The 72,089-nt window shown below is 37.2% G+C and overlaps 5 protein-coding genes and 1 pseudogene across 6 annotated transcripts in view; 1 reads left to right on the forward strand and 5 right to left on the reverse strand.

Moving 5' to 3' along the window:
- Window positions 1-6,337: 6,337 nt before the first annotated feature.
- On the reverse strand, window positions 6,338-11,096 carry LOC143563419 (uncharacterized). Its single transcript, XM_077050958.1, has 3 exons — window positions 10,656-11,096; window positions 9,476-9,713; window positions 6,338-6,834 (listed from the first exon to the last, which is right to left on the reverse strand). The coding sequence occupies exons 1-3, from the start codon at window positions 10,965-10,967 to the stop codon at window positions 6,719-6,721; spliced, it is 666 nt and encodes a 221-aa protein (XP_076907073.1). The 5' UTR covers window positions 10,968-11,096; the 3' UTR covers window positions 6,338-6,718.
- A 4,469-nt stretch (window positions 11,097-15,565) lies between these two features.
- On the reverse strand, window positions 15,566-16,042 carry LOC143563423 (secreted RxLR effector protein 161 pseudogene; annotated as a pseudogene).
- Window positions 16,043-17,833: 1,791 nt separating this feature from the next.
- On the reverse strand, window positions 17,834-18,370 carry LOC143563425 (uncharacterized). Its single transcript, XM_077050963.1, has one exon. It carries the CDS (start codon window positions 18,368-18,370, stop codon window positions 17,834-17,836), a length of 537 nt encoding a protein of 178 aa, XP_076907078.1.
- Window positions 18,371-18,906: 536 nt separating this feature from the next.
- Window positions 18,907-19,353, reverse strand: LOC143563426 (uncharacterized). The gene has a single exon (XM_077050964.1). It carries the CDS (start codon window positions 19,351-19,353, stop codon window positions 18,907-18,909), a length of 447 nt encoding a protein of 148 aa, XP_076907079.1.
- Window positions 19,354-63,035: 43,682 nt separating this feature from the next.
- LOC143563420 (putative serine/threonine-protein kinase At1g54610) lies at window positions 63,036-66,482 on the reverse strand. 2 transcript variants are annotated; one of them, XM_077050960.1, is made up of 7 exons: window positions 65,932-66,482; window positions 65,307-65,591; window positions 64,525-64,842; window positions 64,248-64,469; window positions 64,074-64,168; window positions 63,857-63,959; window positions 63,036-63,770 (listed from the first exon to the last, which is right to left on the reverse strand). In XM_077050960.1, the coding sequence occupies exons 1-7, from the start codon at window positions 66,307-66,309 to the stop codon at window positions 63,459-63,461; spliced, it is 1,713 nt and encodes a 570-aa protein (XP_076907075.1). In that variant the 5' UTR covers window positions 66,310-66,482; the 3' UTR covers window positions 63,036-63,458. The 2 variants fall into 2 exon arrangements, with proteins under 2 accessions (XP_076907075.1, XP_076907074.1); XM_077050959.1 differs by having other exon boundaries at window positions 63,857-63,965.
- A 4,133-nt stretch (window positions 66,483-70,615) lies between these two features.
- The window catches only part of LOC143563422 (putative protein phosphatase 2C 47), a 2,855-nt gene continuing 1,381 nt past the window's right edge, over window positions 70,616-72,089 (forward strand). Inside the window, exons 1-2 of the mRNA XM_077050962.1 lie at window positions 70,616-71,265; window positions 71,936-72,089. The exon at window positions 71,936-72,089 is cut by the window's right edge and continues 41 nt beyond it. Of these exons, the coding sequence (XP_076907077.1) occupies window positions 71,032-71,265; window positions 71,936-72,089 (388 nt within the window). The 5' untranslated portion in view covers window positions 70,616-71,031. The remainder of the gene's footprint in view (window positions 71,266-71,935) is intronic.

The following is a 72,089-nucleotide window of genomic DNA, read 5'->3' on the forward strand; positions in this document are numbered from 1 at the left end:
GGGACCTCTTAGAGGCCATCTTACACCATCATAACACATCTTAATCACACCATTGATCTATGAACACCTACTTCCACATCATAATCAAGAGCATGAAGATCAAGATGCAAGGTTAAAGACTTCATAACCATCTCCGGGTGTAAGGTTGAGTTGCATGTTAGGTTTTGTTATTCTATACTTTAACTTTGGATTTGTAATTGATTAAGCATTCGGTTAATCAGTTCTTTGTGTTTGCTTGTGTGCTTAAACGGTTTTTATTAACTGATTACTTAATCTTTTGTCAGTTAATTGATTTGTGGTCATCAACAATTAGGATTAAGTTCTTTCGTCATTGACCCGTCTATCATTAACCATATTATTGATTTTGTGTGTCAACAAGTAAAACCAATTATCAAATTGATTTTCATTTAGCCGTGTCAATCAGTTCTGACGATCAACACAGTCAATCATTAAGTCTTTTGATTACATATATTACAAGAAACCATCCAAAGAAGTTTGTCAATTCCTTAACTTGTTGTAAAACCCGAACCCAGGAGTTTGGTTATTTTCACATAATTGTTTACAAACTCCTCTTTTAAACTGCTTGACATCGTTTGTCCACTTTTAAGTATTTTTATAATAGAAATTGATTTCCACTTGCACTTTCCACTGATTCCCAGTGGATTCGACACTTTACTTGCCCTAGCTAGTAAAGGTATTTTATAAGTATTTTTGATTGACCTTTCGAAATCTATCAATATCTATTCTTCACCATAATCGTGTTCTACTCGCGATAATGTATACACATTCTCATACTTCCGTCTTTTTCCTTCACAATCACCACTGGTACACCCCGCAGGGAAACACTCGGCATTAAAACACCTTTGTCGAGGTGTTCTTGCATTTGGGACATTAACTCTTTCATCTTGGATGACGCAGACGGTAATGTGCTTTCGCGACAGGTTGTGCTCCTGGTATAACTTCCATCTAGAATTCTACCCCTCGTTCCTGTGGTAACCCTGGAAGGTCCTCTAGGAACACTTCTGGATGGTTACACACTCTAGGAACATCTTTCACTTCTTTCGTCTCGGTCGTAGCTTTGACAACATACGCCAGGTAGGCACTACACCCTCGTCTTAATAAACCTTCAGTTTTTATCATCGAAATGACGTTAAGCCCTGAACTTTCCTTAATACCATAAACCGTCATTGTACCGCCATCCAAAGACTTCAACCTTGTAAACTTACTCTTACATGCTATATGAGCCTCAACTCAAACAGCAAATCTATTCCCAAACGACATCGAACTCTCTTAAGGTCAAAAAATAAGAGTACAAAGGCACTCACGTTCCTTTAGTTCTACCTTACAATTCTTAATCATTCTCATACTTTAACGAAACTATCGCAAGTGGTTGCTTCCCTAAAGTCTTAGCTACACAACTACATTCTTCTTAGCGTATTCCTTTTATATTCATTAATTACACCATGTAGCCTCATCCTTTCATACCTTTTCAATTAGGATACCTTGACAATCACCCGTACTTCTTGATCATCTCTACCTTCTCAACATTCGCTTCGTCTCTCACATCTTCTTTCTTTTCTTCATTAAGTCTCATTCTCTGTTCGAGTATAAGTATGTAGGATACTTAATTCTCTCGAACTAATGCTCTGATACCAACTTGTAAGGCCTCAGTCCCGGTGCCCTACTTTGGTGTTGGATTTACTCATAAACACAGTTCAAAATATCAGAGTTAATTAAAACTTTTCACGAAATATAAAAACATTAAACATTCATTATAAAATATTAAAATCTTGTCTTTAAACTTTCCAATTATCTAAACATAAAACATCATAACTTTTCTTCACTAGATGTCAGTCAGCTCAGTCCATGCCATGTGTCCCCTCAAGCCAGCTCCTTCATCCTATTTGCCTGCGTGCATACTAAAAGTTAGCTACGCTGAGTGAGTTCTAGTTAATCAGGCAACATACAATACGTTCATATATTACATACTTAACCTACTTTACTTTCTTTCGTACATACGTAAGTATAGACCTTTATATACGTAAGTATAAACCTTCATTCTTACTTTAATACTTTTATACTTTCATTCTTTCATACTTTCTTTCTTTCATACATGCATACTTCTCATACTTTCATATTATATCTTACTTTACATACATACTTGTACGTTTTAAAGAGCATTACGCCCTTCTTCCTCGAGTATTATTAGGGCTTGGCCCCCTTTCTTCCTCGGATATTATTAGGGTCTGATCCCTTCTTCCTCGAGTATTATTAGGGCTCGGTCCCTTTCTACCTCGGATATTACTAGGGTCCGGTCCCTTCTTCCTCGAGTATTATTTGGGCTCGGTCCCTTTCTACCTTGAATATTATTAGGGTCCGGTCCCTTCTTCCTCGAGTATTATTAGGGTTCGGTCCCCTTCTTTCCATACAACCATACCATACCATACCTTTCTTTATATATAGATTTTTATACACTTTCATACATACCCTTAATCATTCATATAACATACATATATCATTCATGCATCATATATAAAACTCACTTTTCATGGCGATACGTGCAATATCCGAAGATCATTCATGTACCGACAAGCATTCATTCATAACCTCAATCACTATCACATAAATCATATAAGGCATACACTTACCACTTAAGGTAAGCGTATTAACTAATCACATCAAGTATGCACACAGCCCCGAAAACATAACAAGGAAAGGGGCTAGAAACTCACATGTAAGCGATTCCTATATGAATTTACAGTTATGCCCTTCTTGAGCTGTGCACGGCTAACTGTGTATCAATTAACAAGTATCACTTAGCTAATCCTAATTATATTATACTTCTAAGTCATTTCCTGTTTTAATCGTTACATTTACTTATTAATTAATTATTTATCTTCATATATCATATAAGTCCATATATATCGTTTACGTACGTATACGTTGTTTATCTTTCGTTTATTTGGAAAATCATTTTAACGTGTAAGTCCTTATTGGCGTGTAAGTCATCCAGCGTATAAGTCGTCTAGCGCGTAAGTCTTACATATACGTTTTATATATACATATACGGGCATACATACATATACACCCACATACGTATACGTCCATACATACATATACGTTTATATATATATATATATATATATATATATATATACACGGTACATGCACACGTATAAGTTCATATACATACATGCTACATATATACATATACGTTTATATACATACACGGTGCATGCATACATATACGCTACATATATACATTTATGTTTATATACATACACGGTGCATGCATACATATACGTTTATATACATCCATGCTACATACATACACGTTACACACATATACGTGGTATATACATACATATACGGTGTTACCATACATGTACGCTGCATATATACACGTTACATACATATATGTTGTACACATATTCATACGGTCTCTTCTACTTATGCGCTGCTTAGACTTATACGGCATATATATTTATACGCATACATACTTATACGGATACACACACTTATATTATACGCTAACATCATATGTGTCCAAACATATGCGCCCGTATTACCCGTTTCGTTCCAAACAACTTGTTTATGATCAAGTTTACATTTTTCTCACATAATAAGGTCCTATTTACTATCCCACCAAGTTTCATGTAAAACCGACTTCGTTTACCCGTCCTTTCCACAAACCGAACACTACTCGTTTTACCCGAAACAAACCAACTAACCCGTTTACTCGCAAGTTCATTACTTTATCAATAATCGTGGCCCGTTCTATCATCCTACCAATTTTCATGCCAATCCGTACATGAAAAGTAAACCTTTTTAATGAAAACGTACATTTGAGGTTTATGTTTGACATCACTCGAATAGACCAAAACCATATCAAACGAACTCGGAATTGAGTGATTCAAGAGGTCACAGAACCATTTCTCCCCGATATACAAACCCATCAGCTCTCATTCACCGGAAAACGCGACTACAATCGCTGGAAAAGCTAAAGAGTGGCCGGAATATTCCATTTTTTAGCTTTTACGATTTTGCTGATAAAAACTGGACTCCCCAACCTCTGATCAAATATCTGATCGGTGAAAATCTTCATTTTTATGGCATGAACCCTTAGATAAAATTTGAGACCGATCCGACGGTTAGATCACCGGGAATCGTCGTGTCTTTGTGGGTTATTTTCTCAAAAACGGGAATTGAAGAAGTGTGTGTTTTCTTGAGGTGTGGAGGCAAGGATAGTTATGAATGAGATAGTGGCTATATTTATACGTGTTTAACTTTTCATCTAATGACACGTATTCTCCTCCTACTTTAGATAATTACATTTATCTTCTATAATTTAATTAAACCAAATTCCTTTAAAATATTAAACGAAATTTGGGATGTTGCGCGTAGACCGAGTTAAACGTACAACTGCTATTCGTCAACTTGCGTATGGAATTTCGTCAGACAAAATGGATGAATACCTAGAAATATCTGAAAAAGTTTTGCGAGACTCACTTCATATATTTTGTCGAGGGGTGTGTGTGTGTGTGTATTGTTTAATTATATTTTATATTGTCCGAGGGTTTGCTTGAAAATGTTTATACATAGGGAGCATATCGATTTACACTGACAGATATATTTGTGCAAACCAACTTTGTATGATAACCAATGTATATACGAGGTGCACTGTGAAAGACATTGTTTCGCCAGAATACTCAGTATCGACAGTACGCATGTTAGATGGGACATGTATCCTACGGCATGGCGAGGTCAGTTCCACTTGGGTAATCACCCCGGCCCAAGTATTATACTTGAGGAAGCTGCCTCCCATGATCCTTGGTTCTTGCATGCATTTTTTGGTGTTGCCGGGTCAAATAACGACGTAAATTTTATCGAATATTCACCGATATTCGACGGCAACATTGACGGGGTTGAGCCAACTAGATCGTTTTATGTGAACGAGGTTCAATTCAAGCATGGCTACTACATGGTAGATGAGATTTACAACGAATGGTCGACGCTTGTTCAAGCTTATGCATCTCCAATTAAAGACAAACGTATGTACTTTAAGAAAAAGCAAGAATCGGCACATAAAGATATTGAAAGGGCGTTTGGAGTTTCTAAAGAAAAAAAATTCATTTGATTTCGAGGCCATTACGGTTTTGGTCAAAGGAGAAAATAATGAACGTCGTCTACACTTGTATAATTGTACATAACATGGTTTTTGAGGATTAAGGTATGGCTATTTTCTCAAAACTACCAAGGTGACGTCTCACGACCCGAATCAACAATCACCGATGATGAAAAACTCAAAAACATCTTATATCTCAAGAATCTTGAGGTTCAGGGAAACCTTCGTCGTGAGTTAGTCGAGCATTTGTAGGTTAGACGTCCCGATGATCGTGTACTAGACTAGTATTATTATTTCTTAATATTTTTATTTTAATGTAATATTAGTTATTAGTTTCCAAATTTAGAAGAAAAGTTAAAACAAATAAATAAATCAGATACGTCGCTAAAGTCACCGCTCGCCAGGATCACAACAGGCTCAGGCGGCTTCAGCAGTGGCTTCAGCGAGTATTCAGTCAGCATTGCATAACACAAAATTATTAGATGAATTCGAAGCTCAACTTCAATGACAACACACACTCTTATAGAAACCAGAATTGATAGTCGTTTTCATGTTTATTGATATTTTTTAAACAGACCTTTTTTTTTAAATGTGAAGTCTTTTCACCTTTTACAAAGTCCATTTGATTGATCAACAAAAAGTCAACAATGATAACAAAAGTATCTTAGTTGTCTTACTGTCTGTTTAACGTTTAACGTGTTGTAGATGCCACCGGTAAAGGGAGCCGATATTTTTTTTGGTTTGGTTGGTGGAACACAGTTTTATAACTATTTTTATATGGTAGTTGCTTAGTGCATATAATTCATTCCATGTTAAAAATTTTTGAAGTAACGTGTCAATACCGAATTTTAAGAAAAGTAGATACCGAATACCACACCGAATCTATCGGTATAATACCGCTATGATACCTGTACTCGTTACAAAATGTTCATATATGTATCTATATGATATGTACGATATCAAATTTCAAGAAAAGTGAGTACTTAATCCAATACCATATCATACCATACCATATGTACATATCAATCATGATACCGGCACTCATTATCTACTCACTCTCTCATATAAACAAAGAAAACACATTTATATATTTAAAAGGAAACCATATATTTTTCTTCATGAAAAGTTTGAATGACTATAATATTCGAGATAGCAATTCTTCAATGCTGGAACTCTTTAATAATTTTCTAGCATTAACATGTATAGAGGGACATTACGTGTTTCTTATTAATCCCATGCTTCAAAATTCAAATAATATTGTTTCCTAAAACCCACCACAAACTTTTTTAGTACAGTAAATCTCAACATTTTTTAAACTAAGTGAGAAACTTTTGTTAAACTTATGCTGCCGAAATTGTTTTAGTTTCTTATCATTGCAAGATGAGTACATTTTTGTCGCAAACACGCACACAAACGTGATTTTTATAAAGTCATATATGTTAAAACCATATAAGTTTAGAACGTGTGTGCATGTGTTGAAGATGAAACTACATCAAAACCAGTATCATATACAGAAAAAAGCTATAGATAAATGGAATCTGCGTCTGTTTATTCAACTCCCATAAAAATAACTAGTGCGTATTAAAAAAATATTTATAGGTTCTGTGCGTTTAGCTGACCAGAAGCATTAGCTGCATCCGTTATGCACTTCACATATTTGGCACTTTTCGTTGCTCCCAACCAAGCCATCCAGATGAATCCAATCCATCCTGATCCAAAAATATAACTTCAGCACAAAACATCATATTGTTATAAGTAGGTTAAAGGTTCAAACTATTTAATCTAACAACATAGTATCTGTTAATCCAACTCTAATTGCAAGCGGCCAGACAGTTAAAATTACAAAAACAAAATAAATATATATTATAACAAAAACGGAACAAGTTGAATGTTTCAAAATGAATTTATATACTTACAGCTTCCAAATTATTTCATTGAAAAACAGACAAATATCTCAATAATATAGTTTTTGTAAGGGTAACCAAGTTTCCTAACCGTACCACTAAAGTCAAAAACACAGTTTTTTTTGTCCCTCTAAAGCACTACTTTCGTTAGGTATTACAATCCTAGTTTCAAGATCAAATACAAATCATTCTTAATATGAAAACAGTAAGAACTAATATGCAATTAACTTGAAATAAACATTGAACAAAAAATTGCTAAATAATAACCAAGTTTCATAATCGTAAAATTTAAGTCACACTGGAAAAGAAAAGTTATCACTAAATAGTGACCACCATTCATATATGTTTCATTTGCCTCACTTAATTTAAACGTTTATAAAAATCTTATATAGGACTAAAACACTTATGGAAGTTGTGACTTTAGAGAGTAAAAAAAATTCTGTGACTTTAGTGGAACACTTGAAAACTTGGTTACTATTGTATAAAGTGACCCCCCTTTTGTAATAATCTACCTATTCTAATAAAGTTATAATTAGTTTGTGGTTAATCCTCACATTTTTTTCCCTCCAAAACTAATATATGTAATAGATTAATAATTATTCACTTTCCTTTTACACTTCATTTGTATTATATCTATAACATGATTAAATTATTCATTTTTCTTTAAACTCTATTTATATTATATCTATACACTTTTACAAAAATAAATATTTACATATTATACTAATATACATTGTTAGAATATATTTCACAACATGCTTTGTAAAATCCAAAATCAACAACAAAACGTGTTTGTTAAATATTGAAAAGAATATAAATTTAAATGTTATTATTAATATATTATATTATGTATATTGTTGAACATTGTAAATAAAAAAACTCTAATATGCTTTCAATTTATGATGTAATTTTTTTTAATCACTAAATTATAAATATATGTATAAAAGTTGATCCATTTTTTAAAAATAAATCCATTTATCAATTGGTTTTTTTTGTACATTGTCATATAAATTTATAAATTATAAATATTTTATTTAAATCTATCTATTTATATTTTCAATTAATTTAGTAAACCATACATATATGTGTTAAATTGTAAGGATAGTATATATCAATCACTTTATATATAATAAAGTTTATCATATTTAGTTTCTTGGGTTTTTTTTATTGCTTCGGGTTTACAGGTTAAAAGTTAGTAAATAGATCATTTGGTAGAAATTAACTACATTTGGCTCAAATTTATTACGGGTAAAAATAGGGTAATCTGAATATTTTTAAAATTTTGAGAATGCAATTATATTTATCGTCAAACTTGTTACGGGTTCAAAGCTTTGACTTGAAAATGTAAAACAAATGAAAGTTAGAATTTCAAATATGATTGGGTTTCGAATTATATTAATGACATTTTTGAAAATAGTAAAAAAATTCAAGATTTACACATTGAGTACATTTCCCATTACTATTAAAATCTAAGAAAAAATGGCACACACTTCCAACATACCACCTCCAGGCCTATCAATACTTTTAACTTTTATCAAATTAAAAACATTTGCGTTAGCATTGATTTTTCCCCGAATAGTGATCAAAATGTTGTATGTGAAGCATGTCATACAAAATTATGCGCAAGTAAAGCAAAACATACACAAAACTGAACGGGTAACCTGTTATTATTATTATTATTTTTTGTCAATTAGCAAGTCGAGAAGCCCTTCAAACTTATCAAAATCTTTTTCATGGTGTAGCTCAAAACTATTATTATATGAGAAGTATTCTCCGAAATTGGTTCATAACCAAATTTCTTTCAATTATACATATCTGATACTGATAATAAATTTTTAATAGATGAGTGTTATTTGGTATATTTTTGAACGTGCATTATTTTTTTTTATTTAGTCCCTTTTTTTTAGAAAAAATCATTTTGTGATATTAAATAAAATCAATTTATGTATAATGATACAAACATAGATGTAATACATTTTTATATATACATTATGTATTGTTTTATTTGTGCTTTATTATTTAGATCATCTCGTGTGTTACACGGGCTCTAAAACTAGTATTTAATATTTAGTGACAAAAAGTTAGTAGCTTATAAGTTATAAAGTCCATAACATTTTTTCGTTTATTCAAGCTTAACTTATAAAACTGAACTTTTGTAATACATAAAACACATTTTAATCAAATTTTAATAAGTTTCCTTTTTAATATCCTTATAGGGGTGCGCTCAATACAAAACTAATTTAAGTAGAAAACTGCATAAACACTTGTACATGGTGCTAACATAATATAGTGTGAGGGAAAGCGTGTCCGTTATGCAGTTATACAACCGTATTATGTATCTCACAACTAAAGCAATATATATAGTTAGTTATGCGGTCCTCGCAGTGTGCAGCCTAAAATTGGTTGTGTAGAATAATGGAAACAGAAGTAAAATGATTATATATACCTGCAGCGATTAAAGCCGCGATGATCGATGAGACAGTTACTATGAACGTAACAAATGCAGTGACGAACAGCACGCCAAGGTACATTGCTGTCATACAAGCGAAGAAAATAGCCACGAAGCCACCAACTGCTGCCAAAGAGATGAGAAGAGAGATCACAATTGCATTCACAGTTGCTGCAACAAACACCGCTGTAAACACCAACATTCCTGTTAGAGCTAATAGAGTCACTATTCCTGCCTGCACAAGTTTTCATCAAGAAGTAATCATAAATTAGATAAATTTCATAAACATTCAACACCTATGAATAACTAATGCTATCTGATCAATTATCAGAGCATTACTGCATTTTATATCTATACATAGGGCTTAATATGTCACGTAGCTACTGCATCCGTTTACTTAATCATCAATCGAATAGTTTTAACGTTGTTTCTTCTTTGGTTCACTTCCAATATCAATCCAATCCTCAACTCTAACCATCTATGATATCTTTCCAATGAATGTACTACTAGATACATGAAAGACATTAGGCCTATAAACGAACCGCATGTTTGTGTTTGTTCATTTAACTTTAAACGAACACGAACACTTAATCAGACAAAAGCGTGTGTTCATGTTCGTTCATTTAAAAAATGATCATGTTCGTTCGTTTATAATTTAATCGAACAGTTCATGGACATAAATGAACAAAGATAAACGAACATAAATGACACTTAAATGAACACAAACGAACAAGCATAAAACCATTAACTGGGTGACTCATCCAGATAATAGTTAATTATTTTCTATTAATATGTAAACGAACATAAATAAACGAACAAAACATGTGTTCATGTTCGTTTGTTTAATTAAATAAACGAACTTCCTGTCAAACAGCTCACGAAACATTCGGTTACTTTACAGGCCTAATAGACATCAAAGAGACCACTCATCAAGAGTTAAACTGAACTCTGAATTGTGAACTATTAAATTCTGTATGAATCAGTGAATTCAAAAATTAAATTCAACAGAAATTAAAACGTCATATACGTTTCAAAATCTATCTAATAACTTCATCATTAATGAATCCAGATACTAATTCCAACCGTACGAACAGATAAGGAAACAACAAAAACACAAATCAATACTTATTATTATTTTTATGAACTCGTATTCAATCCAAATCAAACAAACACTCACAGAAACAACCAGTAAACCGCGAACAGGACTACCACTACTCCACTCAATAACATCACGCCGCGTGTTCACAGCAGCCTTACGAAACATCGGAACCGCCTCAACAACCGATTTCCGGATCCGAGAAGCCACCGGATCACTTGAATTCTGATCCAAAACCGAATCGATCAGGTGTACGGACGCGCTGTACAGTGTTACATCTTCTTCTACTGATTCAGTCGTCACTTTGGATCTAGGGCTTGAGGTTTGTTCGTTTTCGTCAGGTAATATTACGCCGCCGTGTGGTTTGTCCGCACCGCCGTTCATGACCGCCATTTTGATTGGCCGGAATGTTGCGTGAAGGTGATTTAAATTAGGCGAGGGTGTTTGGACCGTTGGATTTGGAGAGTGTGTTGGATGTTAGTTGATCTGACGGTTTAAGGATGTTGAGATCCATGAAAACAGTTGCGGAGTAATCGGGTGTGCTAATTAAAAAGACAAATATTTATTTTTAGTTTGGTATTTTCTTTTTAACTGTAATAAACGAAAAAATAATAATCACTAATAATTTAATATAGCTTTTATCTTTTTAATAAAAAATTATTTTAACCATTTAATATGAATTTAACATTGTAAACTTGTTCACTTTATTAATTTTTTTGTTACGATACAGAATAAGATACTATACACTAAATTATAAATAGATAATTTAATTTTGTCTTTATTTTAGGAAGAAAAAACTACTAATTTATCCCTTTACTCAGTTAGTTTAATTAGTTTATTACAGTTTAGATTTTAGAATAAGAAATTTTATACCAAACTAGTAGAAATTTTATACAGTCGTTAAGATTTACCTTGTGATATATACTAATATACATAAAATCACATTAAAAATGAAAATAAAACCTAACAGATGACTTATTAATAATAATTTGTAATTTGTAAATACATATAATAGTAATAATAATAAATAAATAAAACCTAAGAAATAACTAATAGAGATAATAATAATATAATTCTCGAGTTTATATATATAAAACATCACACCAAAAGGTTTTTGAACAAAATAAAAAAAATTACAGTGTTAGATTTACATTTTAGAGAATTAATAATGAGAATTAAGTTTATCTAATTAATATTGGAGAGAGACAAGTAAATTTCAAGAAAACACCCACTTTAGTAAATACTTTTCAAACTACACTACATTGGTAAATATTTTTTCCAACTACACTAGTTTAGTAAAAAACTCTTTATCAGGAGCTTCATGTAATGATTTTGATACTTAAATATTTACTTATTATTTATGGAAATTTGAATTTTAATAATTCATTACTAATAACCCCTATTTTAATACCGGAAAATTCACTAAATGACCCATATAAAAAAATTTAAGAAAATTATAAAACCAAAAAGAAATTAAAAATATATATATATTTATCTGACATCTCTCGTTTGAAAAAAATATATTGGTTTTACCTTCAGGTTTATTTTAATTTTTAGGATCAGGTTTTGTGAGGTTAGGTTATTTTTTTTTTTGTCATATGATGAATTGTTTTAATGAAATATATTAATTAGGGACATATATGATATGTTAACTATTATAGAATGATATATTTGATATTTCACTTTTAGAGAGGGGCATGTATGATATTTAAAATTTATATGGATATATATATATATATATGATATTTCTTAATTTGCAGGGATATATATATATATATATATATATGAAATTCCCCTAATCTAATAATCTTAACTAATAATCTAACTGACAGCAAATGAAACTTTCAATTTAGTTACTAACAGCAATCTCAATCTAACAGATTGTTAACTCTTTTAATTTTTGTTTATTTAGGCCGTATGAAATGAAAACAATTGATAAGAAATCAACTTACTAAAATACCCTTTATAATTAAAAAACAAATTGATAAAAAAAAAGACATGCCTTAGTTTATAATCCTATATAGCTACACTTTCTTTTAATAAACCAAAATCTTCCTTCCTCATAACACACAATCACTCACAATCCCTACCACATTCTCTGGCAAACGTTGAATTCATCATCTCCGCCCACCGTCAGCTATCGTGTCCATCGTCATCATAATCACTACCATCTTCTTTGGCTTACACACTTTTGATTTCTTCAACACGTAACAATTTGTCAACCTCCATCTTCGGCCAACCACTATCATCTTTGCGTATCAGCACCATCATGCTTTTGGCGTTTTGAATCCGCTCGATTAACCTCTCATACCTATGTTTACATACCTCATAATACAATCCTACATAGCCACACTTTCTTTAATTAAACTAAATATTCCTTCCTCATAACACACAATCACTCACCATTCCTACCACCATCTCTAGCCATCGTCGAATTCACCATCTCCCACCACCACCGGCCATCATCATCAGCACCACCATATACAACTACTACCACCTTTTCAGGCTTACACACTTTTGATTTTTTCAGCAACACGCAACAATTTTCCAGCCTCCATCTTCGACCAACCACTATTATCTTTGTGTATCAGCACCGTCATGCTTGTGGCGTTTTGAATATGCTCAATTAACCTCTCCTATCTCTATTAATCATGTCAGTTCAAATGTACTTGTTTCACCATTTGTCTCCTCTCCACTTTTCCATGATCCACCGCAACTTGATTCAAATCTGCTAGGTTGAGGGTTTGACAAGTTGGTAGTGACGATTCCAGATATTGTAGGGTGGCCGATGACTTTTTCCCCTGGTTGCCAAAAAAGAACTGTCACAAGAGATGGTGACCGTATGTATGCATGAGATGATTTATTCTTTTAGTTTAGTTTTTGGACGAGAAGTGGGCTGATGACTTTATTTTTTTAAGTTAAGTGTACTATTATCATTCCACACGAATTAAAGAGAATAAAAATGACAGAGTTAACAACCTCTCAGACTGATATTGTTATTAGTAACTAAACTAAAAATTGAATTTTTACCGGTCAGATTATTAGAGATTATTAGTTGCCAATGATTATTATTTATTAGTTTTGTAATTTCAAAAGTTAAAATTACTACAGCTAAATTAAAACACATAGAAACACCTCTACTGCTCTACATCTCTATCCCCAATCATGATTCGTTCCCTCGAATTTTGATAAAGAAAACAAACAACTCCTTCATATTTGTTTATTACTATTCATTTCACATGTCTATTCTTTATATTTTTAATGATACATGTGAGTGTAAGAAAAAAAAAATAAAAAAAAACAAAAGGAGAGATAAGTGATAATTTATTGAATGAACATAAATACGAAGAATGTGATGTAGACATTTTTTAAAAGCTGAAAATAAATTTAAAATGTGATTTGTAATTAAATTAATGTTGGATGGGACGTGAACTACGCCCTCATTTTTTTCCAAAATAAAAGAATTCAAAAACTCTTTTATAACATAAAATCGCACTCATGTATTAAAAAACTAGTTTTTATTCCCCGTCTTACGAGATTGTTTTATATTGTTTGTTTTAATATTTATTTATTTATTTATTTATATTTTTTATTGTATGAAAGTTAATAATATACTTATGGTTTAATGATAAATTGTTTCATAAATAAATGATATGTTATAACCCGGTTTAAAAGCTATATGGTTTTGATAAGCCCCAAGACTCGTTTATTTATTTTACTTTGAAATTGGTTTTTTAATTATAAATTATATTTATGAAAGTTAATAATATACTTATGTTTTGATTAGACCCAAGACCCGTTTATTTTTTACTATCAAATTGGTTTTTTATTTTAAATAATATATATATCTTTTTTTAAAATAAATAAGATATTATTTTTTATTATATCTTATTTTATAGGATTTTAACATAAATAATTTGGTGAGAATAATTTTTAATTTAATGAGATTTTATAACTCGTTTAAGGAATATCTGGTTTTGGTAAGACCCATACCCATGAATTCGGGTAAAATGCATGAGAAACCTTCATTTAAAAATTAAGCAAATCTGGTGACTCCAAAAAAGGAGAAGCGACCATATCGCAACACGTAGAATTTTTATGTCTTCGTTTATATATATTATAGATAATAAAACTATTTAAATAATTACGAAAATTTGGGTGTTACTCGTCGTTCATTGCAACATAATTGTAATTAACTAATACTATCACACGCGTATTTCCGAAATCAAGTCATAACATATTGCAAAATGACACACTCATGCATAAATCAAGTCAAGAGTCCATAAATAGCCACATACAAAACCAATGTAAACATGTAATCTCAAACATCCATGCATTAAATAAGTCTAAACAAACAAACGACTAAGTCTCAAGGTAGAAAGTAACATGAACAAGGCTAAGTGAAACGAGTAATAAAAATAAAATCTTCATTGGTAGTCCGAACTCGTGCCGTCTCACACAGGGAGCAGGTGATGTTGGTATTTCAGGACTATTGCAACACACGAATTGAAATGAAGCAAAAAACTTTGTTCTTAATTAATAATCAGAAAAGTGAATACAACTTGAGAACCCTAAGGCCTCCTTAAATACTGAAATAAAACAACGTTTCTACTTAAGGAATAGGTAAACCCTAAAGACTAGGCCACAAACAGCTCTTATTAAAAACTTAAATAATGATAAGCAAATAAATAGGAATAAACACACGTGCATATAATGAGTCTTGAATTAACTTTTAACACCCTCCCTTGATTCAAACTCCATTACACCAAGTAGCTCCAGAAGTAGACAAATTTTTCGCGGGATAAAGCCTTCGTCATCACATCTGCAATCTGCTCATGAGTACTGCAATATCCCAAACTGATTTCCTCTTGGCAAACCATTTCTCTAACAAAGTGATACCTTAGTTCAATGTGTTTAGTTCTCCCATGCATCACTGGATTCTTACTTAAGTTGATACTTGACTTGTTATCACAATACATAGTAGTAGCCTCCTATTGAGGAAATCCAAGATCATTTAATATTCTGCGCAACCAAACAGCTTGACATGTAGCAGCAGTGGACGCAATATATTCAGCCTCGGCGCTTGACAAGGCAACTGTAGGTTGTTTCTTCGAGGTCCAAGTGACAGCATCACTGCCAAGACTAAACACATGACCTGAAACACTCTTTCTATCATCCAAACCGCTTGCCCAATCACTATCTGTGAACCCAATCAGATTGACAGCATCACCCCTATCATACCAAATGCCAAAATCAACTGTACCAGCAACATAGCGTAATATTCTTCTAGCAGCACCAAAGTGAATCTTGGAGGGAGCTTGCATGAACCTGGACACCAAACTGACTGAGAAGGCTAAGTCAGGTCTGGTGTGAGTTAGATAGATGAGTCCTCCTACCAGACTTCTAAACAAGAATTTGTCTGATTTGTTTGCTTGATCATCCAGGAGCAATTTTTCATAGGCATTCATTGGAGTGTCTTCTGCGTTGCTATCCTTTATCCCAAATTTGCTTAACAGATTCTTTGCATACTTCTCTTGGAGATGAATATGACATGAAATGTTTGCTTCACTTCAAGGCCTAAAAAATACTTTAACATGCCCATATCAGTCATGTCAAATACATGCTTTATCCCTCCCTTGAATTCTACAATAAGATCAGTGGATGGACTGACATATAATATCATCCACGTATAGACATACATACATCATTTCATTGTTTCTACCCTTATTTACATAGAGTGTAGGTTCGTTATTGCTTCTTTGGTATCCATGACTGATAAAGTAATTATCAATCTTAGAATTCCAGGCCCTTGGGGCCTGTTTTGACCCATATATTGCCTTTTTTTAACCGGTACACTTTATCTTCACTACCTTCAATCACAAACACCTCTGGCTGCTCAACATAAATCTCTTCAATTAAGTCACCATTGATATCCAACTGATGTATAGCCCAAGCAAGATGAGCAGCCACACTTATCACCACCCTTATAGTTTCAAACCTTGCAACATGTGCAAAGGTTTCTAGATAATCGACCCCATGTTGTTGAGAATACCCTTTAGCCACTAGTCTAGCTTTGTACTTTAAGATTTTTCCATCTGACCTGATCTTGGTCTTGTACAACCATTTTAACCCAACCAAGTTCTTCCCACTTGGGAGCACAACAAGTTCCCAAGTGTTTTTCTTCTCTATTGCACTTAGTTCTCCATGCATAGCCAACTTCCATTCTTCTTTGGTTACAGCTTCAGTGTAAGTGGTTGGATCAGTAATGTTAAGAGAAAATTGACAAGTGGTAACATCAATTTCTTCATAATTGGCATATACATCAGCCAATCCTCTTACTCTTGGTGGTCTATCAACTGTTGAATCGAAGGCAACATTAGTTATAATGGTAGAGTCAAAAGGTAAAGGAGTTGGTTGTTAGGAGATTGAGACGGTGATGGGCTAGGGCTGTTGTGACTAGTTGAGGGTGAGGAACATGAGCTGTTTTGGGTAGTGTTTGGAATATTGTCAAAGGGAGCCAAAGGAAAAGGATCAGTATAGAGATGTTCACAAATTGCTGAATTGTTACTTTTCAAATTCCATTTTTCATTTTCAAGAAAGACAACATCCCTTCTCGTTAAGAACTTCTTAGTGGTTGGATTATAAAGTCTGTAACCTTTGCTTTATATGGAGTACCCAATGAAGATACACCTTTCAGGATTGATCATCAAGTTTCCTTCTTTTCTGAGCGGGTACCAGACCATGAACCACACTACCAAATACCTTTAAGTGGCTAACAGTTGGTTTTCTGTTAGACCAGACATGAATAGGTGTTTGATCTTGTATAATCTTGGTAGGTGCCATGTTGATAAGGTAAACTGATGTTGCAACTGCTTCAGCCCAAAAATAATTAAGCATTGACTTGTGCTTTATCATACTTATAGTCATTCCCATGATTGTACGATTCTTTCTCTGCACTACACCATTGTGTTGAGGAGTGTAGGGAGGAGTGAGTTGTCTTTTAATGCCATATAGGTCAGAATAGTTGTTGAATTCAATGGAAATAAATTCTCCCCCTCGGTCAGATCTTAACACTTTAATCGAGAAATCACTCTCATTTTCCACCATGGCTTTGAAAAGTTTGAACTTAACAAAGGCATCAGATCTGTTAGCTATAAAATAAACCCAGCACATGAGGGTATAATCATCAATAAACAAAAGATAATACTTACTTCCCCCCAAACTGGAAGCTTGCATTGGACCACATACATGAGTGTGGATCAACTCAAGTTTCTTAGAGGCTCTCCAAGACTTTGAAGGAAAAGAGTCTCGGCTTTGTTACCCATAACACAACCTTCACATGAGTCTATGGGTTTGATATTAGGTAACCCATGCACCATTGATTTATCATGAAGAAGTTTAAGACCATGACAATGGTAGTGCCCATATCTCAAATGCCATATTCTGGTTGTTTCATCTATTTTATTGTTAGACTGATTCCCATAAACTGCCTTGGAAGCATCTAACAAAAACATGTTGTTAGGTGCAACTAGGATAGTTATTAGGATGGCATTTGTTGTTTTTGCTCTAATCACACATTTCCCATCATAAAACAATAATGAATACCCCTTTTTCATCAATTGACCCACACTTAAAAGGTTGTATTCCAGCTTTGGTGCAAAATACACATCATCTAGCAAACGGAATGTATTATTACTGGTGTTAATTTTAACCGTACCTTTCCCTTCAATGGACAGCTCTTTCTTATCACCTAAACGAACATATAGCTTGAATGACTCATCAAGTTGAGTGAACATCCCTCTTGCTCATGTCATATGATTGGAACACCCAGAATATAATAACCAAAGGGCATTAGAGTTACCACTGGATTGATCCTTTGTCATTAATAGGTACTGATCTCTAGCATGATCAGTCATAGCCACGAATAGCCTTTGTTAATCATGACCTTCTTCTTGTGCTTCGTTTTCAGCAGCCACATTTGCTTGAGGTTCTTCAAGGTACCAGCAATCTTTCTTCAAGTGGCCAATCCGATTGCAATGAAAACATTGAGGGGCTCGATTTCTTTCCATTATTCTCCCTCTTCCACGACCTCTAGTCATACCTCGACCTCTTCCTTTGGTCCCACCAGAGTTGTTATATGGCTGAACAACTTGAAGAGCTTGTTCTTCACTCTTCTCCACCTTTTCAGGAGTTCGGCTATTAATCCTCTCTTCTTGGGACTGTAAAGATCCCATGATTTTCACAGGGGTAAGTTTAGATAGGTCATAGGATACTTCAATGGAAGGTACCACATAGTCGAACTTAGGAGTAAGATCGCGTAGTATCTTCTCAACTATGGATTAGTCGACAATGACTTCACCATAAGATCTCTTTTGCTGACTATGTCCATGACCCTTCCAAAATATTCACCAATCAATTCACCCTCTTTCATAGCAAGATTCTCAAAGTCTCGTCTCAAACCCTGGAGTTTTACAAACTTAACCTGAGAATCTCCCTCAAACTCCATCTTCAAGATTTCCCATGTCTCCTTGGCTATAGATGGAGTAGCCACACGGGAAAACAATTGATCATGAACGGCTTGCTGAATGAGTGCCATGGCATAAGCATCGCGTTTCTGGGCAGCCTTCAATTTGTTCGAGTCTGCTTCAGTTTCATTAATCCCAGTTACCACCAGGTCCCAAAGATCACGTGATCTTAGGATGGTCTTCATTCGAATGCTCCAGAACGCATACCCATCACCCTTAAAGACATGGATCGGGGTAGGGGCACTAGGCAGCATGCTGGTATATTCAGCCACTGAGAACTTGATCGATGATATTCTTCACACTCTTCTGATAGGGAGCACCGCCTGTGCTCTGATTCCAAATTTGTTGGTATTTCAGGACTGTTGCAACACACGTAGAATTGAAAGGAAGAAAAAAAGCTTTGTTCTTAATAAATAATCAGAAAAGTGAATACAACTTGAGAACCATAAGCCTCCTTATATACTGAAATAAAACAACGGTTCTACCTAAGGAATATGTAAATCCTAAAGATCAGGCAACAAATGGCTCTTATTCAAAACTTAGATAATGATAAGAAAATAAATAGGAGTAAACACACGTGCATATAATGAGTCTTGAATTAACTTTTAACAGGTGCAATAGCTGGAATTCCCATCATTTTGGATTGTCCTTTCTATTACCCTACTGCAGAGCTCCCTAGCTGGTAGCAGTCATGCATCAGCTATTGATCTCGTAGTGGGAGCTACTGATGTTGTGGTTCATGTGATAAGACTTTTCAGAGTAACCTATAAGGGTAATCCCGTAAATTTCCAAGTCATGGTCTGGAAAGTGCTCTTTTCATTATGAGTGGCCGTTGTGAGATAGTTAGGCTGAGGGGTGTGGGGGGCTCTAACGGGGGCGCGAGTGGGGGCTCCAGCCAATAATATTGTGACGTGTGGCAGAGAGAGAAACTGGATACGGTGGGTGTTGGAGCCCCCACTGGAGCCCCTGGCCCTGGTGTGGAGGGGCTCCAGCAGGGGCTCCAGCGGATTTTTTTTTTTATTTTTTTATAAATATATTCAAAAAACGTATTATTAAAAAAACTCATAAATTATTAAAAAAACACACATTAAAAAAAACACATTAATATCTAAAAATAAAATAAAAATTAAAGTACTAAAAAAACATTATTCTTATTCTTCGGCTTGGTCTTCTTCGATCAACCTCTTTCGGATACGTTCCTTTTGCTTTTCCATCAGCATTTGATCGACCGGATTTAGGTTACTGAAGTCTCTTGTAAGGAAGTCCAAATCTCTCATTCGACTTTTTTCCTTTTTGTCATTAGAGACCACCTCCATGGTTTTGTTGAATTTATTGAGGGATTCAACAAGATCGACGATGTTTACGGCTCCCCCCTTAGCCGGTTTTTTCCCCTTGGCGTCCCGTCCCAATGGCCGCCTCCTCGGCGGTGAAGACGTTTACTCCCCCGCAATGTTTAGGTCGAATCCAACGCGGCAATCCGACCCGGCGGAAGTGCTATACGCTCCAGACGAACTAGTTTTAGTCCGTTTCGGCCCTACTTCCGCATCATGGTCCGGCGCCACAAGCTCAACCCACTTGGAACACCTTTTCAACCTCTCCCACAACTTTAAATCGTCCCACGTCTTCACCGTCCCATACCTCCGCAAAAACTCCTGCCTCCACTCTTCGACAATGAAATTGTAAACCGCCAAATCATCACTGCCACTTGGTCTCATACGACCGGCGTTCCTGTTGAAAAGATTAGTAAACAAGCCGACAAATTTTCTGATTTCGGACCACCGACCCGAAATCATATCGGCGTTTCGCTCTGTACTCCCAACGAGCGTATAGAACGTCTCCCTAACCTTTGTCCAAAAAACCTTGCTTTTTTGGTAGTCGGCTGCAAAATGAGTAATTAAATTAGATTTCCAGTTAACTTTTTTATTTAACTTTTTTATTAAAAATCATTTTTAAAAACGTTAAAACAATTACCGCAACGCCGATCCTCAGAAATGACTATCCAAGCCCGACACAAGGCTTCCTTCTCATCCGATGACCACGGAGTGGTTTTCCGTTTCGTCCTCGGAGTCGAAGCCGGTCCCGGCCCGTCCGTTGCAGGTTGTTTTTTCTGGTGGACGGTTGTATGATTCTTGTGTGATTCTTGTGTGATTCTTGTGTCTCTGGAACAACAAAGTTAGGAGACGGTTGTATGTCGGATGGTTGAAAGCCGGATGTTTCTTGCGGCCCCGAATAAAACATCGGTTGGTCTGGTGACGACCATAAATCGTCACCAATATAATCTGAATCTAGGTTTGGGTACCAATTTCCAGACATTTTTGGGTATTATATAGGAGTTTGGGGTATTATATATGAGTTTGGAGACTGAAGTTGTGTTTTGATATGGTTGAAATGGGTTGATTTTGGGGTATTATATAGGAGTTTTTAACGTTTTTTTTTTTAAAAAAATCGGAGCTCAACGGCTCTTTTGGGCGGGCCCACTAGCTTTTTCTCTCTCTTCTCCCGCGACCACACTCACGCCTGCCTGGGGGCTCGCGTTCGCGCCCCGTTCGCGCCCCGGTTCGCGCCCCGGTGGTGTGGGGTTAGCGCCTGGGGGCGCGAGCGGAAGGGCTCACACGCCCAGGTTAGCGCCCCACACCCCTCAGCCTTACATTTGGTGGTGCCGGCTCTCTAATTACATGTGATTGACTGCTTGAGTGGGAATGTCTACTAGATACCTATTAGGGTTAAGACCCTTCCAGTATCACGGTGTAGAACTCTGAAATTCGGTGGAGGTCTAGGATTGTGAAAAGGAAGAAAAAATATTTGTTAACTAATTATATATACATGTTATGTGGTTTATATGTTGTTCACACGATGACTATAAGCAAGGATTTTAGGCTATGGACTAGACTGGGAGTTTCCTGTCTCTCTATAAACCAATGGTCATGATAACAACCTGTCACGCCCCAAGGCGGAAACACGAGGAAGTGACGATCTTATATCACAACACATCAATTTCTAAGAGAAATACTAATGCACTCATCTTAAAACATGTCTTAAAAAACATTTGACTTTTCAAGAACTAGTGGTTTATTTTAAGATATGTTTCTATGCTTATGGTTTGTTTGACATTAGTTTGGTGTTGATGTATGTCGCAACACATTAAATGGAAGCATTTAGTATTTCTCTTAAAATATGACGTTCTTTGATATATAATCATCACGGCCTCGGGAGTCTGCCCTAGTGAGGGTGTGACAAATGGTATTTTTCACAATTCCAAAACTCCGACGTGATACCCCCAGACATGCAAGGACATAGTGAAGAGGTATAACCACTGACTTATATGGGCAGATCGACTTGCTACCACATGATGATATACTCAAATCAATTCAGCAACAAGAAACTCATACAGAGTCACGTGAAGAAATCATAGTGGCAGAAGTGGTGTGTTCATGAGGTCAGTTTTAATTGTAATAGAGATTTATCTACACCATGCTAGCCTTGAAGATTTTATTTTTATAACTCGTTTCACTTAGCCTTATTTATGCTAATTTCAAATTTTAGATTTGGTTGTTTAGACTTATTTCATGTTTGGATGTTTGAGATTACGTACTTTTGTTTTGAATTTTGATTGTGGCTAATTTATGGATACTTGACTTGATTTGTTCATGAATGGCCGAATGTTCCATTTTATGCAATATGTTGGTTTTTATTTTGGAACTACGCATGTGATAACTTGGTGAGGGTGTAACACTTGTCCTTAAAAGAATCAGGGGTTCGTCACGTACCACTCCTGGTGTTTTCATGCAATTCAAATACCAAATCTTTGTATGGTGGCGACTCCATCTAGTTTTATGGTTTCATGTTGCATATAAGGCAAAAGTAGATCATAGCAAATCAAGATGATTACGATAAAAATAGGACAGCTATATCGATCAGCATCATATACTACCCTTCTAATCCGACCCAAACAAAAACAAAAATCCCTTAAATATACCCGCATGAAACATAACTTGCAATAATTAAAGGGTATTTTTTATTTGTGTTCGAGTTTTCATAAATAATATCTTACCTTAACTTTATAAAAGAGTCTAACAAATATCGTGCTTGTCCCGTCAAATAGAGCCTACAATTATAAGACATTTATACAAAAGTCACGAATATGTTTCCTATAACAAAGTCTTTAGTTGATTGGTCGAGGTTCCTGTCTCACATGTGTGCCCTTTCTTTACAGTTAATTTTTTTAAATGAAAATTCTATCATTTCCGGGACTTCAACTCAAGTCCTAGCTCATAGCCTTGATGTGCCTTTACCAATGGGATACCAACCCATTGGTTCTTTACAATACATAATATATAAAGTTCCACCGAAATTGAAGGATTATAATGCTTCAATTAAATTACTTGGATTCACATTTTTTTTATATAAAAACGGGTTTGTTGATTTAACAGCAAAAGCTGAATTACTGAAATTTCTCCATGGTTTGTTACAAAAGTTGAGATTTGTTTCAATTTTTATAAGATGGTTCTGTAGTTAAACAATAGGAGTGGCTACGAAGAATCAAAATATAAGCATATATGCTCAGGGATGCTAGTACCCGATGTGAAAAAGAACTACGGAAAAAAAAATTATGATTTACCTCGGTAGGAACTCGACTGCGGCTTGCAGCAGAGCCGAAACTGGTTCAGAACATTTGTAAGGGGAGATTTAAGAATGAGAGTCGTAGAGAAAGGTAGTGCCTTATTTATATACATAGACCATGATGGAAGAACAAGAAAATAGGCGTGGGAGTTAACTTGTATGCATGCAGATATATATTAGGTTAAATCCCCACGTTTATTTAAATATATCTAATTTAGTTTCTTTTCATCATCCATGATAATTTTTTTTATTTTTTATTTATGTTACCTACTTATTTATTTTAATTTCCAAAATCAAAATGTTAGTTGAAACAAATGGACATGCACTGCACTCACTCTGGTCCCACACTTTATTAATTAAAGATTTAATTTTTGTTGTTTTTGCTTGAGCGTAATACATGCAAGGGCTTACAATGGTACATATATAATACATACAAATTGTTGGGGGTCGATGGGAGTTACGGTTCAATCAAACGAACACACGACACATACTAATATGAAATAACAAGTGAACACGAGAGATTTATAGTGATTCGATCAAGCTTGATCTACATCCACTCTCCACAACTAGTTATCTTTCTATTGCATGCTCAAGAATGTTACATGTACAATAAAAGAGTATCTACAGGGGAACAACTAGGGTTTGCTATGACATACATAAAAAAATCCTTTACTCATTTCACTAGTTTAGTGAGCTAAGAATCCTCTGCTCTAACTTCTCTAATAAGCCAGGCATCCTCTTCTCCAGCTTTGTCTGGTAAGCCAGACATTTTCTACTCCAACTTGTCTAGTGTACCAACTTTAACTTCTTTAGTGAGCCAGGAACTTCTCCACACCTACTTATCTCCCACTTGGAGGCTTTGATAACTCCATCTTCATTAGTAAATTTGTAAACATTCTTTATCTTCAACTAGTTGTGGGTGGCCTTCTCATCACTTAACCTGAAGGTCGGTTAAAGCTACACAAAGCTTCAACTTCTCTAAGCAATTTTGAAACAATTTGGTGTTGGAGCAAAACAAAATAATGGTCGGTTAAAGCTACACAAAGCTTCAACTTCTCTAAGCAATTTTGAAACAATTTGGTGTTGGAGCAAAACAAAATAATGGTCGGTTAAAGCTACACAAAGCTTCAACTTCTCTAAGCAATTTTGAACAGTTTGATGTTGGAGCAAAACAAAATAATGACATATGGTGGGCCTCACCATTTTAATATCCAAAATGTGAATGAAAACATGTGCTTGCAAAAAAGCAATGTTTTGAAACCCAGACCGATCAATTTGACCGGTCCAATCAGGACCCGTTATGCATTCCAGTTCGGTTTGCATGATTCAACTTGTTATCTAAAAACACGGCCGGGTTTGACGACTTACGAGCCGACCAGAATCAATGCCTGGTTCGTATAGTTTTTTTAAAAAAGTAGCCTGATTCGTTTATTTTAGTTAAAAAACTAGTTTGATTCGTATTTTTGTTAAAAAAAAGTTTGGTCTATTTAATTTTGGTAAAAATAAGTAGTTTCATTTTTTTTGTTAAAAATAAGTTTGGTTTGTATATTGTTTTTTAAAAAAGTAGTCTGATACGTTTGTTTTTGCTAAAAGCGAATTGTTCAGTTCGTTTAGTTTAGTAAAAAAAACTAGTTCGTTTTTTTATTTGTATTAAAAAGGTATTTCGGTATTTTATTTTTGTTAAAAATGTAGTTTTGTTAGTTTCTTTTTGTTAAAAAAGTAGTCCGGTTAGTTAATTTTTGTTTAAAAAATTGCTCGATTTGTTAATTTTTGTAACATCACGAAATTTTGAGCAAAAAATGTCAACTTTTCAAAGTTAAGGGACCAAATCTGCCAAAATTCAAACTCCAGGGACTAAAATGAAAAATTATGTTTTCATGTCCTCTCGCGCTACGCGACAGGACAAAAGAAAAGCCCATCGCGTACCGCGATGGGACTTGGTCAAAGCTTCTGGATGAAGTCAACAGCGATACGCGATCGCTGTTAAGCCTACGTCATCGCGTACCGCGATGACGTGGCCTGACACGTCTGACACCTTTTCACCACGTGTCCACACGTGGCACACCGGTCGCCACGTGTCCCGACACGTGGCAACACGTGGCACATCCACGTGGCACACCGTCTGCTCGAATCCTTAGGAATTCCAAAACGCCAACAAGGTTAGGCGTAATGTTAAATGAACATAATATAATATTATATTAAAAGGCTTAATACCCGAAGTCGAAATTATACTATACCTCGAGAATAAAGGATATAACAAAGAAAAGAAAGAAAGAAAAGAAATGTATATATACTTATGTGTTATATAAATTCTTTGTTATAATTATTATTATTATTTAAGTATAATGAGTATTCTTAAATAATAAAGAAAAGAATACGTTTCTTAAAGAAAAAGAAACGTAAGGTTTTTATAATAAACTAAAGGTTTATAAACAATACTTTTAAACTAAAGGTTTTCAAGTAATTGAGAAATGGACTAAAGGTTCATCGAGGTAAAATAAAGACTAAAGGTCTTAAGCCGGATTGTATATCCGACTAACAAATGGTTATACTCGTACTATAGGTGCGAGATAACAAGAAAGAGACGCAAGGACGGTTTTGGAAACCGATCCCGATCAAAGGTGAATACGCCCCACTTTTATAAACTTGTTTTCAAACAAACAAATGTGTTATGTGTAAAACTTTACATGAGACTAAGTGTCTCCAAAAACATTATGAATAAGAGTAAAAGCCTAGCCCTCAGGCTGTAGTAGACGTTTGTCTGGATCCTTACATATGTGGTTAAATGCAGTGGGCACATCGCACCACGCCTGGTCACGACCTACAGCCACGATGGGTCGAACCAAAGTATGTTCGAGTGAGAATGACCTTGTGTATATTTATGGTACCTAAGTACATCGAAACGCTGCGGTGTTTTGCTGGGGTGACCTAGTGTAGAGACTCGAGTTTATAATGATGTTTTAACTTTGTCATTCCTAAGCCAAGATGGGCCGAGGCTTGCGTAACCCTCGAGGGGTGATAAAGTAAAAGAAAATACTTTTAGCGTCAGCATATTCACCAACAATCATTGCTAACGTATTTTTATAACATTTTGCAGGTAACCCAGAATAGAGCTTGAAGGACGAAGGGCTCAAGAATCCGATGGCTCGGATAATTTTGTTTAAGTATTAAAACATTATGATATTGTAAAACAAGTAAACAAGTAAATGGAACTCTCGTTCCTTCTTTTGTAATGTAAATATTTAACTTTAAACCCACATGTTTTATAAAGACTTCCGCTAATAACCCGTAACTCTGATTTATTTACAAATGTGGTACCAACTGTCGAGTCGCACTCCTAGGCCTAAGACGGGGGTGTGACAGGTTGGTATCAGAGCCATCGATCTTAGCGAATTGGGTATCATAAAACAATACCCAAGCTTCGATCCAAGCATAGGAAAAATATTTTACTTGTTTATTTGAATAGGGATAAGATTGGATGGTAACCTTTTCTTTCCCTCTCTACATTCTAAACCACCCATCAAGATGTTTTATGAAAAATTAATGGAGTATTATGATCGTGAAGCAAGAAGTGCAAGAAAATACTACAAGTTCCCAAAAGACGTCATGAGTGAAGATTACTTTGAGGCTTTCTTCAGCCGAGACCAATACATTGAACGTCCCAAACCAATATACTTCCCCGGGACTGAGCAATGCCCAATTAAATTACCCGATAGTCCACCACCACAAAGAATCGAACCATCAAGAAATTCGAGCTATCATCCACCCACAGTCTATATATCATCCATCTGAAATACCGACTACCACCCATCGGAGATCCCGCAATACTTTCCCACCGGATACTTCCCAAATGCACACCCATCTTATGCCTTCCTTTCAAACCGACCAATCAAGGAAGAACCGAAATCCCCATCCTCCGACTGGATGCAATGCCACTCCGATCAACGAAGGTGGCTTACTGGAAGCTCCACCATGAACGAAGTCAACCCACGACCCAACAATGGCGAAGGATCATCCCGCAAACCAAGAATGACGGTGACGATGCCTTACGAGAGCTTCAAAATGCCCGCAATGATCAATGAGACCACCCAATATATGGAAGAGGAGGAAGAGCCTATGGAGGAAGAAGAAGAGGACCCTGAGGAAGAGGAGGATCCTGTCGAAGAGTCCAAACCGGAAGAAGAGCATCCAGACAATCCTAACGAGATATCAACATCCATTGATGGATCACTCACTTCCCACAACCCAAGCTACGGTTCCGTCGATCAGTATGTTCAGTATCTTGAGAAGATCAAGAACCAAGCTTCGTCAAGCTTCCCACCGTTCCAAGGTGTAATTCCAACTGAAGAAGAACAAGCCGATGAGATTCGTGAGCAAAACAAAGCTGCTAAGACTTTCTTCTACCTTGCATCTGATATGACTGAGGTCCCGTATCCTGAACCGAGGAATCATTACGAGATGGTGACATTGGGTTACCGAGACCCACCTCCACAATATGGATACCCCGACGTTATCTCGCAGTCATATGAGGAACACCTGGATCGCGCTTTACACGAGACTGATGATTGGAGAAAGTAGGTGGTTGAGGAAGGGAAGAAAAAGAAGAAATTGGGAGAGAAGCTTCTTCAAAAATGCAACAAACTGACGAGGGTTGTTAAGAAGTTTTTGAAGGACTGAGATGATGGTGGTGATGACATGTTTCAAGAGATGAAGTGTATGTGTGTAATCTAGTTTGTGTGTAATGTGATAAGTAATGTATGGATAAGAATATTTATACATCGATTATTAATGTATATATATATATGGTGTTGTGATAATCCTTGTATATACCTTGTATGGTATATACAAATGTTGAAATAAAATGTGTGTTTAATAAAGAACATTCGTTAAATTTCAGATATAGAAGAATAAAAAGAAAAGATAATATGTCTCAACAAAGTATAACTTTGAGGCTTCCCGAAAGGAAGCCGAAAAACAAAAAGAAAAAGGAAAGGGACCCGAAAACGAACAAGAAGATCCAATCCCCGAAAAGTTTATGGATCGAATTCAAAAAGTGATTAAAGATGCAGTTAGGGAAGAATCCATGGCTAGATCTCAATCTAGACACACGAAACATTCACAATCTGCCCATCCTTCCCGAAAATCCGTTTCTAAACCCCGTTCTAGACCCTCACGTATGGATGAAAGTGTACATGAATCAAACGCTGATGGTGGGGTTCGCCAAGAATTCAAGAGACTCAAAATTGGTGGATGTTCGTTCAAAGACTTCAAGTACTATGGGCCGAAAGAATTCCACGGTGATAAGGAAGCCATCACGACTGTTAGGTGGCTTGAAGAGATGGAGACAATCGTGATTACGAGCAAGTGTTCGTAAGAAGAAAAGATTCAATACTCTGCCTTAATGTTTAAAGGCGAGGCCCTAGAGTGGTGGAACACGTTGATCCTGAGTAGAGGAAGGGAGGTGATGTATAGCATGACGTGGAGCGAATTCAAAGAGTTGCTGATGTTGAAGTTCTGTCCGATGCACGAAACGGACCAAATTCAAACCAAGTTCTTGTCTCACAAGGTTATTGGAACAAACCTTCGTGAGTATAATACAAAATTCCACGAATTCTGCCGATTGGTTCCTCAGCTGGTTACCCCCGAATCCAGCAAAGTTACACGTTACATTTGGGGACTACCACGAGAGATTCGTGACATGGGGAGGTTACACTTGCCACAAACCGCTAACTACGCGATGGAGTTGGCTGGGTATTTGATGGGCGGAATGATCCGCAATAAAGAAGAGGACAAGAGGGTCGCGATGACACAAGACCCGAAGAACGAAGGAAATACCCGTTTCAAGGGTAAAGGAGTTGACCAACGAAGGTCTGGCTTCAACCCCGGCATCCCACAATGCAAAATTTGTAAGAAGTACCATAGGGGTCGATGCCATCTAACTCCACGACTTTTTGAATCATGTCACAAACCCGGCCACGCCACGGCCGATTGTTGGAAGAAGAAAATGACCTGCTATAACTGCAAGGAAATGGGACACCTTAGCTTCGAGTGCCCCAAGAATAAGCCAGCGACTGGTGGTGCGGGTGGTAGCGGTCAAAGGAACGAGCCCAAGAAGGGCAATGCAAGAGTCTTCGTCTTGGATACAAAGAAAGCGGCCGACACATCGGAAACCATTACCGGTACGTTCCTTGTTAACAATGCCTTTGCTAAAGTCTTGTTTGATTCAGGAGCCAATTTAAGTTTTATAGATTATAAGTTTTGTAGTCTATTAAATGAACCTTTAATCAAACTTAATAAAACTCTAAGCGTCGAGACCGCTAATGGCGAAATTGTTAAAATCTCCGAAGCCTTAGAAAACGGAAAAATCTTATTAGCTGGTTATGTTTACCTATTCAATTGCTACCAATGACTCTTGCTGGTTTTGACATTGTATTGGGTATGGATTGGTTATCCGACAACCATGCTCGTATCCTTTGCGATAGCAAGACCGTAGAACTTCGAGCCCCTGATGGACGTTCCATATGAATCGAAGGGGAAAAAGACGTTGGCCAAGTTAGCTTAATCTCCATGATAAGGGCTAACAAATGTTTGAATCAAGGATGCTTAGCATTCATGGCCTACGTCACCGAAGAATAAAAACCTAAAGAAATCAAAGACGTTCCTGTAGTTTTCGATTTTGCCGATGTTTTTCCTGATGAACTTCCCGGCATTCCTCCCGATCGTGAAGTAGAATTTAGGATCGATCTTATTCCTGGAACTGCTCCGATCGCCAAAGCTCCATATCGCCTCGCACCAACCGAGATGAAAGAATTGAAGAAACAACTTGAAGAACTTCTCGAGAAAGGATTCATATGACCAAGTTCATCACCATGGGGAGCGCCGATACTTTTTGTCAAGAAGAAGGATGGATCCATGTGAATGTGCATTGATTACCGAGCTCTCAACAAAGTCACAATCAAGAATCGATATCCACTTCCCCGAATCGACGATCTTTTTGACCAACTTCAAGGTGCCAGCTTCTTTTCCAAAATTGATCTTCGTTCCGGCTATCATTAACTCAAGGTTCAATCCGAAGATATTCCTAAAACCACGTTTCGAACAAGGTACGGCCATTATGAGTTCACCGTTATGCCATTCGGACTTACTAATGCGCCTGCTGCGTTCATGGACATGATGAATCGTATTCGTAAGCCTTACTTAGATAAATTTGTGATCGTATTCATCGACGACATATTAATTTATTCTAAGTCTAAGGCCGATCATGAAAATCACCTTCGAACGTTACTTGAAATTCTTAGGACCGAGAAATTGTACGCCAAGTTCTCGAAATGCGAATTCTGGTTGCACGAGGTGCAATTTCTTGGGCATATTATCAACGTCAATGGTATTCAAGTGGACCCCGCTAAGATTGAAGCCATCTCTAATTGGGAGATCCCAAAGTCGCCAACCGAGATTCGAAGCTTCTTGGGATTAGCTGGCTACTATCAAAGGTTCATCGAAAACTTTTCTCGAATCGCTGTTCCCCTAACCTCCTTGACTCAAAAGAACATCAAATACGAATGGGGAACAAAGCAACAAGTGGTGTTCGATATACTTAAACAAAAGCTTACCCAAGCTCCTATACTGGCCTTGCCAGAAGGTATTAAAGATTTCGTTGTCTTTTGCGATGCATCTCATTCCGGCTTGGGATGTGTATTAATGCAACGCACGAAAATTATCGCTTACGCCTCTCGTCAATTGAAAGTACACGAGAAGAACTATACGACTCACGATCTAGAGTTAGGCGGCATAATCTTTGCACTTAAGATATGGAGACACTATCTCTATGGGGTAAGATTTACCGTGTACACTGATCATAAGAGCTTAAAGCACATCTTTGATCAAAAGGAGCTCAACATGTGCCAACAACGCTGGATGGAGACTCTCAACGACTATGACTGTGAAATAGTTTATCATGAAGGTAAGGCCAACGTTGTGGCTGATGCTTTAAGTCGTAAAGAGCGCGAAAAGCCAAAAAGAGTCCGAGCATTGAGGCTAGAATTACAAATCGACCTCTTCAAACAAATCAAATCCGCACAAACTCAAGAAATGAATGAAAACCAAATCTCCGACGAAAAACTTAACGGCACCATTGACTCGCTAGTCAAGGGTGACGATGGTATCCTTAGACTCAGAAATAGAATTTGGGTACCAATCGTTGGGGACTTGCGTGAGAAAATCTTGAACGAGGCTCATAAGTCGAAATACATGATGCATCCCAAGAGCGACAAAATGTACCATAATCTTAAAGCGAACTATTGGTGGAATGGAATGAAAAGGGATGTCGCCTCACATGTTGCGAAATGCTTAACATGTTTAAAAGTCAAGGATGAACATCAAAAGCCTTCGGGATTGCTTCAGCAACCCGAACTTCCCGAATGGAAGTGGGAGTTAATTACAATGGATTTTATTACTAAACTCCCTAAAACGACTCGACAACATAATGCAATCTGGGTGATTGTGGACCGTTTAACAAAGTCCGCACATTTCATACCTATCAATGAGTCGTACTCAATGGACAAACTAGCTCGTATCTATGTTAACAACATCGTCGCTTTGCACGGAGTACCATTGTCCATAATTTCTGATCGAGACAGCCATTTCACGTCTCATTTTTGGAATAGCTTCCAACAAGCTCTTGGTACGAAACTAAACCTTAGAACCGCCTATCACCCACAAACTGATGGGCAAAGCGAAAGGATAATTCAAACGTTGGAAGATATGCTTCGAGCTTGTGTGATAGACTTTGGTGGAAGTTGGGATGACCACTTACCCCTAATGGAATTTTCATATAACAATAGATATCAGACGAGCATTCAAGCCGCACCATTCGAGGCGTTATATGGTCGAATATGTAGGATGCCCGTGTGCTAGTCTGAAATCGGAGATAATCAATTATCTGGACCCGAAATAGTCCAAGAAACTACTGACAAAGTTATTCAAATCCGCGAACAACTTAAAACGGCACGTGATCGCCAAAAGAGTTACGTCGATGTCCGTCGTAAGCCGTTAGAGTTTAGTGTCGGTGATAAAGTTCTTTTGAAAGTTTCGCCATAGAAAGGCGTAGTTCGCTTCGCCAAGAAAAGAAAGTTAAGTCCTCGATTCGTTTGACCCTTTGAGGTACTTGAACGAATTGGTACCGTCGCGTACCGATTGCGACTACCCGAGGAAATGCAAAAGATACACGATGTATTCCATATCTCGAACCTACGTAAATGTTTAGCCGATGAATCTCTCTCGATGCCTTTAAAAGATGTGGAAATAAACGAGAATTTAAAATTCATTATGAAACCAATTCAAATCGAAGATTCAAAACTAAAGAAACTCAAAAGACGAACCTTGAAAATTGTGAAAGTAAAATGGGATTCCCGACGAGGACCCGAGTATACTTGGGAACTCGAGTCCGAAATGAGAAAGAAATACCCCCACTTATTCTCGTGAAGCAATCTCGAAGACGAGATTTATTTCAAGGTGGGGAGGATGTAACGTCACGAAATTTTGAGCCAAAAATGTCAACTTTTCAAAGTTAAGGGACCGAATCTGCCAAAATCCAAACTCCAGGGACTAAAATGAAAAAATATGTTTTCCTGTCCTTTCGCGCTACGCGACAGGACAAAAGACAAGCTCATCGCGTACCACGATGGGACTTGGTCAAAGCTTCTGGATGAAGTCAACAGCGATACGCGAACGCTGTTAAGCCTACGTCATCGCGTACCGCGATGCGTGGCCTGACATGTCTGACACCTTTTCACCATGTGTCCACACATGGCATACCGGTCGCCACGTGTCCCGACACGTGGCAACACGTGGCACATCGTCCGCCACGTGTTAACACGTGGCACACCATCTGCCGCGTGGCGACACGTGTCAGACCTACTGTGTGCGTCACCAAGGCTATGTCGCGGTACGCGACGGGTGCCTTGAAGGCGGTCGCGTACAGCGATGGGACCCCAGAAATTGCCTATAAATAGCAGCCTCGGGTCTTCATAACTTCACACCAAAATTCAGTATCTTACCCTCTCTCTCTATCATCTCACTACACCTCAAAAAACGTGCCTTCGATCCACCTCGAAAACCGTGCCCGATTCCTTGATTTTCGTGCCATACCTCGATTCTCATGCCATTTTCTGACGACGTGTTTACCAAGAAGGTGATCCCATACTGACGTCCCGACGATCATTTTGGAGTGAGTGCTGTGAAGTGTTGGTGCCTCAAGAAACGTGCCAACGAGCGATAAGGAGTGGTGGTTTCGTTTAACGTAAGAAGGGTTGATCAAGTGGCATGGAAATGCTACTCGAATCCTTAGGAATTCCAAAACGCCAACAAGGTTAGGCGTAATGATAAATGAATATAATATAATATTATATTAAAAGGCTTAATACCCTAAGTCGAAATTATACTATACCTCGAGAATAAAGGATATAACAAAGAAAAGAAAGAAAGAAAAGAAATGTATATATACTTATGTGTTATATAAATTCTTTATTATAATAATTATTATTTAAGTATAATGAGTATTCTTAAATAATAAAGAAAAGAATACTTTTCTTAAAGAAAAAGAAACGTAAGGTTTTAATAATAAACTAAATGTTTATAAACAATACTTTTAAACTAAAGGTTTTCAAGTAATTGAGAAATGGACCAAAGGTTCATCGAGGTAAAATAAAGACTAAAGGTCTTAAGCCGGATTGTATATCCGACTAACAAATGGTTATACTCGTACTATAGGTGCGAGATAACAAGAAAGAGACGCAAGGACGGTGTTGGATACCGATCCCGATCAAAGGTGAATACGCCCCACTTTTATAAACTTGTTTTCAAACAAACAAATGTGTTATGTGTAAAACATTACATGAGACTAAGTGTCTCTAAAAACATTATGAATAAGAGTAAAAGCCTAGCCCTCAGGCTGTAGTTTACGTTTGTCTGGATCCTTACATATGTGGTTAAATGCGGTGGGCACATCGCACCACGTCTGGTCACGACCTCCAGCCACGATGGGCCGAACCAAAGTATGTTCGAGTGAGAATGACCTTGTGTATATTTATGGTACCTAAGTACGTCGAAACGCTGCGGTGTTTTGCTGGGGTGACCTAGTGTAGAGACTCGAGTTTATAATGATGTTTTAACTTTGTCATTCCTAAGCCAAGATGGGCCGAGGTTTGCGTAACCCTCGAGGGGTGATAAAGTAAAAGAAAATACTTTTAGCGTCAGCATATTCCCCAACAATCATTGCTGACGTATTTTTATAACATTTTGCAGGTAACCAAGAATAGTGCTTGAAGGACGAAGGGCTCAAGAATCCGATGGCTAGGATAATTTTGTTTAAGTATTAAAACATTATGATTTTGTAAAACAAGTAAACAAGGTAATGGAACTCTCGTTCCATCTTTTGTAATGTAAATATTTAACTTTAAACCCACATGTTTTATAAAGACTTCCGCTAATAACTCGTAATTCTGATTTATTTACAAATGTGGTACCAACTGTCGAGTCACACTCCTAGGCCTAAGACGGGGGTGTGACAATTTTCGTTAAATAATAAGTTTGATACATATTTTTTGTTAAAAAGTAGTCTGATTTGCTTATTTTGTTAAACGAAATGAACTACTTGTTAAAAATAGTGATTCGTTTAGTTTAGTTTGTTCAAAAAATAGTTTTGTTCATTTATTTTTGTTATAAAAGTAGTTTCGTTCGTTAACTTTTGTTGAGAAGATAGTTCGGTTTTTTTTTGTTAAAAAAATTAGTTTAGTTCATTTATTTTTGTTAAAAGGGGAAGGGACTCAAAGTGACCAATTATGAAAAGTTCAAAGTCTCAGAGTGACAATGTACATATATAAGTTAAATGTCGAATCTACTCCTAAAGCTAACAATGTTAATTAACAGCAGGGACTCAAATCGTTTGTTTCTGAAACCATAGGGACTCAACCAGTTTAAAAACTTTTGTAGGGACTCATTGTGCCTGCGCCCCTAAAACCATAGGGACGCAAACAGTAATTATTCTCTTTATATTGGTTATTATTTTATTTAGTTTGTTTATAAGTTTTTTTTACAGGTATTTACAATAATTATATATATTTTATATTATTTATGACGTCATCCGGGTCAATTTCTGGCCCGCCTTCAGGGCCTGCATGACCTATGACCCGGTAAGACGTCTGGGTCGATCTTCGGTGCAGGTCTGAAATCATTGGCAAAAAGACAAACTACAGGACCTACATCCATAAAGTAACAAATGGAGCGAATTTGATTTGCGAGCATGTGGATAGTTCATGCGAGCCTAGGAAGGAAGCCTATTTGTGAGTAAGATCAAAGCACAAATTGCAAACCTGATGTGTGAGCATCAGCGTTGTGAGCACCACCATGCCTGATCTACGAAAAGGACTCCAGACCAGGTGCGAGTTGTTGCTAAAGTCCGCGAGCATAGTATATGCAAGCCCAGTTGGGCCTGACGGTTTCTAGGGTCTGGTCCAGTTTAAGTTATCAAGAAAAATATTTCCTTTAAATTCCGTTACTAATCTCCGCTAATATTAACAAGTTAAAATAAATTAGTTAGACTCGATGTTGGTATCATTTTGACTAAGCTTTAACAATGAACACAAATTACATACCAGTAGAACAGTGAACATCTGATCTAATACTTTAAATGGATTAGTATAACTTTAATTAATTCATATTTGAACTGTGAATCGATTAGTATTATCAAAGTAAATAAGTAGCGGGAAGATTTCATATGGAAGAACAACTTCGTAGTGATTATAATCAAATGATTACAATCTATGCTCCCCTTAACCTTAGCTCAACATTTACTGACTTTTAGTACAAAGGTACTCTGATAAGGTGAATGTGTGTTATGTAAAGTGTCAAAATACTGATGAGCTAAGGTAGAAATCGACATCTGAATAGTTTTGTTACAAACAACTGATGAACTAATCTAAACAACCGTTTCTTAAAGATTCCTATGAAAACTATTGATCTTTGTTGGGTCAATTATTGTTTGAACCATCAGTTGTTTGTCTTTAGTCTTTTGGATCTTCAACAGTTTGTTGAGCAGCTTTTTCGTCTTTAGGTTTTTTATCAGCAGTTTACTTAGTCAGATGTTTTTGGGAGCAGCAGTTTGAAAAAAACCATAATGGAGAACAATATAGGTTTGAGCCACCAGTTGTTTGGTTTCTGGCCATTAGTTCTTTGCTAGGTTCAACATTCTCTCCCTAAAATGATGATTCCAAAACCATTTATTATTATGCTCGATTGTATTATCTTGACAGTCTTCTTTTGGCGGAATCTTCGATAAACTTTAGATATTCAGCTCGTAAGCTGCCATCCTCTTCTATAAGAAATGAAAGGTCTATAAGAATCTTCAACTCTTTTTCATCCAACATAGGCACATCTTGCATATCTACCTTTTTGGGTGCACCAGTCTCATATTCCAAGGTTACAAATGAGTTATTTTTCAGTTTACTCCATTTGATAATCCTTGACCTTGACTGGGTTTGACCTTCAGTTGGTAAAGCAGAAGATGCTATCAAAAAATATGAAGGAGGCATATATTGACTGGGTTTGACCTTCAATGAGATTGTGTTTTAAAGGCATTAGCTCACTACCTTTCACTCACAACAGTCCCATTATCTTGTGACATATCCCCTTTTGTCATCAACATTATTAAGCACCACTATTATTACAACTGGTAGGCCTAGCTCACTATCGCTCTAAATGTTGCCCATCATGTCAGTTTTCTTTAGAAGCTCATCAAAATAGCTTGCATGCATAAATGAGTTTAGGTGGATGTGTAGACACACAAGGTCGGATCGAACATGAGATGAGGTTCTCCATGAAAGAGTATGGGTGACTATTGACTAATATAGCCGTTAAGATAAGGGGAGAAGATTGATATAGTTTGGACAAGTGAAGAGAAGACACACGGACACAATGGTAATCAAGATTCAATATTTCTTGACATGGTTTTGTATAATTATATTACAACTTCATTTACGGGTTATTAATGTGGGAAATATGGACCAGTCCGCTTAAGTCAACGCGGCCGACCGGGTTATTACCCGTAAGTTTTACACCGTGGGTAACGGACATAGACCGCTTACAGTAGTTAACCAATAACGACTAATAAACGAGATATGGACCTTTAATGAGATCGGGCTTGATATGGGCTTGGTGGCCCGACATGATTAAGTAGTTATATAAACTAGTTAATATGTCATTAGGTTAAAAATTAATCAAGAGATTAACAAACCCTAGCCACCATCTCCCTTCCCTCTCTCTCTCTCTCTCTCTCTCTCTCTCTCTCTCTCTCTCTCTCTCTCGGCTCCTGGCTGGGGTTAAGCTGCCAGGTCAGCTTGGAAAAATTTTATTTTCGTTAACTGTCTTAACGCATTTTTTCATTAGGATTTTAAATTATTATATAACTCTCCTGTATTTGCGATAAATGTAAGCGAACATACGTGTAAGCGAACTTAACTGTATGCGAACTTAGCATTAAGCGAACATGGTAGTTGGCGAACTTGAATGAGGCGAACTTATCAAGGGCGAAGTTAAATGTTAGCGAACTTAGATTAAGCGAACATTTATATAGGCGAACTTAAAGGCAAGCGAACTTGCATCTTCGCGAACTTACTTCAGCGAACTTGCTGCACCGAGCTGCTGTCCACAGGTTGTTTTATCGCACATTTCGTGGCCTTGATTCGCTTGATATGGTTCGGCCTTAGCCCAGAACGTTCCCTTAACCGTTCTCGTCCCTATCTTGACCCATTCACATCATAAAGTTTGAACCTTTATGGTAAAAATGTCCCAAAACTAGATCTAGGGTTCATTTTAGACGAGCCGCACATGTTTGCAGGTCCATTAAGTTCGTTTTATCATCAAGTTTACAACTTTATGATTCATCTCTAACCGATCTACTCTACATTTAAGTTTCGATGCTAACCGTTCATAAAAACGTAAACTTTATGCTTAAAAACATACCTTGCCGGATTCGTTTGATCGCGGTTAGTTCGGTTATGAACTCTAGATCTTGCGTATATCTTGTATATGGAAGATATATTACTACTCACGCTCGCACGATCTCGTTCTTCCCTTTCCTTTCTCGGCCGCGATTAACAAAGAGGTGTGTGTGTGTTTTTGAGTGTGTAGAGAATAAGATGGAAAGAAATGAGGGTTTAAGGTTTTAGGGTGGTTTAAGGGAGTATTTATACTACTAAGGCCCATGGACCCTGATCCCATCCCACTATCTTGATCCATTTTAATTACCCAAGTCCATGATTCTTTCTATATTTAATATTAATTAAATATTAACACTCGTTTTTAAATCATAGGCCTCTTTTATTTATCGTTACAAAATTCGGGATGTTACAGTTAAGATAAGGGGAGAAGATTGAAATAGTTTGGACAAGTGAAGAGAAGACATGGACACAACGGTAATCAAGATTCAATATTTCTTGACATGGTTTTGTATAATTATATTACAACTTCATTTACGGGTTATTAATGTGGGAAATATGGACCAGTCCGCTTAAGTCAACACGGCCGACCGGGTTATGACCCGTAAGAGTTACACCGTTGGTAACGGACATAGACCGCTTACAGTAGTTAACCAATAACGACTAATAAACGAGATGTGGACCTTTAATGATATCAGGCTTGATATGGGCTTGGTGGCCCGACATGATTAACTAGTTAATATGTCATTAGGTTAAAAATTAATCAAGAGATTAACAAACCCTAGCCACCATCTCCCTTCCCTCTCTCTCTCTCTCTCTTGGCTCCACTGCACCACCGCCGCTCCTTCACCACCGGTAGCTGGAGCAAGCCGCAGCCAAGTCGTGACCAGCCACAGCCAAGCCACAGCCTAGCCGCAGATGCCACAGCAAGCCGACGCCGCCGCCCCGGACTGTTCTACCACCGCTTCCGGTCCACTTATGCACCGCCACCGTTGTTTGTCCGTCTCGTTTGGTCACCTAGCGTTGTCCGTTAGCTCTCGGTGTCTCAACCGGTTATTTATTAACCAAGGTAAACTCAAATATTGTCAGTTAATATTTATGTTTCTTTAGTTGTTTCGTCTCGTACTCGTATTGTATGTAAACGAATCCTGTATGGTTCCTAGAATTGGTGATTACTCGTTTTTGTATTCCACTGCATATTCATTTATTAACCTGATTAATAATTATGAAACCAATTTAATTAAACCAGGTTTAATTGTTAAACCTTTGACTGATCACCACTGGAACCCAATAGTGGTATCAAAGCCTTGGTTACAACATACGAGTCGATTCCGGTCTTTTCACCGGATCTACATCATAAACTTCAAGCTAGTTGAAGTTTTTGATCTAGATATGTTTTTTTGAGCAATCTTGGTTTGGTCAATTTTTATTTATTTTATTTGATCAAAATATTGCTCATTTTTATTTTTTATTGAATATGTAAACTTGGCCCGACCTTGTGCGATTGGTTCTTTGGTTCTGATTTTGGCCATATGGATGGTTCAAAGTTGTATTTTATTTTTCGGTTTTATTTTATGGTTTTTGGCCACTTTGATGGTTCAAAATTGTAATAGGTAGGGTTTGGTTTTTCATTATATGTATTTTGTAATATTTTAATGAAGAAGACCCGAAGGAAAACTGAGGACGAGCTCACGAAGTTCTTGAAGTTAGTGGTAGTTAACAAAGATGATGGGATGCACCAAGAGTCCATCCTTGTGATTGTTTTGTGTTGTGACCACTTGACCCGATTGGTCTTGCTAATAGGCTCTAGCAAGACCAATCACCTTTTTAGCCATTTAAGATTTACATATTCTTGTTTGCTATTGTGGTTGCTTGCTTGATTATAATAGGTTATAATACCACCAACCTAATACCAAATATATTAAAATAAATTTTAATCAACCAATTGAGTTTTTGCAAAATTAAACTAAATTTGATTTTCCAAAACCTTATAACTTAATAGTTTAACTATTAACTTAAAATTGGTTAGCCATATCGCGACAAACTTAATTTTAATAGGTTATTTAAAACTAAGTGTCCTGAGAGTTGAAAGGGTTCATCAAGTTGTCCCGATTAATACAGTAAAACTGGACTTTTACTCTATTTGGTAAATTCTAAAATTAATCCCAATTTAAAATCAAAAGCCACACTTGAGGCATACTGCGAAATTTCAAGTGTTTGGAGCTACAACACCGCACTTGTTTTCTAGCCTATCCCTTCAAGGTGAAAGGGTTTCGTTGACACATCCGACCTTTCACACATGTCTGTACTAGGGCGACTATTACTTTACTCTTCTGTTACGTGCTACAGCTGTCTGAAGACTAAGGTGGGCATAGATAAGGCTAAACGTATCTACTTAGGCAATTGTTGTCTTAATAGGCCTCATAACCGAGAGTTGTGCTTTATTAACAATTGGCAATCATTGTCAGACTGCCTAACCACTTACTAATGTGGTGTGCTACAGCTGCCATTACTAACTGGAAGCCAGATTCTCAAATCCCTATTTTATTAATGTTAATTGGGTCATTAATAATAGGTTAATAACATCAAAAATACTAACTAATTACTTTTGCTTATTTAAACAGATGTCAGCTGAAAATAACTCTTCATTCACCCTCAAGACTATTCTTGAGAAAGAAAAGCTAAATGGCACTCGCAATTTGAGACTTGTTCTCAAAATGGCTAAGAAGCTCTATGTTCTCGATGGACCGGTTCCATTAGAGCCTGAAAACAATACAGCTGCTGCCAGAAGGGTTCTTGATAAGCATAATGACGACTCCACTAAAGTCGCTTGCATTATGCTAGCTACCATGTCATCTGAGCTTGCTAAAGTCTTAGAAGATCTTGGTGCCTATGAATTGCTTGAGCAACTCAAGGGCATGTTTCAGAAACAATCCCATCAAGAACGTTTTGACACCATGAAATAGCTTATCAGTTGCAAGATGGACAGGGATCTCCTGTTAGTGCGCATGTTGTCAAGATGAAAGGGTACATCGACTAACTGAAGAAACTTGATTATCCCCTGTTAGATGAAATGGCAGTGGTCTTCATCTTGAACTCTCTTCCCAAGTCTTACGACCAGTTCGTAATGAATTTTAACATGAATGCTGGGTGAAGACAGTGTCAGAGCTACATGGTATACTCAAAACGGCTGAGATGAACATTCATGCTAAAACTAATCAAGTTCTGATGGTTCGATCTACTGGAGTCAAGAAGCCTAAACCCAAGAACCGGGGTTATAACGGTAAAGGCAAAAAGAAGGTTACTGTTACAGCCAAGTATGCCACCAACACAAACAAGAGTGTTTCAAAGGTACCACCGCCGCCTCCTGAGGAGCGCCAGTGCTACAAGTGCAACAAGATGGGGCACTGGATGCGTAACTACCCAGAGCATCTAGCCAATGGTGAAGGCTCCTCTAAGGGTATTTCTATATACGTTATTGAACTTTTCACTATTTCTAGCAACACATGGGTATTTGATACTGGATGTGGTTACCACATCGATAATGTCTTCCAGGAACCTGAAAACTGGAAGAAACAGAAACAAGGCAGCATGGAACTCATTGTTGGAGATGGGAAGAGATTCCCAGTTCTGGCAACTGGCACATATCATTTTGCTTGTCCATCTGGCCTTGTAGTTATTTTGAAAAATTGTTTGTTTGCATCTGGTTTGACCTGAAACATAATTTAGGTTTCTTTACTTTTTGAACAAGGATTTAAGTACGTTTTTAATAGTATTGCTATTTCTGCCTACGTGAATGATATCTTTTATTTTGAGGCTAAACCTCGAAATGGTATTTATGAGATTGATGTTCAAAATAACAATAGTGTATTTAATCTTTATAAACGTATTAGATCTGGCATCAATGATAAGTTTCTATGGCATTACCGACTTGGTCACATAAGCAAGGAACGAGTTAAAAGACTCCAATCTGAAGGGATTCTTGAATCCACAGGACCAAACTCTTTTGACTTCTGTGAGTCTTGCTTAAATGGCAAACTCGCCAAGGACTCCTTCACTCATAAAAGTGAACGAGCAAAGGATCTGTTAGGACTTATACATACCGATGTATGCGGCCCTTTTAGAACCATGTCTAGAAACCATGAAAGATACTTCGTTTCTTTTATTGACGATTATAGTCGATTTTCTTATGTGTATCTTATGAAACACAAACATGAAACTTTTGAAAAGTTCAAAGAGTTTCAAAATGAAGTTGAAAACAAACTCGGAAAAATTATTAAAATGCTTCGATCAAATCGAGGTGGAGAGTATCTCAGCTCAGAGTTCATCAATCATCTAAAAGAGCGTGGAATTGTTTTAATAGCTCACTCCAACCGGCACACCCCAACTTAATGGCGTGAGTGAGAGGAGAAATCGAACCTTGCTAAACATGGTCCGATCTATGATGTGTAGAACAAACTTCCCTCACTCCTTTTGGAGCTTTACCCTTATGACCGCCTCCCGCATTGTTAATCTGGCTCCAACTAAAAAGGTAAACAAAACCCCATGTGAGATATGGCATGGGCGTAAACCCAATTTGTCTTTTCTTAGAGTATGGGGATGCGATGCATATGTCACCAGCGATTCTGATGACAAACTCGATCCCCGCGGCGTAAAAGTTGTTTCCGTCGGATACTACAACCAAAGCGGATATTATTTCTTCCACCCTGATACAAATTTGATTTCTATCAAATGGAAGGGCGACTTCCTCAAGAAAGAAATTCTTGATCAAGGAACTGGAAATAATATTTTCGATCTAGAAGAAATTTGAGAACCACAAACAACCGCTGAGGAAGTTGGAGCGTCTGATCAACAAGGTGTTGTTGCTGATACATCAGACATAAACACGAGCATTCGCAGAAGTAGTAGGACTCCCGTACCAAATCCTAGATACCTATGGCATCTGGATGGTCTCGAAGTCCTATAAGTAGCCGAGTCAAATGACGAACCTACTAACTACAAATCTGCTATCTTAGATCCGGAATATGAGAAATGGCAAGAAGCCATGAACGCCGAGATACAATCTACGCATGACAATCAAGTCTGGAACTTGGCTGAGCTACCCCCCCCCCCCAGCGATGGTTGGGCAGTAGGGAGCAAGTGAATTTTCAAAAGAAAAACCGACATGCATGGAAATGTACAAACCTATAAAGCACGCTTAGTAGCGAAAGGTTTTACTCAAACTCAAAGGGTTGACTATGATGAAACCTTCTCGCCCGTTGCTATGACTAACTCAATATGGATATTACCGTATTATGACTACGAGATATGACAAATGGATGTCAAAACCGCTTTTCTTAATGGACACCTGTCGGAAGATGTCTATATGGTTCAGCCTGAAGGTTTTGTCGATCCTAATTATCCTAATAATATGTGCAAAATGAATAAGTCCATTTATGGACTCAAACAAGCATCTCGCAGCTGGAATCTACATTTTAATGAGAAAATCAAAGATTTTGGTTTTAACAATAATGAAGATGATCCTTGTGTTTACAGATTGGCTAGTGGGTGTACTATATCATTCCTCATCTTGTATGTGGATGATATACTGATCATTGGAAACAACATTCCTATGCTTAAGGAAGTTAAGCACTGGTTGGGATCATGTTTCGCAATGAAAGATCTTGGTGAAGCTGCTAATATTCTGGAAATCAAGATCTACCGATATAGGTCTAAGCGGCTTCTAGGGCTAAGTCAAAGTACATACAAAAACAAAGTCATGGCGCGCTTCCCAATGGACAATTCCAAGAAAGGAGCTGTTCCCATTGCTAAAGGAACCGTGTTAAGCAAATCGCAATCTCCGGCAACGGACATTGAGACAAAGCACATGCAAGAAATTCCATATGCTTCAGCGATTGGCTCTATCATGTACGCTATGTTATGCACTAGACCTGACGTCTCATATGCTTTAAGCATGACTAGTCGTTTTCAGGAGAGTCATGGCGTTGCCCATTGGACTGAAGTAAAGAACATCTTGAGGTACCTGAAAAGGACCAAAGACGTGTTCTTGGTGTTTGGAAGAGTGGAAGAAGAGCTCATTGTAAGGTGTTACATTGATGCTAGCTTCCAGACTGACCGAGATGATTCTCGCTCACAATCAGGATACGTATTCACTCTCAATGGAGGAGCTATTTACTGGAAAAGCTCCAAGCAGAGTGTGGTGGCAGATTCCACCACTGAGTCTGAATACATAGCTGCATCAGATGTTGTTAAGGCGGCTACTTGGATGAAGAAGTTCATCACCGATCTCGATGTGGTTCCGAGTATTCGCAAACCAATCGAGGTGTTCTGTGATAACACATGTGCTATTGCTCAGGCCAAAGAGACTAGATCTCATCACATAGCCAAGCACATTCTAAGGAAGTTCCACATCATACGGGAGATGCTGGAACGAGGTGACATCATGATAAGCAAGGTAGACACAGATCAAAACCTAGCAACCCATTCACTAAGCCAATAACTCAGGACAAGCATGACCAACACAGGGATGCTATCGGTCTTAGATTAGCTAGTAATTTATTTTGATTTAGTATTTGGATGTATGAACATTTAAACAGTTATACTTTTGAGTTCACTTTTGATTTAATGGTTAAATGCAAACGTTGAATATTATAACTGTGTTCATTTTTAATACGTTTAATCCATGAATATTGTATTCTAAATTATTCGTAGTCGGTCAGACTCGTGGGAGCGCACCTGAATTAAGACTATTCTGACTTTGGACTCAAAGGGTTGACTTCCAAACTCACAGACCTCATCTTGAATGACGTTGGATGTAACTTGCATCAAATCATCTTCGTGGATCTTAGTCATGGGATGCATTTGTTATTGGTATGCTCATTTAGTATCCTTAGACCTGAGATACATATTAGAACTTTCATTTACTAAAGGTATTCTTTGATCAGTGTCAACCGTTGTCGCGTAACTGCCAGTCATAAAGGCATTGGTTGGGAATATTCTGAAGTTCTGTGGGAATTGTATGTAATCAAGATGGGGTTTTGTACTCTTACATGATATGTAACAGTTAGACATCTTGGCGCCTTCGTTGATTCAAACTGGTGAAGTGTGAGGCCTCACCCAATGTGTTTGATTGGACCACTTTGACTCGAGAACAAAAAACGATAATGATTGAACGCCATATGAGATTGATCTTATCCATGTCTCATTGTTCAATTGGTGTCTTATACCAAAAGGATAGATGACAACAATTACAATATTTTCATTATCTTGCAATAGTGTATTCCAAGATCTTTTGGTTAATGAATTTAAAATGTCATAACTTGTTGGGGGCAGCCATGTGTAGCTAGAGCACCGCTGGTTGTCTACGTTGAGAAATTAAACTGAATCCGTCCAAGTGGGAGAATGTTGGAAATATAGACCGGTCCGCTTAAGTCAACGCGGCCGACCGGGTTATGACCAGTAAGACTTACAACGTGGGTAACAGACATAGACCGCTTACACTAGTTAATCGGTAACAACTAATAAACGAGATATGGACCTTTAATGAGATTGGGCTTGATATGGGGTTGGTGGCACGACATGATTAACTAGTTATATAAACTAGGTAATATGTCATTAGGTTAAAAATTAATCAAGAGATTAACAAACCCTAGCCACCATCTCCATCCCCCATCTCTCTCGGCTCCACCGCACCACCGCCGCTCCTTCACCGCGGTAGCCGGAGCAAGCCGCAACCAGCCGCAGCCGCCACAGCAAGCCGCCGCCGCTACCCCGGACTGTTCTACCACCGTTTCCGGTCCACTTGTGCACCGCCACCATTGTTTGTCCATCTCGTTTGGTCATATAGCGTTGTCCGTTAGCTCTCGGTGTCTCAACCGGTTATTTATTAACCAAGGTAAACTTAAATATTGTTAGTTAAGACTAAAGGGTGTACATGTCATTTTACTTCCTACTTTACAATGCCACATAAGCGTCATATCATACCTCACCTCACTTCATTCTCTCCCACAATATCAAGGAAATAGACACCATTTCACCACTTCCCTAATTTTTTGAATAGAATAATAATTTTATATGTTTAAATTTTAAATAAAAACATAACATAATATCACATTTTAAATATTAAATAAAAAACGTAATATGTATTAAATCTAAAATAAAATTAAATTACATTTATAATATTAAATAAAAAACATAATACCCTTTCTTTGAGAAATAAAAAACTATATAAAAAATAATGCTCTTTAATCTTTAAAGGTACCAAACGTAATAATGCTTATTACTATATATTACTGAATATATTAAAGGTACCAAACGTTTCCCTCAAACCCATCCACCGTTACCTATTCATCATCTTCCACAAAGCCTCACCGCCACCATCTGTTCGCAACCACTTGTCTTACACTATCACTTAAGCAGTTACCAGAATTTCTCATCAGAGTTTAGTTATATCAATTACGTTGCCGTAATCCATCGTCTTTCATTTCCAAACGTCATCGGAGGTTCAATAGTGTTTGTGGCAATTGAAGATGAATGTGTCAATTGAACTTGGGTTTGATGATAATAATTAAGAAATTAAAGGGAGGGAGAGGATTTGAGCGGTGATTTCTTCGGTGAAATTTCCCCAATAGTTTTGCCGATGGGCGGCACCAACAACACCGGGGTAGTGTTTGCCGCCGGCACCGCCCGCCACCTCAGCTCTTCAATGGTATATCGATGCTCACACCTGATAGCCTTGTTGGAATATATGGTCGGTTCGGGTCAAGTCATCGCAGACCGACCCGAATATGACCCAGTATGAGTTACACCGTGATTAACGAACATTAAGTCCACTTAATGGTTAGCTGGGCTAAATACAATTGAATGAGAACATTGGTGGATTAAGCCTTTTTAGTTGGTGATTGGGCTAAAAGCCCAATAGGTTTAAGATTGGGTTTAACCCTAATCTATTTATATATAAACATCTTATTGTTTGGATAACATAAGATATTATTATAAACTAAAACCTTAGCCACCACACCTCACTAACCACCTCCAGCCGTCACAGCCGGACCGCCGCCGGACCACCGTCGCCGGAGCATCGCCGCTGCCTACCGCCGTCAGAGCATCATCGCCGCCGTTTTTCCGGCAGCTGCTGTTTTCCGGCCGCCATCAGTGTCGGGCAGCCACTGCTGCTGTTACGCCACTGTCCTGACAAGCCATCGCCGTCTGCAGCCGCCGTAGCCGGGTTTTTGGGTTGGATCTCGTTGTGTTACTTCCTAGCATTGTTCGTTAGATCTCTGTGTTCTCACCCGGTTTCGATAACCGAGGTATAAAACATCTATCTCTAAATCTATGGTTGTGATTTATTATCGTGATCGTATATGTTGTAACCGGATCCGAGTTCGGGTTTCTGGTTCGTTTTATTCATTTATTTTTCGCTGCGTTTTTGGTTCGTTTTATATGTTAATATGATTAATATTTATTTAAACGGATCTAATACTTAACACGGGTTGAAAAAGTTGTTTGACCGTTTGTTCCGAACCACCGTTGAAACCCAACAGTGGTATCAAAGTCGCGGTTACAACGGTACGAGTCGATCCCGGTTCGTTTAAACCGGATCTAGATCTTAAACATTAAATCGTTTAAAGTTTATAGATCTAGATTTGTTTTCGGGTAATTTTAGATTTGGTCAAAGTTTTGTTTATTTTATTTGACCAAGTCAAAACGACCCGAAATTTATTTAATTTGAATATGTAAATCCGGCTCCGACATATGTGTGTTTGGTTGTTGAGTTTGTTATTTGGCCATATGGATGGTTCAAAATTGTAATCGGTTGTTGTTCTATTTTTCGGTTTTCTTTTGGCCATATTGGATGGTTCAAATTTGTAATAGGGTAAATTGTTGTTAGTTTATAAATTGGTAATAAAGAAGATGCGATGATAACCGAGGACGAGCTCAAGGATTTCTTGTAGTTAGTGGGAGTTCGGACAAGATAACGGGATGCACCTTGAAGTCCATCCTTGTGGTTGTTTTGTGTTGTGAACCCCTTGACCCGATCGGTCTCCCTAATTGGCTCTAGCGAGACCGATCAACATTTTGGCCATAAGGATTTACAAATTATTATTTTCTATTGGTTGCTTGAAATGTTTATAATAGGATTATAATATCACCAACTTAATGCCAAATAAATTTGGAAAATAAACATTTTTTTATTAACCAATTATGTTTTGCAAATTAAAAAAAGTTTTGATTTCCAAAACTAATAATTTTATAGTTTTCTATTAACTTAAGATTGGTTAGTCGTATCGCGACAAATTTAGTTTTTAATAGATTATTTAAAACTAAGTGTCCTGAGAGATGAAAGGGTTCATCATTTTTGTCCAGATAATAAATACAGTAAAATTTGACTTTTACTCTATTTGGTAATTATAAGATAAATCCCAATTTAAAACCAATAGTTTATGCCAATCCTACTACAAGTCACGCTTGAGGTATACTGCGAAATTTCGAGTGTTTGGAGTTATATGGTTTAAAATATACATGTTATTATATAAATATTTCCTACACTTTCAAGTATTTGAGCCAGTTTTTTATTAAATATATTACTACTTGGCTCATATTTGGATTTTAAAGGTTAAGTTTTTAAACGAGCTAAATTAAAGTATTTATTCTAAACTTGAGACAATGGCATCAAAGTAATAATTGGTGGAATAAATGGTCACATATTTTGTGGAGTTTCATGTTCACATGCTTATTAAAAGATAAAATTCCACGTTAACCATGCTTCAATTACTTATGGGTTTAATTTCTTTACAAAGTGCAGGGGTGCTCGTTGAAATATTTCAAATGGGCTGATGAAAGAGTGACCCACAAAATCAAGGAAGGTTGGGCTTATGTTTGGGCACAGGGACATACTTATTCGGGTCAAGAGATTAATGGTGAGAGCCCGTTGTTGTGAAGATATTACTTGGATAAAAAACAAAGAAAAAAACCCTACAACATAAAATATATATATATATGCTATTATAAAGATTGTTGGTAGGGTGGACGGCAACGAAAAAGAACAACTAAAGGGTTTTGTTTTGTGTTTTGGAGTTGACGTGAAAAAGGTTTTTTGGGGAGCAAAGATTTATGGTCTTCACAATTGGAGACAAGAAAGAAAGGTTTTTTTTTCGGGCTACTGTTTTTGATTTGGAAGAAGTCAACGAAAAGAAAGATACATAATGTAATTTTTTGAGTGGTGGTGCATCCTGGGTACAGTACGCAGAAGCAAAGAAGGTTATTATTATTATTAATTTCTCGGCTACTGTTCAAAGTTGGTTGGTTTCATTAAATTTTTATTATGAATTACTTTTGTGAACTTTATTTTACTATTGTTTCATACTTTATTATGAGTAGCTAAATACTTTTATACTACCTAGGTTTTGGTTGAGTACTATATTAGTTTAATGGTTTGACGAACTATTTATTTGACGTTGGTTGATTTAATATTATGGTAAAATTTTTAATTGGTATGATCATAATATTGCTGCGTAATAGAATCTAGTTTATTACTTTAATATTTATTCCACTTGTGTTAATAGTTTTTGGTGATTGTTAGGCGCATGATTAGGTTGTCTACTTTGTGTTTTCAACTTGTTTGCGGTTTATGGTCGAAAAAATCGTAGGAATAAGTATTGAGAGTGGTTTAGATTTTATTGTTCTTTCACTAGAGAGACCGGGAGGTAATTTAGTGTTGTGTCATCTTTGTCTTTTACGGGTTTGGGTAATAATTGCACGGGAGTGGGTTATCCTAGGTCCCTTAGATTATTGTGATACAAGTTTTGTTCAAGTTAATTAAAAATACCCCCTTTATATTAATATATATTGTATCCGAAAAGACTGGGAGGTGATTTGGGTTGTAGGGTACCATAGTATTATTAGGTAAGGTGAGACTGGGAGGTGATCCAACCATTTAACAATTGAGCTTCACATGTCATTAGAGTTCTAGGGTGTCGTTGGTGAGGCCGGGAGGCGATCTAGCGTATTTTAGTGATCTTTAGTGTCATATTTTTTTAAGATATTGTTTTTCAACCAAGTCAAGTTCGTTAGCTATTAAGTTTAACTAGTAGGCATAACCTATGTAGTCGTTTCTCGCATACTAGTAAAACCCAATTTTTATAAAGTTTTATTTTTAGTTTGAATTTTAATTAGTTAAGTTTTATTAGCTTAATTAATATAAAAAAAATTCTAAAAAATCAAAAGAAAGTCTAGGTTAGCAATCTTTTAGGTTTAATAATTAGAGTTTACCCATAGTGTCCTAGGTTCGATATCCGTTCTTACTTGCTAACTACATTGCGACCGGTACACTTGCCGATTGTGTGTTTTTTTAGATGAATTCGGTAAAACTTGGTATTTAATATTATATATGTTTCTCACACATCATGGAGCTAAAGCACCACACTTGTTTTCTAGCCTATCCCATCAAGGTGAAAAAGCTTCGTTGACACATCCGGCCCTTTCACACGTCACTGTACTAGGACAACTATTACTTTACTCTCCTGTAACAAGCTGTCTGGAGACTTAAAGTGGGCAAAGATGAAGCTAAACGTATTGATACAGACAATCGATGTCTCTATAGGCCTCATAATCGAGAGTTGTGCTCTATTCACAATTGGCAATCGTTGTCAGTATGCCTAACCACTTATTAATGTTGTGTGCTACAGCTGCCTTTTCACGGTGGCGAAACAATAATTCTAACTCTAATTGGCGGGCAGGTAACACCGGTTATCAGAAACGCCAAAATCTGTTCCAAGAACCCGCCCCCGAACCAGCTTCTGTACCAAATAGTACTTCTAAGATCGAGGAGATGTTGGCTAACCAATCTCAATTGTTAAATCAGCTTTTACAAAATGATGCCAACACCAAATCCACTCTTTTGAAGCATGAGACGTTTATGAAGGGACAACAGGTCGCATTTCAGAATCTCGAGGCTAAGTTTGGTGAGTTGTCCGCAAAGATTGATCAACGACCCTCGGGAAGTCTTCCAAGTAACACTGTCCCTAATCCCGGCCCCACCTATTCTAATCCATATTCTAAACCATTTCAAAATGCTCAGGCCAAGCCAGTGACCACCCGAAATGGGAGAGGTGTCGTTAGAGATACACCAAGTGAGGAGGAAGTTGATGAGGAGTTGGAGTTAGAGACACCGCCTGACAAGGTGAACCAGAGGCGAGGCCCAGAAAGTACCTTACGGTCAGGCGGTGCGTCAGTTGAGAAGGAGAAGCAGGTTGAGCAGGAACCAGTGCGCGTCTATAAGCCAAAACCGCCATATCCTGGTCGTCTAGTGAAGAAGAATGATTCGGAGCAGTACTCTAGGTTTCTTGACATGCTTAAGAAGCTCCATGTGAACATTCCGTTTATTGAAGCTCTCGCGAACATGCCAAAACACGCCAAGTTTCTGAAAGATTTTCTCACTAATAAAAAGAAACTTGAGGAGCTTTTGACTGTTACTCTTAGTGAGGAGTGTTCTGCCGCCGTACAGAACAAGCTTCCTAGGAAGATGACAGATCCGGGCAGCTTTACCATTCCTTGCTTGATTGGTAATTTTCATGTTAGCAATGCTTTGGCCGACCTCGATGCAAGCATTAACCTCATGCCCTATTCTATGTTTGCCAAACTTAACGTGGGAGAGCTGCTTCCCACCCAAATGAGTTTCCAGCTGGCAGACCGATCTGTTAAGTTCCCAAGGGGCGTTATGGAGAACATGTGGGTGTAAGTGGACAAATTCATCTTTCCGGTAGACTTTGTCATTCTCGATATGGATGAGGACTCGAACGTCCCGCACATCCTCGGCCGTCCATTCTTAGCCACCGCACGCGCTCTTATCGATGTTGCCGATGGCAAATTGACCCTTCGAGTTCATGATGACACGGTCACATTCGACGTGCAGAAATCGATGAGGCATACTCAGCAGCATGATGACACTATCTACTTCATCGACACTTTCATGATGCATGTAGGCGACTATCTTACGAAGATCTGCCAGAGAGACACGTCCGACACCCAGATCATCGATGTGGAGAATCAGTCATTCGAGATGACAGAATTTGATTTGGAGTTAGAGGAGAATGAGGAGCAGCAGTTACCTGTGGCAGGAGGATACGAGCCAATCATGAGTTCCCAAATATTTTCTAATGTCCTTGCAGTTGAAGAGCGAGAGTTTCCGATTGAAAAACCATCTGTTGAGAACCTCCCATCTTTAGAGCTAAAAGATTTACCATCTCACCTCGAGTATGCGTTTTCAGGGGAGGGGTCTCAACATTCCGTCATCATCTCTTCGAGTTTGGAGACGGAGGAGAAGGAGAAATTGATGGTTGTTCTGAAATCTCATAAGCATGCCATCGCATGGAAGCTTATGGATATAAATGGTATAAACCCGTCATTTTGCACGCATAAAATTTTTATGGAGGACGAGTTTAAACATGTGGTTCAGCCACAGAAGAGGCTTAACATGAACATGCAGGAGGTTGTCAAAAAGGAGGTTATTAAGTTGCTCGATGCTGGTCTAATCTTTCCGATCTCTGACTCCGCGTGGGTTAGTCCAGTCCAGGTGGTCCTAAAAAGGGCGGTATGACAGTTATCACGAATGAAAAGAATGAGCTCATACCGACACGAACTGTAACAGGGTGGCGAGTTTACATCGACTACCGCAGACTTAACGAGGCCACACGAAAGGACCACTTCCTGCTTCCATTCATCGATCAGATGCTTGAGCATTTGTCAGGACTACAGTTCTACTGTTTTCTTGACGGATTTTCTAGTTATTTCCACCATCGCCCTGGGTGATCAGGAGAAGACCACATTTACATGTCCTTTTGGCACATTCGCGTACCGACGCATGCCATTCGGATTATGTAACGCTCCTGCTACATTTCAGCGGTGCATGGTGGCCATTTTTTATGAGTTAATCGAGGATTCTATGGATGATTTTTCTGTCTTTGGGAATTCCTTCGATGATTGTTTGCGTAACTTAGATCGAGTGCTCGCTAGATGTGAAGAGGCGAACCTTATGCTTAATTGGGAGAAATGTCATTTTATGGTTCGTGAGGGTATTGTTTTAGGTCATAAGATTTCTAGTGCGGGGATTGAGGTAGATAGAGCTAAGGTAAACACCATTTCCAAACTTCCACCGCAAACTCTGTGAAGTCTATTCGTAGTTTTTTAGGTCATGCAGGATTCTACCCGCCGATTTATTAAAGATTTCTCAAAAATCTCCCGTCCGATGACCCAGCTTCTAGAGAAAGACAGGCCGTTCGATTTTAGTGAGGAGTGTTTGAGGGCCTTTGAGTTGATTAAGGAGAGGTTAGTGAGTGCTCCTATTCTAGTTGCCCCCGATTGGACTCTTCCGTTTGAGATCATGTGTGAGGCGAGCGATTTTGCTGTTGGAGCCGTGTTAGGGCAGCGTCGAGAGAAGCATTTTCATCCCATCTATTATTCTAGAAAAACCCTTAACGATGCTCAGGAGAATTACACCACGACAAAGAAGGAGCTTCTTGCGGTTGTTTTCGCGTGCGATTCCGTTCATATCTCATGCTTTCTAAGACTATCATTTTCTCTGATCATGCGGCTCTGCGTTACTTATTCGCTAAGAAAGATGCGAAGCCTCGACTCCTTCGTTGGATCCTTTTGCTTCAGGAGTTCGATATTGAAATTAAAGATAAAAGAGGACTGAAAATGTCGCCGCCGACCATTTGTCACGGCTAGAAAATCCTGACATGGACAAGACCCGGGAACAGGGAATTGGTGATGATTTCCCAGGTGAGACTCTACTGTATGTAAAGGCGAGTGATGAGGGGTTTCCATGGTTTGCTGATCTTGCTAATTATCTATCCTCTGGTGAGTTAGTGCCCGGACTTACATATCAGCAAAAGAAGAAGTTCTTTGCAGATATCAAGTTCTACATTTGGGAGGATCCGTACTTATTCCGTATTGGCTCGGATCAGGTGATTCGACGATGTGTTTTTGGTGATGAAGCTCGTAGTATTCTTCGATATTGTCATGAGGGCCCAACTGGTGGCCATTTTGGTGCAACTTATACCGCCAAAGACGTGTTTGATGCTGGATTCTATTGGTCGACTATTTTTCATGATGCACATGAGTTTTTTCGTTCGTGTGACGCGTGTCAGAGAGCCGGTAACATGTCATCCCGAAATGAGATGCCCCAAAACCCCATCCAGGTGGTTGAGATCTTCGATATATGGGGCATTGATTTTATGGGTCTGTTTCCTATGTCTAGAGGAAACAGATACATCTTCGTTGCTGTCGACTACGTGTCCAAATGGGTGGAGGCTCAAGCCTTACCTAGAAATGACGCGCGAGTTGTAGTGGGATTCCTTCAAAACCTCTTTGCTCGATTTGGTACTCCTAAGGCCCTGATCAGTGATAGGGGTACCCACTTTTGTAATGCTCGGATGGATAAGGTTCTGAAACGTTATGGGGTCACCCATCGCCTTTCTACGGCCTACCATCCTCAGACTAGCGGTCAAGTGGAAAACACAAATCGTGGCATTAAGAGGATCTTAGAAAAAACGGTTGGGAACAGTCGCGGTGACTGGGCTGAAAAGCTAGATGATGCACTCTGGGCTTTTCGTACTGCATTCAAAACGCCTATCGGGACCACTCCCTTTCGGCTAGTTTATGGAAAGGCGTGCCATCTTCCCGTTGAGTTAGAACATCGTGGGTATTAGGCTCTAAGAGCTGTAAATCTTGATTTATCTGCGGCGGGAAAGAGTCGGTTTCTTCAAATTCACGAGGATGAGGATTTACAGAATGAGGCGTACGAAAGAAGTTAGGGGTATAAGGAGCGAACGAAAGAACGTCATGATAAACATATTAAGGGGCTCAAAGAGTTTAAGTGTGGGGATAAGGTACTTCTGTATAATTCCCGGTTAAAGTTGTTTCCGGGTAAATTGAAATCCCGATGGGCTGGTCCGTTCGTTGTGATGGAGGCATTTCCATATGGGGCGGTTGAGATAGAAGCTGATGATGGACATTCTTAGAAAGTGAATGGGCATAGACTGAAGCATTATGTTGGAGGTCCACTTGGTGATCGCGAGTAGGAGGCGATCTACCTTGATCCGCCTGGAGAGTAGAGAGGAGAGCACACTCGGGACTTCGCCCGAGTTGTATAGTTTGTATAAAACTTAGTTGCATTATTTTCTTTTATTTTTATTTTTTAATTCTGTTTTATTTTATTTTTCTTTGAGTCTGTTTTAGTCCTTAGAGTCTGTTTGATGTCTGCTTTGGGTTGTTTTGAGTTTTATTTTGTAGGATTGGATTTTCTTGTTCGTACTCAATCTCCATTCGGACGAGGATTTTTCCGAGCCTATCATATTTTAAAGGACATCCAGAAGCTGCGACCGCGAATGAAACGCTATAGGGTGGCCTTGGAACGAGACTTGTGAAGATAACTGCATTATTACCAGGGGAGTCTTTTCTAGTTTATTGTTTTATGTGCTTAATTTTTTTTATTCTACTTTATTTTATGTCGTTTTCTATTCCTACATTGGGGATAATGTAGATTTTAAGTGTGGGGATGGGAACTGACGTTTTCTTTTGGCTAAAAAAAAGTTAAAAAATATTAAAAAAGAATATAAAAAAAAACAATTTCAATTTTTATTAAAAAAAAGGAAAAAAATATAAAATAAAAAAAATTGTTTAAAAAAAAGTTAAAAAAAAATTGTCCCGAAATTTTAATGAAATTTTTTGCAAATAATGGAAAATGATAGAAAAATTTGAGATTGGTTTTTAAAACTACTACTATATATGAGATTAAATAAAAGATAACGCACTAAGCTTGGGATGTGTCGGTAGGCCCAACTAGCTTTGATAGTCCTCTTTAGCAAATTTTATATCTAATAATTTGAAAAACGGTGAACCCGAATTTCGATGCTTAGGGAGGATTACCATAATCTAAAAAATTTGAGATGGTAAGACTTAGATGCACTCAAACCAGCACACACCACATGTCCATCTTTTTACGAGCTTAGAATTAATTATGTATTTTAGGGTGATATAAAAGATTGAGAAAAAAAAGATGAAAAAAAAGAGAAAAAAAAAGTATGTTTTGAAAGTTTGTTAAGAAAGTTATGTATTGTATTATTAAAAGTTGTTCGAGAAAAGCAAATGCTTGTGAAGAAAGCTATGTATTGTAAAATGCCAAAGAAGCATTATTTAAAGTTAGTAAAAGAGGCCAAAGATGCACGTACTAGACGGGACTTAGAGTTTACGTGTTACCAAGGGGATAGTGACTCTGAGGATACACTATTGGGGCTCGAAGGTTCTTAGTCAATAAATATCAAATTAGAAATTTATAGGACAAAGTCCAATAATATTTAGGAATAGCTCGTACGAGCTCCACAGGACCATTCATCCATCAAATTTCACCGAGTGCATCTAACTAGTACCATCAACGAGTCCTTGGCTTATGGTGATTTGTCAAACCAGTTTGCTTTGACTCTAGTTTTTCTAGCTCTCTTTGTCTGAGATAGGGTAGGTGTAGCCGTGGTTTTTGAACTTAAAGCGCTTAATGCAATTGGGGGCTAGATAGGCCGGTGGCTGGGTTTAAGTGGGCAACAATATCGGTAATCGCGGTTTTTGCGTTTATCTGTGTTTAAAAGATAACCTATATGTTTTGAAAACTAGTCTTGAATTCTGATTCCATTGCAATATAAACCTTTTTCGGGGACGAAAAAGGTTTAAGTGTGGGGATATTTGATATGGTTTAAAATATACATGTTATTATATAAATATTTCCTACACTTTCAAGTATTTTGAGCCAGTTTTTTTATTAAATATATTTCTATTTGGCTCATAATTGGATTTTAAAGGTTAAGTTTTTAAACGAGCTAAATTAAAGTATTTATTCTAAACTTGAGACAATGGCATCAACGTAATAATTAATGGAATAAATGGTCACATATTTTGTGGAGTTACATGTTCACATGCTTATTAAAAGATAAAATTCCACGTTAACCATGCTTCAATTACTTATGGGTTTAATTTCTTTACAAAGTGCAGGGGTGCTCGTTGAAATATTTCAAATGGGCTGATGATATAGTGACCCACAAATCAAGGAAGGTTGGGCTTATGTTTGGTCACATGGACTTTCAAAGTAAAGAGAAATACTTATTCGGGCCAAGAGATTAATAGTGAGAGCCCGTTGTTGTGAAGATATTACTTGGATAAAAAGCAAAGAAAAAAACCCTACAACATAAAATATATATATGCTATTATAAAGATTGTTGGTAGGGTGGACGGCAACGAAAATGAACAACTAAAGGGTTTTGTTTTGTGTTTTGGAGTTGACGTGAAAAAGGTTTTTTGGGGAGCAAAGATTTTGGGTCTCACAATTGGAGACAAGAAAGAAAGGTGTTTTTTTTTTCGGGCTACTGCTTTTGATTTGGAAGAAGTCAACGAAAAGAAAGATACACAATATAATTTTTGAGTGGTGGTGCATCCTGGGTACAGTACGCAGAAGCAAAGAAGGTTATTATTATTATTATTAATTTCTTGGCTACTGTTCATAGTTGGTTGGTTTCATTAAACTTTTATTATGAATTACTTTTGTGAACTTTATTTTACTTTTGTTTCATACTTTATTATGAGTAGCTAAATACTTTTATACTACCTAGGTTTTGGTTGAGTACTATGTTAGTTATGGTTTGACGAACTATTTATTTGACGTTGGTTGATTTAATATTATAGTAAAATTTTTAATTGGTTTGATCATAATATTGTTGCGTAATAGAATCTAGTTTATTACTTTAATATTTATTCCACTTGTGTTTAATAGTTTTTGGTGATTGTTAGGCACATGAGTAGGTTGTCTACTTTGTGTTTTCAACTTGTTTGCGGTTTATGGTCGAAAAAATCGTAGGAATAAGTATTGAAAGTGGTTTAGATTTTATTGTTCTTTCACTAGAGAGGCCGGGAGGTAATTTAGTGTTGTGTCATCTTTGTCTTTTGCGGGTTTGGGTAATAATTGCACGGGAGTGGGTTATCCTAGGTCCCTTAGATTATTATGATACAAGTTTTGTTCAAGTTAATTAAAAATACCCACTTTATATTAATATATATTGTATCCGAAGAGACTGGGAGGTGATTTGGGTTGTGGGGTACCATAGTATTATTAGGTAAGGTGAGATTGGGAGATGATCCAACCCTTTAACAATTGAGCTTCACATGTCATTAGAGTTCTAGGGTGTCGTTGGTGAGGCCGGGAGGCGATCTAGCGTATTTTAGTGATCTTTAGTGTCATATTTTTTTAAGATATTGTTTTTCAACCAAGTCAAGTTCGTTAGCTATTAAGTTTAACTAGTAGGATTCCATAACCTAGGTAGTCGTTTCTCGCATACTAGTAAAACCCAATTTTTATAAAGTTTTATTTTTAGTTTAAATTTTAATTAGTTAAGTTTTATTAGTTTAATTAATATAAAAAATTCTAAAAAATCAAAAGGAAGTCTAGGTTATTAATCTTTTACGTTTAATAATTAGAGTTTACCCATAGTGTCCTAGGTTCGATATCCGTTCTTACTTGCTAACTACATTGCGACCGGTACACTTGCCGATTGTGTGTTTTTTTAGGTGAATTCGGTAAAACTTGATATTTAATATTATATGCGTTTCTCACACATCATGGAGCTAAAGCACCACACTTGTTTTCTAGCCTATCCCATCAAGGTGAAAGTGCTTTCTTGACACATCCGACCCTTTCACACGTCACTGTACTAGGACAACTATTACTTTACTCTCCTGTTACAAGCTGTTTGGAGACTTAAAGTGGGCAAAGATGAGGCTAAACATATTGATACAGACAATCGATATCTCTATAGGCCTCATAACAGAGAGTTGTGCTCTATTCACAATTGGCAATCGTTGTCAGTCTGCCTAACCACTTATTAATGTTGTGTGCTACAACTGCCTTTAATAACTAGAACCTATATCATTATTGTTATCGGGTCATTAATAATAGGACTACTACAACAAAAATACTAATTAAATTTACTTTTTCTTTTTAATCAGATGTCATCAAAAAAAAACTCACCCTACGCCCTTAAGTCTATCCTTGAGAAGGATAAACTAAACGACATCAACTTCATCGAATGGCACCGCAACTTAAGACTAGTTCTTAAAATGGCAAAGCGTCTGTATGTTCTCGATAGACCTGTTCCAAACGAGCCTGAAAACAGCACAGCCGCTGCTTGAAAAGCTCTTGACAAGCATAGGAATGACTCGGCTGAGGTCTCCTGTATTATGCTAGCCACCATGACTTCTGAGCTCGCTAAGGGCTTAGAAGACTTTGGTGCCTATGAGATGCAGGAACAAATCAAGGGCGTGTTCCAGAAACAAGCCCGTCAGGAACGGTTCGATACCGTGGAACAACTCATTAGTTGCAAGATGGCAGAAGGGTCTCCCGTCAGTGCGCATGTTCTTAAGATGAAGAGGCACATCGATCAGCTTAAGAAACTTGATTATCCTCTGCCCGATGAGATGGCAGCTGATTTCATCCTCAACTCTCTCCCCAGATCTTACGACCAGATCGTAATGAATTTAAACATGAACGGCTGGGTGAAGACAGTGCCGAAGCTGCACAACATGCTCAAAACGGTTGAGATGAACATTCCTTCTAGGCCCAATCAATTTATGATGATCCGATCCGCTGGTGTAAAGAAGCCCAAACCCAAGAATCAGGGTTATAAGGGAAAATGCAAGAAGAAAGTTACTGTTGCTGCCAAATCTGCCACCAAAACTAACAAGAAAGTTGTAAAGGCACCACCGCCGCCTCCAGAGGAGCGCCAGTGCTACAAGTGCAACAAGATGGGGCACTAGATGCGTAACTGCCCCGAGCATCTAGCTGAGATAGCAAAGAAGAAGTCCAATGGTGAAGGCACTTCTCGAGGTATTTCCATATACATTATTGAACGTTTCACAGTCTCTAGCAACACATGGGTATTTGATACCGGATGTGGTTTCCACATTGTTAAAGTCTTGCAGGAGCCTGAGAAGTGGAAGAAACTGAATAAAGGCAGCATGGAACTCATCGTTGGAGATGGGAAGAGAGTACCAGTTCTGGCAAATGGAGTTTTTCATTTTTCTTGTCCATCTGGCCTAGTTTTTCCTTTGAATAATTGTTTGTATGCTCCTGGTTTGACCAGAAACATCATTTCATTTTCATTGTTGCTTGAACAAGGTTTTAAGTACATTTTTAATGGCATGGCTATTTCTGCTTACTTAAATGATATCTTTAATTTTGAGGCTAAACCTCGAAATGGTATTTATGAGATTGATGTTCAAACTGATAATAACGTATATCATCTTTCAAAACGTATCAAGACTAACATCAATGATACTTTTCTATGGAATTGCCGACTTGGCCACATAAGTAAGGCAAGAGTTAAAATACCCCAATCCAAATGGATTATTGAATCAACATGACGGTAATCATTTGATGATTGCGAATCTTGCTTAGCTGGCAAACTCGCCAAAGACTCCTTCACTCATAAAAGTGAAGGAGCAAGTGATCTGTTAGGACTCATACATACTGATGTATGTAGACCTTTCAGAACCATGACTAGAAACCATGAAAGATACTTCGTTTCTTTTATCGATATAGTCGATAAGCTTATGTTTATCTTATGAAACACAAGCATGAAACTTTTGAAAGGTTCAAAGAGTTTCAAAACGAAGTGGAAAAACAACTTGGTAAAACCATTAAAATGCTTCGATCAGATCGAGGTGGAGAGTATCTCAGCTCAGAGTTCATCACTCATCTAAAAGAGCATGGAATTGTTTCACAGCTCACTCCACCTGGCACACCCCAACATAATGGCGTGAGCGAGAGGAAAAATCGAACTTTGCTAAACATGGTTCGATCGATGATGTGTAGAACTAACTTGCCTCACTCCTTTTGGGGTTACGCCCTTATGACCGCCGCCCGCATTGCCAATCTAGCTCCAACTAAGAAGATAGACAAAACCCCATATGAGATATGGCATAATGGAAAGATGCCCAAATTGTCTTACCTTAGAGTATGGGGATGTGATGCTTACATCTCAAGTGAGTCTGATGACAAATTTGATCCCCGCGGCGTAAAAGTTGTTTTTGTAGGATACAATAACCAAAGAGGTTATTACTTCTTTCATCCTGATACAAATACGATTTCTATCAAGAAGAAAGGCCACTTCCTCGAGAAGAAATTTCTCAATCAAGGAACTGGAGATAACATTGTGGATCTTGAAGAAATTTGAGAATTACAAACAACCGCTGAGGAAGTTTGAGCATCTGATCAACAAGTTGTTGTTGCTGATACATCAAAAGTGAACACGAGCGTTCGCAGAAGTAGTAGGACTCCCGTACCAAATTCTAGATACTTATGGCATCTAGATGGTCCCGAAGTCTTATTAGTAGCTGAATCTGGCGACGAGCCTACTAACTACAAATCTGCTATCTTGGATCCGGAATCCGAGAAATGGCAAGATGCCATGAACGCCGAGATGCAATCCATGCAGGATAACCAAGTTTGGAACTTGGTTGAGCTACCCCCGATAGTCGGGCAGTATGGAGAAAATGGATTTTCAAGAGAAAAACCGACATGCATGGAAATGTGCAAACCTATAAGGCACGACTAGTCACGAAAGGTTTTACTCAAACTCAAGGTGTTGACTATGATGAAACATTCTCGCCCTTTGCTATGACTAAGTCAATAAGGATGTTACTTGCCATAGCCGCGTACTATGACTACGAGATATGGCAATGGATGTCAAAACCGCTTTTCTTAATGGACATCTTTCTGAAGATGTTTATATGGTTCAGCCTGAAGGTTTTGTCGATCCTAAATATCCTAATAGGGTTTGCAAATTGAATAAGTTCAGGATGATCCTGATTAGGGTATTTTTCAAGGAGTCTTTTTTATTCTCCCACATTCAGCTTGGAGTTCTTCATATGTCCACCCTTTGAATTTGTAAAGAGACTTTACCCAATTCATCCGTAAATTCATGACGAGCCAGTGCCTTTCCTTGAGTTTGTTGCTAGTAGCTGGATTCTCACTAGTTTACGATGACATTGCGCAAGTTAAACCCTTTTTCACAAACACTTAGCAGGAGCCCCACTTTCTTGTAGCTTAATAGGCAAGGAGATTGTGTTTAAGGGCATTAGCTCACTGCCTTTCACTCACAACAGTCCCATTATCTTGTGACATATCCCCTTTTGTCATCAACACCAGTAAGCACTGCCACTATTATAATTGGTAAGCCTAGCTCACTATCGCTCTAATTGTTGCCCATCATGTCGGTTTTCTTTAGAAGCTCATCAAAACAGCTTTCAAGCATAAATGAGTTTAGGTAGATGTGTAGAAATACAAGGTTGGATCTAACATGAAATGAGGTTCTCCATGAAAGAGTATGGGTGACTATTGAATAATATAGCTGTTAAGATAAAGGGAGAAGATTGAAATGGTTTGGACAAGTGAAGAGAAGACACACAGACACAGCGGTAATCAAGATTCAATGTTTCTTGACATGGTTTGTATAATTGTAGTACAACTTCATTTACGGGTTATTAAAACCACCATTTTTTTTAAAACTAATGAATCGTGCCAATGCCATAAAAGCACAACTTGTAAGTTGTAACCAAATCGTCAGTTATTGGTTTTGTAGTATAACCATATGAAACAAATCCAAAAGGACAAGTATAATATATTAAAACAAGAAAGAGAGAAACAAATGTCCCTAATGTTTATCATCTAATCCAAAGAGTTTGGATATTTTCTCAATATCTAGATGTCGAAAATCAACATTCGACATGGACCGACGATTGATCCCATTTCTGTTATCTTCTGCGTGGTTAACCGATTGTGTGATAGACGCGAGTAAAAGAGGGAAATTCTTTATGTTCTTTAAAGCGTTCGGGTGAGCTTCTGTTATTGCAGACCGGTTGTTTGGAGGATTTGAATCGAAGGCGAGTGTAAACGGTGGTGAGGGTATCTTTTTCCTTTCACCGGTTTCTTGGCTTATCGAGTTCTTGTCAACATGCTTCTCGTGCTACATTAAAAAGAAAACATATTGCTAATATAAGTAACAAGTATTGTTATCGATATAAACCTAAGTAATTACATGTAATTTCTTACCTCTCTAGATGATCCAGAATTGTCAGTTGTGAGTTCACTAAAAGACACATTTCTTGTATGACCTTTCTGGGATTTCCCCTTTTTTTGCTTTGGTTTCAAGGTTCTGTTCCTATGACAAAGTCAATGATACAATATACCAAATAATTAACTATGTAAAAATAATGATGAGATGACTCGCGAGTCTAAAATTTTGTTATATTTACAGATCATGACATACCTGTTTCTATCATAGAATTGCATGGGTTCATCCTCCTCTTTATTCATAACAGGCAAACCCGAGAGCTCACACGCTAACGGACTTGAACTGAAGAACTGTCAACAAGAACATGCAGATAAGCTGGATTCACTCACGTAACAATCCATAAAACAATTAACTAAATTTTTAACTAACACTGTTTTGTAGTGCAGAACCACAAGTCCCACGTGTTAACGGGTCGAGAGCTAACAATGTGGTTAAAAGACCAATTGAAGAAGCCGGAAAATTTGCAAACGCTTCATGAAAACTCGGAAGATAATTTTGTGGAGGTCTGAAAGTTGTCGGCGGCTTAATTGTTTTCCAGTAGTCCTCATTTGGAGATCCACAAAGCTTAAATATCTTGTGAAGTTGTTCAACCTGCAAACAAAGTTAGTTACAACTTACAAGCGAATTTGGCTATTAACCAACTAACCTCGGTTCTTCCGGGCATGATTGGTCTGCCGATAAACATTTCAGCCAAGAGGCATCCGGTGCTCCAAAGATCAATTCCGACTCCATAATCAGTAGTGCCCAAAAGCAGCTCGGGGGCTCGATACCAAAGGGTCACAACACGGCTCGTTAGGGGTCGTTTTTGTTTAGGATTGTAATAGTTAGCCAGCCCGAAATCTGCTATTTTTAGCATCCCGTTTTGGTCTATTAATAAGTTGGATCCTTTTATGTCGCGATGTAGAATTCCTCTCTCGTGACAGTGTTCTAGACCGGACAGTAGCTGCTGCATATAACACTTTACCTGCTTTTTTACAATACATAATAATCAGGAGCTTTTTGTTACTACAAACAAAAAAGGCTAATATTGTTGTTTAGCGGTGGCAATTTTGACCCGTTTAACTAAAAACTGGTTGGTTTGAATTTTGTTGATTCCTCAACGTGTCAAATTGGTACACTTCAAAAAGTGTAAAAATGAATGAATTAAGTCAAATGGGTGAAACTAGTGTGTATGAAATTGAAAATACCGACCCCAAACCGAAAATTGAAATGACCAAAGCCGAAAAAAAAAACCTAAGGTTTGATTTTGTGTTTTTGACTTTTGACCCATTTGACTAGTATCCCATTTAGCTACTTTTAGCTTACGGTTTTCGCACTTTAAAAATAAAATCTTGTACAAATCGACTATTTATAAGTAAACAGATCGAAATTGCCATCCGTGAAGAAAATAATAGTATGGGATATAATTAAAAGTGTTTTAAGGTGGACCTGTGGTTCAGTGAGCCTTCCTTCGGGTCGAGAAATCACCCTAGTCAAATCAGACTGCATGTATTCAAAGACCAGATAAAGACTATATTGCATTCTAGATGTTGCAAGACCTTCAAGCTTGATAATATTTGGATGGTCTAGTTTTTGTAGAATAATAATCTCTCTTGCCATAAACTTCACACTCTCGGCCACTAACGTATCAAACCGAACTTTCTTTAACGCTACTATCTTTCCCGTATCCCTATCCCGAGCTTTATACACATTGCTATAGGTTCCATGGCCTATCTATAGTGCAAAAACAAAACAAAATAACAAAAAAGTATAAATTCATCACTCATTGTATCATACCACTACAATCGAGAACAAAGATATTTAAACATATAACAATTACAATCACCGATGAACTATTACGGAGAAAATTAGTGTACAGATTAAATTAGTGTGCTAACTGTGAGAAACATGAAGTTTAATTATCTAATTATATATGTAAGTAATTACACTATCGATCGATGTTGTAATTACACCACGCTATAATTACGCTATGTTTGATATATGATTACACTACTTGATTCTCATAGTAAGTTAATTTAATTTGTATTTGATCCAAACCCAAATTACTACTAACCTTAGCAAGCTTATCATACGAATCAGCCGTTTTAGAAACTAAACGCGCCAAAACATCACTTGGAATATTATCAACAAGCCATTTAGGCCATCCATTAACCAACTCATCCGAACCGATCTTTTTACCAACTTTCTGAGTCACCACACCAGATCCATCACTACCTGCAGCCTTTTTATCACTAGCATCAACACCACTCACCTGATCACCTTTCTTCACATTGTTCTCCTTCACAGGCACTTCATCATAAACTTTCTGTTCAACATTAGGTTTTCCACTATTTGTAACATACCCATTATCAACCTTCAACTTATGCAGACTAGTGCTACGAGACTGCTGACGGCTATAAGCCGGTGACGGCTTTCCCTGAACACAACCCATACGTGGGTTTTAGTTGAATATCTGGTTTGTATAATTGGAAGATGGGTTGATGATGGGTAGGCCGGCTGAAGAGGAAAAAGACGAGAAATGGAATCGGGATTGGAATTAAGGCTGTGATTATGAGGGGAAGGTATGAATGATAGGGAACAAATTAATTATATTTTGGATTTGGTGGGCATGGAAAGTTGTCATCTTCCCAAAAACCATTTCAGGAATTTAGATACTCACCTCAAATTCTTTCTTTATATATAAAAATGCATGCAATTGCAAACGACAAGCATGCTTTTATATTCTTAACTTTTTATTATAATTATGATATTTTTAATAAAATATTCATTTACATTTTTTTTTATCTTTATACATTTTGGTTGTTTATTTAAACTAGAAAATACCCAGGTGTGTAGCGTCGTAGGTGTGTTTAAAGTAAGTTTTTAAATCATGAGGTGTGTTTGAAGTTTTTAAATCATGGGTTTTAATGTTGATAAAAATAAACAAATTATAACATGCATTCTACAAGTACAACAAAACAAAATGAAAGGAACACAAGAAAGAACTTTAAAAACAATCCAAGGAAAAAAGGTAAATTTATTTAAGTTTATGGATTAAATAGTAAATTAAACTTCACGAATAACATTGTAAATTAGATTAAATTTCAAATTTCCTTAGTTAAAATTACTGTAGTTTTATCAATATTTACATGTTTCTTAATTTTCTTTCTTCCTCGTAAAGGAAGAAAGAAAAGTGATCAAGAAAAATACAACCACATAAGGGTAGGGGTAGCAATTTATACACGATACATGAATACACGAAACGAACATACACAACTTTAACAGGTATTATGTGATGACTTAACAAGTTTCGTGTATAAACAGGTAGACACGAATCTATTTGTTAATTTCTGTGTCCAAACAGGTAAAATACATGTTTACCTGTTAAGTATCCGTTAGTACATGATTAAATTTTTTATTATAAATAAAATATATAATAATATAATATGTTATATACCTTAAATATTTAACCATATTTTTTTTCGAACAATTGAACCCGATGCACACAATTCCAATCTAACTTCAAGTAGACGGCACACAAACCCTTATCTGATTCTCCCTCTCCGGATCTACAGTAGTCTAGCGGTATCCTTCCACATCTCCGGTAGTCACAACCCTTCGATTCTACAGGCTACCTCTCCACATTTCTAATTTTCCAGAATTACGGCCTTCTCAATCGTAGTTGCGGCGACGCCACCGGCAATTGAATGGCCCAACCCTTCTCATATTATTCGGCATATTCGTGTCTTATCGTGTATACCTGGTATTAACATGTTCGTGTTCGATAGGGTTTGGGATACAGGTACACAATAATTTTTTGTGTTGTGTACATGTATACAGTGGCAGATCTTGAGCATCTAGTATGCATGGGCCGAAAGTCACAAGACCCAAATTTTTTTTGTGCGTTTAAGTTTTAGGTCGGCAATCTGGTTCGGGTCGGGTCAAACAATAATTCCAAGCCCTAACCTACCAAATTGAAAGAAATACAAAATGGTGAAATATGAATTGCCGAACCTTGTCTCTCTTGCTTCTGTTGACTATTTAGATTAATCGATTTCACTCCAACACGAGCCAGTTCCGAACCTCAGGACTCAACAGACAGCAACAACGCCCAATTAATCAATTTCACACCCAAAGGATTTCACCAATTCACCTAAGCTTCTGTTATGGATTTTATGTCGAACCTCACAGGTCAGTAAGTCACACAGCAACCAGCGCACAATGAAAATTACATTTATTGCTGTGTTCGAACATCGATCAGATGGTAGGGTTGGATTTTGGGTTTAATGTTTTTTGTTTGTTTGTTTAAAATTTATTTGGGCTTGAGCTTTGTCTTGCGTAGTTTTATTTCTTAGCCTTTCTTTATCTATATCTTTATTTCGTAAACGATTTCTCCTTTTGGCTTTAAACAAAGTACAAACTTTCTTTATTTAAAAATTCAAGGCTGGCCCGGACTCAAATAGTATGGTTGTGTCGGATTCAAATAACTTGGCCGGGCCGAAATCAATACATTTATATATTTTTTTTTCCGGAAAAAAATACGCTACCGAGCGAAAACGTGATGGGGTCGCGGCCCACCTTGGCCCAAAGAAACATCCGCTACTGCATGTATACATGTTTCGTATTCGTGTGTTAACGTGTTCGTGTCTTATCGTGTACCAGTATACACGATATGCCAGCCCTACATAGGGGTGTTCAAAATACCCGAACCCAAATATGCTAATTTGGGTCGGGTTAAACATGGTCAAAAAGTATTAATCGGGTTATTCGGGTTGGCCCGAATAACTCGAAGTGTTAATAGAGTCGGGTCTCGGGTTCGTTTTTGAAAAACAAATCTGGTTCGTTAACCTGATTAGTGGTGATACTTAACTTCATATACAATATTGATGCTTAACTTCATATACAATATTGATGCAAAGACAAGATAAGCACTAAAATGGCAATACTATAAGTTCTATAAAGGAATTAGTTATTCTATTTATTCGTGAACCGTTCGTCGGGAAGTTCACTTATGTTGTGTTCATTAAATAAACAAACGAACACGTACACGTATTTCATTCGTTCATTTATGTTCATGAACGTTCGACTATGTTTATTTATGATCGTTCATTTATATTCGTTTACACATTAATAGAATTTTGTTAAATAGTATTTGTATCCTACAAATTATATCACCCTAATATGTTTTATATATCTGTGTTTGTGTTTATTTAAGTATGTTTATTTGTGTCGTTTATGTATTCTTGTGATCGTTTACGCATGTACATATATTTTTCATTTACGTTCATTTATCTTTGTTTAATTATGTTCATTAATTATGCTTGTTTATTTCCATGAACTGTCCGTTTAGGTTTTAAATGAACGAACATAAATGAACACAAATATTTTTCGATTAAGTGTGTGTTCTTTTAACGTTAAATGAACAAACACGAAGATACCCTTGTTCGTGATCGTATGGTTAGTTTACAGACCTATATGCAATAATAAGATAATTATTTAAGAAATAAATTGGAAATTCAGTTGAATGATAAATATTGCAGTCCACCGATTACCAACACAACAATAAAATTAAAAATATAGAGCAACCCGATTAACTCGACTTACCCGACCGACTAACTTGAAACCTGATTAACCCGAAAAACCCGAATTTTAATAGGTTCGGTTACTTAGATTATTTTTTTTCACAACCTGACTAACCCGACACAATTAACCCGAAATCCGATTGGATTGACCCGATTACACCCCTACAAACACATCTGAAATCATAGAACACAAAAGAAAAAAAAATATAAAGATAATCACATAAAAATCACTCAAAATGTTGGTAAATCTAGGCCATGTGATAAAAGCTAAGACAAAAAGGTGTCATCCAACTTTACGTTTTAAATTTACAAAAATGATTTTTACTTAAACTAAGCACACACAGTCGGACAGAGAACCCGTCGCGTGCACATAATATAGCTTTGGATAAGAACCAAGTATCGTCATTGTACACGACTTTACTACTCAATTTTTTAGTTACCAAATAATGTACTTCGTTAATTTTAGAAAGTTTGGTAAGTTTTTGCAAAACAAGATAAAATAAAATAGCAATAGAAAATGGAGATAATAAAACGGTGTTGCTTTAGGTTGAAATCCACTTGAAATAAATTAACCAGTTGATTATTAGTTAAGTGTTTTGATTGTTATGTCTGTGTTCCGCATAACACTTTTAGGGATTATGTTCTTGAGGTTATTACGAAGACGCCTCGTTACCCCAGGAAACAATCTTCTCCAACCCCTAAAAAGTTTTTCAGGCCTTTCATGGGTTAGGTATTTTTTTTTAATTAATCAGTTTTACTTCTTTGATGAACTTACTAAGAGTGCATAACAACTCCTGTCAAGCGGTAGGGGGCTCGAAAAAGTGGCAGGGAGCTCGAAATTTTCACGTGGAACGCCTAGTCAAACTCGAAAGCCAAGCGTGGGCCCGGTTAAGACAACATAGTCTTGGTCTGAGTGGGGCGGTTGGGGCTCTCTCCGAGAGCTGTGGCTGAATATTCAACCACTATGAAAGTCACCGTTCAAAAAAAAAAAGTGCATGACAATTAACAAGCCACAACCGATATAACAATTCCATTCGCCAACTCCATCGTACGCTCTACATTTGAACTTTGTCGAAAATTTATGTCTTTTTATACTTTAAAGTTTTCTTTTTTCTAATCTAATTATAGTTTAATTATAGTATTATCATCTCCCACGTGTGATGACCATCTCAAACTCAAAACAATGGTCCTCCCTCTCCCTCTCCTACTAGTTTGCATCCGGAATTAACTCTCTTCTCTTCATCGTCTTTATGACATCCCTCTTCGGTTTTCTCTTTCCCTCTTTCGTTCCCCGTCTCACTCGATTCATGCACATGCTTCATTCTGTTTCTTGATCCGACAAACAAACATTCACGTATCAACCACTTTTAATTTGGCCCCGGTTTCACGAAATGGAAGACTACAGCTTCAGTTTGATCAAAATCATGTATTATTCCGCCGCTGTTGGTTGCTTCTGGATCGAGGATTGATTGATTAAATTGCACGTACAATGGGTGGTTGTTGTCCATGAACTGTGGAGATTAAGTTTTATGTTTATTAAAGTTTGCATGCTAACCAAGTGTTTAATGGATTGATTAAGAGAAAAAAGTGAAATGGGTCCTGGGACTGATGTATTGCCTCAATGTGCCGCATTGGATAATAGTAGTAATAATAATAAGAAGAAGAATGGGTATTCAAAGGAATCTGTGCCTCCTATGGAAGATGATGATGAGCCTGAGGATTCAGATAATGTTAATCAACCGAAGGCTGCTAAGCCTCCGAGAAACTATCAGCCTATGCGACATTGTACTAGCCAGGCCATGTTGGCAGCCGGCACCTCAGATTCGGTCAGTTTATTTGATTCGTTTTGCATGATCCTACATTGACTTAATTACAATGGCTTCATAGAATGGGTTGCTAATATCCCACATTTCTATTTTAATTTAATCAACGTTTCATGATTTTGTTTTGGCACTTAAGTGATAGATGAGTGTTATACTTACGTACACTTTGTTTTGGTTGTGATAGATGTGTGTTGATACTTATAATTTGTTTTAATCCTGTTTTTTTTTTTTTTTTTTTTTTTTTTTTGCCTAAATTGTCCAAATAAACTGACCCATATTCCTATTTTTATGAATGAACTTAAGATCTTTGTCATCCGGTCAATTTTCCCATGATTTTTTTAATGATTTTAACTTTCAAGTGATAGTTAGATGCCACACTTATGAGACTAAAGTGTACTAGCTTGGTCTATTGGCAAAGGTGTATGACCTTCAACCAAAAGGTTGTGGGTTCTAATCTCACTTGAGATATGGAATATAATTCGAGTAAAAAAAAGATATTAGCCGTTCAGAAAAAAAGTTAACTGGTCTAGATTCGAAGCACTACAAATGCTAGTGTGTCAATTCAAAGATAAGATTATATGAAGTTAAAACTTATAATAACTGAAAATGTGATTATAATATGGTAATTCTGTCATCTGGAATGTTTTAATTGTTCTTTTTGCTATTTGTAAAGAAAACATCAAATGAAGGAGCTGGAACGAAATCACCACAAAACGAGAGATGTGCATATTCACCCATCTTTCGCTCTGGAAGTTGTTCAGAAATGGGTCCAAAACCGTATATGGAGGACGAATATATTTGCGTAGACGATCTTCGAAAGCATTTAG

The sequence above is a fragment of the Bidens hawaiensis genome, unplaced genomic scaffold, assembly GCF_021521415.1.
Source record: "Bidens hawaiensis isolate Kalapana, Puna unplaced genomic scaffold, B.hawaiensis_p1.1 tig00021379_1, whole genome shotgun sequence".
In the NCBI taxonomy this organism is placed as follows: domain Eukaryota; kingdom Viridiplantae; phylum Streptophyta; class Magnoliopsida; order Asterales; family Asteraceae; genus Bidens; species Bidens hawaiensis.

What these genes read in the sequence shown, in the direction of transcription:
- LOC143563426 (XM_077050964.1), bottom strand. Translation starts at nt 19,353, where the DNA reads ATGCTGCCTAGTGCCCCTACCCCGATCCATGTCTTTAAGGGTGATGGG.
- LOC143563420 (XM_077050959.1), bottom strand. Translation starts at nt 66,309, where the DNA reads ATGGGTTGTGTTCAGGGAAAGCCGTCACCGGCTTATAGCCGTCAGCAG. An exon ending in GAAGGCTCACTGAACCACAG is followed by an intron (nt 64,843 to 65,306) that starts GTCCACCTTAAA and finishes GTAAAAAAGCAG; the next exon opens with GTAAAGTGTTATATGCAGCA. An exon ending in CAATTCTATGATAGAAACAG is followed by an intron (nt 63,966 to 64,073) that starts GTATGTCATGAT and finishes ACTTTGTCATAG; the next exon opens with GAACAGAACCTTGAAACCAA.
- LOC143563425 (XM_077050963.1), bottom strand. Translation starts at nt 18,370, where the DNA reads ATGTTCACTCAACTTGATGAGTCATTCAAGCTATATGTTCGTTTAGGT.
- LOC143563419 (XM_077050958.1), bottom strand. Translation starts at nt 10,967, where the DNA reads ATGGCGGTCATGAACGGCGGTGCGGACAAACCACACGGCGGCGTAATA. An exon ending in GCGGTTTACTGGTTGTTTCT is followed by an intron (nt 9,714 to 10,655) that starts GTGAGTGTTTGT and finishes AAACTTGTGCAG; the next exon opens with GCAGGAATAGTGACTCTATT. An exon ending in CGCGGCTTTAATCGCTGCAG is followed by an intron (nt 6,835 to 9,475) that starts GTATATATAATC and finishes TTTTTGGATCAG; the next exon opens with GATGGATTGGATTCATCTGG.